General features: G+C 42.9%; 1 long non-coding RNA gene across 1 annotated transcript; it reads right to left on the minus strand.

The window, feature by feature from the left end:
• Window positions 1–4,647: 4,647 nt before the first annotated feature.
• Window positions 4,648–60,665, minus strand: LOC119931717. Its single transcript, XR_005452149.1, has 4 exons — window positions 60,441–60,665; window positions 36,977–37,083; window positions 22,648–22,810; window positions 4,648–5,042 (listed from the first exon to the last, which is right to left on the minus strand). It is a non-coding gene; the product is annotated as an uncharacterized LOC119931717 (long non-coding RNA).
• Window positions 60,666–60,948: the final 283 nt, after the last annotated feature.

The raw sequence follows: 60,948 nt of genomic DNA on the forward strand, positions 1-60,948 counted from the left end.
CTGTTCCATAGGCAGATGGAGATGTAGCTTTGGAAAATGTACTTTAGGACAGAGAGATGATTTGGAAGAATAATATGACATGTAATAGACTGGATATGACAAAAGTGGGGGATTTATTATTAATGACAGTGACAATGAAGGGAGAGAGGATTGAGAGGCATGCTTTCTCTGAAAAACTATACTGTCCAAAAGCCCATGAGGGCAGACATTCCACTTATTTAATGATTCTGCTCATTCCAATAAATGTTAGAACCACTTGTTGGGTGTCAAGGATGAGTGATATGTGGCTGGAAGTCTCTACACCCGTGGTGAAATATGAACAAAATTGATTCTCACTATCTTCCCTCCTCTGATATGGCCCCAAGCAGCATGCTAGTGCAAATTGGAAAATCAGCCTCTTCTAAGACAGTTTCTGATCCCCAGTCCTGTGCTGAGGTTTTCCCTTTATCTCCTCAGGGAATATTTGTTATCCCCTGCTTCCATTTCACCTCTCCGGGGCTTTCTCTGGACTCCAGTGGAGTTAATCAATCAATCAATCCCTTCAATCGAATTTATTGAGTGCCTATTGTGTGCAGAGCACCATACTAAGCTCTTGGGAGAGTATAATACAACAGAGGTGGTAGACACATTCACTGCCCACAGGGAGCTCACAGTCTCCCTTTGTTAACTGCTTTTTATTCACTTATGTCTGTTCATATCTATTCTCTTACTCTGGAACTATCAACTATTCATAAATTGATATCTATTAGAATCATTTTCTTTACTTCTTTTGTATTGTATTTATTATATTTTTGTATATTTTGTATTTATTGAGCACATTCTGTATGCAAAGCTAAATTCCATCCAAGCACCTAACTTCTGTAGAATTTAGTTTTGCATACAGAATGTGCTCAATAAATTCTATTGATGATGATGCTAATACTTTCATGCACCATTCAGAGAAGCGGAAAACTATCTTGGTTTACCCAACCCAATCCTGGGAGCCTTTGAATTCCTGCGACTGACATCCAGGTTGACCTCATTTATTTTAAGTTCATCCTTACTTGCTTTAACTCTGCCCTCTCCTCTTTCCAGCAATATTATTTCTCCATCCTTACTGACTCTCATGCCCATTGCCCTCAGCCACTGTTTCAGATTTAGATCCATTCCAACCTGACTTGCTTCTTGGTTTATTAATCAATCAATCATATTTATTGAGCACTTACTGTGTTCAGAACGTATTTATTAGCACTTACTAAGCACTTGGGAGAGTACAACTCAACAGAGTTGGTAAACACATTCCCTGCCCACAGCAAACTTGCAGCCTAGAGGGACTTCTTTGTAATAGTCACTGTCATCATCAAAAGGGGCAGCATGGAAGTGGAAAACTCAGGGGATTGGGAGTTAGGAACAGAACCCTCTACTCTCAGCTCCGCCACTGGCCTGCTGTGTGACCTAGGGCAAGTTGTTTACCCTCTCTGAGCTTGAAGCAGCATGGCCCAGTGGAAATAGCACACAGAATTAGAAGACCTGGGTTCTAATTCCAGTTTTTCCACTTGCCTGGTGTGTGATCTTGGGCAAGTTTCTTAAATTCTCTGTAAATTAGGTTCCTCATCATTAAAATGGGATTTCAATAACTGTTCTCCCTCCTGTTTAGACTGTGAACATCCGTGGGACAGGAACTGTATTCAGCCTAATGATCGTATATCTACCCCAGTACTGCACTCTTTACAAAGTAAAGCATTTAACAAATACCACAATTATTATTATTTAGTTTTCTTATCTGGGAAATGGAGATAATGAAAAATATATTTTATTACCTCACAAGGATAAGTGAGATAATAGGTGCAGAAGTGCTTTGGGAAAATGTGCTATAGGCTTTTAAGTTTTATTATCATCTTCATTATAATCAGAAATCCTTTATTTAGGCATAGTCCTGAACTAGTTGCTGGGAAAATTACAATGGAATTACAAAACACCGTCCCTGCCCTCAAGGACTGCAATTTAAAAGGAGGGGGGAGTTGAATATAAAAGTACATGCATAAAAAATGCAATTATTAAGTGTACATAAATATTATCAAAAAGATAAAACATCGAACAGTCCAAAGATAAACATACAGACCACTCACAGTCAATCCCACACTTCTCTCCACTCAACTAAAATCAATGTGAAGGTAATTTCTGCCCGCACCCTCTTCCTTCAGAATGTGGAGTCTGCATCCTGTGGTTTCCAATTAAGAGCTGGGTTTCTGGTTTTTGGCTAGCCCTCCTGGGCCCTGGAAACCCCAGGGGTTGGGGGAATTCTGAGGAGTAAGGTGTTGAGCTTTGAGCTGTTTAATGGTTCACCTGAGCACTTTTTCTGAACAAAACATGGACCAGAATTACGGATTTCTAGCTCTGAATCTCTCTGTGAGATGGGCAAGATTCTTTAATAATATTGATCCTGGAGGCCAGACTTGGAGACTCTGAACATCTGTTGGATGTGGGAGTATGAGTGGCTCTTTGAAAACTTTCCCATCCTAGGCGTTGGCTCTCCTGCCCCACCTTGATTTTTTGGGGGGTGGGTGTAGTAGCAGCCACTGTGTGGTTATTACTTCCCCATTAAAGGTCCCAGAATGAAGTTCTGGCATCCAGTGCTCCCACCTCTGGACAGTGACTGGGTTTGTTGCCCACTCTTCAGACCCATACCTCCATCCTTCATGTGAATTTATTAACTGCACCAGTTCAATTAGTAGTACGTTCTGGGATTCCCCTGCCCTCCTCCTCCACCCCTCGCTCTGCCTCAAATCAACCAAGTCCCTTGATCCTCATTTTAGGGGTTCTCATTAAGTCCTTGAACTCTCCCAACAAGACATTACAAGACATAATATCCAAAGTGAACAGATCTGAGGCTTCCACTTCCTGAAGGTTTCACATCTTGGGGCAGAAAAAGAGTAACAGCAAGTAGAGACCAAGAATATCATGAAAAACAAAGCTACTGAGAACTGAGTCTAGGGGATTTGGAAATAGTTTCTGAATGTGATGATGATGATGGTGTTGTTTGTTAAGTGTTTACTATATGTCCAGCACTGTTCTAAGCACTCGGGTAGATACAAGGTAGTCAGTTTGGACATAATCCCTGTCCCACATTGGGCACAGTCTAAACACCCATTTTGCAGATGGGGTAACTAAGGCACAAAGAAGATAAATGACTTGGCCAAGGTCACACTGCAGACAAGTGGCAGAGCTGGGCTTATTATTATTATTAGTAGTAGTATTATGGTATTTGGTAAGCACTTATTATATGCCAAGCACAGTTCTAAGCACCGGGGTAGATACAAAGTAATGAGGTTATCCCACTTGGGGCTCACAGTCTTAATCCCTGTTTTATAGATGAGGTAACTGAGGCACAGAAAAGTTAAGTGATTTGACCAAGATCACACAGCAGACAAGTGGCAGAGCCAGGATTAGAACCAAGGTCCTTCTGACTCCCTGATTCGTGTTCTATCCACTACATCACATTGCTTCTTGTGCTTGTGACATTTTCAAGGGAATTATTTCTCCAGGTTTCCTGTAAATTAAATAGGTCCCAACATACTGTACATCCAAGACCTGGCCAGATCCTTGACAAATCACCAACATCGCCCAACATTCCCATGGAAAAGAATTACAAAGAGAAGCAGTGTAACTTAGTGGAGAGAGCATGGGCTTGGGAGTCAGAGGACATGGATTCTAAACCCACCTCCGCCGCTTGTCTGCTGTGTGACCTTGGGCAAGTCACTTAACTTCTCTATGCCTCAGTTACCTCATCTGTAAAATGGGGATTAAGACTGTAAGTACCATGTGGGACAACCTGATTACCTTGTATCTACCCCAGTGCTTAGAACAGTGCTTGGCACATAGTAAGCACTTAACAAATACCATTATTATTATTATTGTTATTATTATTATTGTTATCATTATCATTAGTATTACTGCTTCCTAAGGAAGTAGTCTCTTGATTGAAAGACCAAGTGCTTCAACTGTAAAAAAGTAGGTACTTTGTCGAGCTGTGATTTTTATATTCCAAGCACTTATTATAGTGCTCTGCCCACAGTAAGCACTCAATAAATATAATAATAATAATAATAATGTTTGCATTTGTTAAGCGCTTACTATGTACAAAGCACTGTTCTAAGCGCTTGGGGGGGATACAAAGTGATCAGGTTGCCCCATGTGGGGCTCACAGTCTTCACCCCCATTTTACAGATGAGGTAACTGAGGCTCAGAGAAGTTAAGTGACTTGCCCAAGGTCACACAGCAGACATGTGGCGGAGCTGGGATTCGAACCCATGACCTCTGACTCCAAAGCCCGGGCTCTTTCCACTGACCCACGAAATATGATTGAATGAATGAATCAGTATCCAAGTTACTCCAGGTAGAATAGAACTGGTGCATTATTTCTGCTGGGTGTGAGGTATAGGGCCTACCAGCTGATGCCCAGGGGCTCTCCCAAGGCACTAACAAAAGTTGATTCCAGGTTCTGCCATTTGCAGATCAGTTCTTCAAGTTCTGACGCCATAGAGCCAGGGTCAGGTATGCTATCACTCAGAAACATCATTCATTTATTCATTCATATTTATTGAGTGCTTACTGTGTGCAGAGCACTGTACTAAGCGCTTGGAAAGTACAATTAAGTAGCATGGAAGAAATTAGGTAAAAGTAAAGCAATAATTGAAGAGCTTCATCATTGTAAGAGCGGACTCTTCTCACTTAGGTCCTTATCTCAGCTCAACCCAGACCACACGATTAGAGCAATATTCCTCATGCCCCACCTCATCCTGAGAATGAAGGGCTACACGTGTTTGAATTTCATGGCTGGGTAATGGGTTAATGTGTCGGAAAGGGCTGGTGGACTCAGAGCGGGAAGCAGCCTGACTGATTTCCTCATGGTGGCAGGCAGCCAGCTGCTGATTTGGACCTGCTGTTCCTCATCTGTTCTTCTTCAGTTGGCCTGGGCAGTCATCAAGAAGAAAAGAGCCACAAAGAAGCATGGAGGCTGGTATGTAGGTTTGGCCAGTGGAGCAAAAAGAAGAATCTGCAGTCTTGAGAGGTGGAGGCAAGGGGGTTGACTGTTAGTGGTTTGCAACCAGTTCTCTGTCAGTGGCTGCTACTTCTGGAATGATTTCTGAAATGGGAGCTGGGCTGGGTTCCAGGCTAGTAGCCTGTGGCAATGAGCTGAGGAGATAAGTCAATGAAATATAGAGCATAGCCAAATGTGTAGGAATAAAATGAAATGACAGTTTTCTCAAAGTGGAATTTTAGTCCAGGGAAATGTCTCCGAATGTGTTGGGTTTCCAAATAAATTGCCTTCTTTTTCTCTTCTATTGCTATGTTTGCTAATTATCAAATACATTTTTGTTTGAAATCAAGGCCTTGAGAAGCAGCATAACTCAGTGGATAGAGCATGGGCCTGAGAGTCAGAAGGACTTGTGTTCTAATCCTGCCCACCACTTACCTATTGTGTGACACTGGGCAAGTCACTTAACTTCTCTGTGCCTCAGTTAACTCATCTGTAAAATGGGGATTAAGACTGTGTGCCCCATGTGGGACATGGACTGTGTCCAACCTGATTAGCTCGTATCTACCCCAGCACTTAGTACAGTGTCCGGCACAGAGTGAGCGCTTAACAAATACCATTAAAAAAGGATCTTTTCTTCCTGGCCTTCCTTTGCTTTTGCAGAGAATTTCCTTGCAGAGTTGAATTCAGACATCAAAATCAATTTTCCAGCATCACCTATTAATGGCCTATATTTAGACATATGGATTCCAAGAAGACTAAAAGTGCTGGAGTACTGTTCTACATGAGATAGCTTATTAAGAATCATGGGTTGTCTTTCTGAAGGAAAGAAATTAACTGGTCAGATGAAGTGTGGACTGCTTAGTGATGTCATAACCCTAGGGTTAAAATCCATCATTTATCCCCCTCAACATTGTTGTCATTATTGTAATTGTCACAGGCCTGAAAGTCAGAGGACTTGCCTGCTGTGTGATGTGGGCAAGTCACTTAACTTCTCTGTGCCTCAGTTTCCTCAACAGTGAAAAGATTGAAGGGAGCCATCTTTGTTTCAGGATTGCAAAACTAAACTAGAGAAAGCCCATTTTTCATTTTGGATGACTTTGTTGTATTGAGTCTGAATGTGAAAGACTTTGCCATCTACTCATGGTGGTCCAGCTATTATATTAAGAATATAAAATTTTAGTTCAGTGAGCGGAACTTTCAAGGATGGCATAAATATATATTTCTTTCCCTTTTCTCTTTTACATTTTAAGAATACTCAATCAATCAATCAAAAGTATTTATTAAGCACGTTGTATGTGGGGAACACTATCCAGTACTAATCGCCTGGGAGAATTCAAAAAAAGTAAGACTCTTCCCTATTCTCAGTCTAGTCTAATGGAGTTTTCAATTTAATGGCGTAGACCGGCAGACACAAATTATTTACCGATAGTGGAAGCAGGAAGAAGAACAAAGATACAACTGGTAATAGCATGAGTATAGTAAGATGAATTGATGAATAAATAAGTACAGTACGTAAATCGATATATGCATAAGTGCTAAGGATGGTTGGAGATACATAATGACTTTGTGAACCGGCGCGGCAAAGGATGAATAAGGTGGTGTAAGACAAGAAAAGCCTCCAGACCTGCTGTGAGGTGAAAACCAGGATGAGGCAAGTATGTATGTCTCGGATCTGATTTGGCTCATCGGTTTGGGAGATTGTCACGGAGCCTCAGTCCCCAACCAAAATACATTTCAAGATTTAATATTTTTCCCCCTTTAGTGTTTTTGCCCATTTCCTGCCACCAATTAAGCAAGGAAGCTGGAGTGTGCATAAGATGTTGAATTTCCAGACTCAGGCACTTCAATATATATGCTAATATAAAATAATATACATATAAGCATATATATTATATTTATGCTTACATGTATATTTCGATACATAGATACATATTTTGGAGCTACATTAGCAGGAAAGCATATGCAAAGCTTCCCAATGACTCACCAGCAAGTGATATGAAGTGAACACATATCCATCACTAAATCCTGTCAGTCCCACCTTCACATCATTGCTAAAATCCTCCCTTTCCTCTCCATCCAAACTGCTACCATGTTAATACAGTCACTCATCCTATCCCACCTGGATTACTGCATCAGCCTTCTGGCTGACCGCCCTGCCTCCTGTCCCTCCCCACTCCAATCCATACTTCACTCTGCTGCCCAGATTATTTTTCTTCAGGAACATTCAGGACATGTCACCTCCCCCTCCTCACAAAACTTCAGTGGTTGCCCATCCACCTCTGCATAAAATAAAAACTCCTCACCGTTGGCTTTAAGGCACTCAATCACCTTGCCCCCTCCTACCTTACCTCTCTACTCTCCTACTACAACCCAGGCCACTCACTTCACTTCCCTAATGGTAATCTTCTCACTGTGCCTCTACCTCGCCACTGATCCCTTGCCCACATCTTGCCTCTGTCCTGAAACTTCCTCCCTTCTCAAATCTGACAGACACTTACTCTCCCCACTTCCAAAGCCTTATTGAAGGCATATCTCCTCCAAGAGGCCTTTCATGCCTAAGAACCCCTTTCCTCTTCTCCCACTTCCTTCTGCATCACCCTGATTTGCTCCCTTTTTTCTTCCCCTCTCCCAGCCCTATAGATAGATAGATAGATAGATAGATAGATGCATATATGGAAGAATATATATATATATATATATATATCTGTGATTTATTTATTTATATTAATGTCTGTCTCCCCATCTTTAGACTGTAAGCTCATTGTGCGCAGGGAATGAGTCTGTTTATTGTTGCATTGTACTGTGCTTAGTACAGTGCTCTGCATATAGTAAGGGCTCAATGAACATGATTGAATGAATGAAACAATGTCTCTTGTTGGCTGATCTCATCCTAAGGAATCGACATTGCTCTTGAATACTTTCATGGAGCTTCTTATATATCACATCATAGGAGGCGAAGTAAGAAAAAGCTCCTGGCAAACTCAGAAAATCACTCAGCTGAGAGATTGCTTCTGTGCTCCTGGGAAGCTTTAAAGACTCCTCCTTCTGTGATTGGTTTGGATGAATGATCCCCAGAAGCCTCGGAGGCAGAAACAATCAAGACATCCCCTAGCCAGAGGTAGATATGACTTGTGCTGTGTTTGAAGATCTTCTAGCATTTTAGAATCGTTAGATTTTCAAGAGACCTACTATAGAGTCATTTATTTTTAATGGTAACTAGGGGTTGAATCCGATGCCATGAGGGTTAGTCATTTGTCTAGGAGGATATAATTCCCTCTGCCCATTTTACTGGTGTTGATGGAGAGTGGGCGTGGTTGGTGTGTTTGCTAGATCATGCTGATTTGATAGAACACTATCAGCCTGATAGTTTTTTTATGACAACTCGATAGCTGGAATAGATTCAGTAAATTATCTGAGCCCTGTAGCTCAGAACACATTATATACTCATCTACTGTTGGACTCCCATGGTTGTAACTATTGACGATTGTGTAAAGCAAGCTACCCTCTGCTGCTCTGTAATGTCATCCTGTACCACTGTGATTTACATATACCAGGTGTAAGCGGTAATATCTGTTAGAAATATACAATGTGATTTTTGCTTTTATATCATAAAAAAAGATAAATCTTCCACCCATAAAAGTGTCTTTATTACAGAAGACTGGATATATATGCCTTGTCACTCAGCACTGGACACCATGTAATTTAAATATTTGGTAATAAGGAAATTAGGTAGCCAGGTTTGGGAGGAGCAAAGCATGCTTTCTATTGTGGGGGAGACATGGGTTTTTGAAAGAATAGTGACATTTATGACTAAGTAGATAAGTAATACATTTGAGTTCTAACTCCCTGTTACCTTTCCCTTCTCACTGACATTCCCTGAAACGTTGAAGGCAACAGGAAGCTTCGCTAGGTATCTCAGGCATATCAAAATTAAATTACTTTTAAATTTAAGGGCCTCCAAATACCGTATCCTGAAGCAGATTTCATTAAGAATGCAGAATACTCAGATCTTGACAAATTCAGTTGATTTCTACCCTGTTGGATTATATATATAGATATACTTTCAGATGTCAGGCAAGGCAACAACTAAAGCAGAAGATGTAAGTACACACTCCTTTTGTGTTTTCATGCCTCTAAGATGTTTGGTAGATTCAAGTCATGGTAAAATTAGGCATTTGCATATAATAATGTCAGTCTACTTAGTGGCTAAAGTCTTAAATCCAGTCATTACTCACATTTAACTAGATTTTGAGTGAATTATACCATCTGTTCCCAAACATATTTTACAAATTGACAAGTCATTAGGCAAAGGGCTTATGGGTATTTCAGTCAAGAAATTTGGGAAAACTAGGGTGGAAAACGTATCTTTGTTCTCCATTTGATGGAAAGACTCAAAAAGTTACAAGTATTGGGATTGGGACTGGATTCTAATCCTGGATCTGCTACATGTTTACTGTGTGACCTTGTCAAGTCACTTCACTTCTCTGTTCCCTCATCTGGAAAATGGGGATTAAGACTGTGAGCCCCAATTGGAATATGGGTTCTGTCCAACTTGATTAGTTTGTAGGTATCCCAGTAGTTCAGTGCCTGGCATGTAGTAAGTGCTTAACCAATACCATCAAATGATGATGATGATGGCATTTATTAAGTGCTTACTATGTGCAAAGCACTGTTTTAAGCGCCGGGGAGGTTACAAGGTGATCAGGTTGTCCCTTGTGGGGCTCACCGTCTTAACCCCCATTTTACAGATGAGGTAACTGAGGCACAGAGAAGTTAAGTGACTTGCCCAAAGTCACACAGCTGACAATTGGCAGAGTCGGAATTTGAACCCATGACTTCTGACTTCAAAGGCTGTGCTCTTTCCTACTGAGCCACGCTGCTTCTCTATGTATATGTTTGTATGTATACTTGTGTATACACACACACACACACACACACACACACATATAGTATAAATATACAAGTACATATAGTACTTCTAGACTGAGCTCGCTGTTGGGTGGGGACTGTCTCTATGTATATGTTTGTATATATACTTGTGTATACACACACACACACACACACACACACATATAGTATAAATATACAAGTACATATAGTACTTCTAGACTGTGAGCTCGCTGTTGGGTAGGGACTGTCTCTATGTGTTGCCAACTTGTACTTCCCAAGCGCTTAGTACAGTGCTCTGCACACAGTATATGCTCAATAAATACGATTGATTGATTGATATAGTACAAACTCTGTATGCATTATGTCCAAGAAAGGTAAATGAAGTTGTTTCATGAAGCCACTCTGGCAATTCAACAGTCATGATTTTTTTAGAACTTGTAATGCTTTTTGCCATTTAAATTAGAGTTTCCTTGGAATGAAGTTTGAAAATGAAAAAAAAATCACTATTTATAATGCCGCTTCTTTTTTGAAAATCTCCTTATGCAAGAAATCAGAAAATTATTATATTTGCAGCATGGCTCAGTGGAAGGATACCAGGCTTGGGAGTCAGAGGTCATGGGTTCTAATCCTGGCTTCACCACTTGTCAGTTGTGTGACTTTGGGAAAGTCACTTCACTTCTCTGGGCCTCAGTTACCTCATCTGGAAAATGTGGATTAAGACTATGAACCCCACATGGGACAAGCTGATCACCTTGTATCCTCCCCAGTGCTTAAAACAGTGCTTTGCACATAGTAAGTGCTTAACAAATGTCATCATCATCACCATCATCAAAATTCTTTCTCCATTTATTTACAATCATTACTCATTTTATACATTTTCCAATCCTTCCCTTGTATAGTCACATAGACAATATAATCCTGCCTATTTGTCTCTACAATATTTCTCTAACTTAAGAAACATAAACATCACATAATGTCACTTTTAGGGTCATGTGTACTGAATATATGTTAAAGTATGATACCATTATAAAGAACCATACAAAAATTTGAGTGTATACTACATACAAGTATATTGATCACATTTGAGTTATGCACACAATTCAAATGTTGTGTGTTTTCCCAAGTTCAGAAGGAACTTATTTGAATAGTAATTTTGAAGAATCATTAATGGGAATTTTTATATTGTGTCTGTAGTGTTCTGCCACTTTTTACAATTTTTTTGTAATTAATTCTAATTTGGTTGGAAATAAGACTTTGTGAAATCAGTCAATCCATGGTATTTATTGAGTACTTATAATGTGCAGAGCACTGGAGCACTTGGGAAAGTACAATACAACAGAATTGGTAAACAGATTCCCTGCCCACAATGAATTTACACTCCAGGGGACTATAAAGCGGTCTTCCATCAGGCTTCCTTTGGCAACAGAATAGTCCTACTGCTTAACTGAGGGATTTGCATTAGGTAGATTTTAATTTTTTAATGTCTCACCCAGACTATACAAAGATTTTTCCAAGAATATTCCCGGTACTGTCTAATCTCATCCCACCCATTACCCCCATCCCTCAACGTGGTCATAGGAAAGAGAGCTGGGGAAAGAGGTTTCCATAGTAATGCACAGAAGAGTCAAAACTATTATCTCCTGCAAATAACACTAACTCAGGCCCTGGAACATGCAGTGTGAATAAGTATGATCTTGATTCATCTTGCTTCCCCACTGAGCCGTTTAAAAAGCTTATTCAAATGCTTAGATGAGAAGAGCTCACCAAGTTACTAAGAGGCTGCAAATAACGAAGACTAAAATACATTGGACAAAAACACAGATTATCATTCCAGAGTTCTTGCAATCTCTATGTTGCTGTTTTAGACAACTAGACCTTCTGTCTGTCTAACTGAAGAGAATTTCTCTAAAGGAGATAATTAAGAGCTCATTTCCATGAGGAGAAATTAGGGAGGCACAGGGAAAAGCAGAATTGTTAAACAGTTCATCTCTAATTATGAGGCTCTAGATTGTAAACTCAAACTTTGGCAGGCAAGGTGCCTACCAAATCTGTTGAATTGCACTCTCTCAGGTGGTAGTACAGTGCTTTGCACACAGCAAGTGCTCAGTAAATAGCACTGATTGACTGATTGATGAGGTGGGATGAGGTTTGAAGTGTCCATTAGGTTGAAAGTTTCATGAAGTCCAGGAACAAGGTTTTTAGTTCCACAGTGTATTTCCAAGGACCTGATGCAGTACTCTGCTCCCAGTAGGTGCTCAATAAATATTGTTGATGATGGTCCAGATGCCACTGTTGAAGACAGAACCTTGGGATGGTGGAGCCATTGATTGGACCCAGGAATGATGTTTCTTTTGTTTTTTATGATAATAACAGTAACTATGGTACTTATTCATTCATTCATTCATTCAATCATTTATTTAGCACTTACTGTGTGCAGAGCACTGTACTAAGTGCTTGGGAAGTACAAGTTGACAACATATAGAGACGGTCCCTACCCAACAACAGCGGGCTCACAGTCTAGAAGGGGGAGACAGACAACAAAACAAAACATATTAAGAAAAGAAATAGAATAAATATGTACAAGTAAAATAGAGTAATAAATATGTACAAACATATATATATCGATTGAAGACACATTTCTGCATGGCTTTGGGAAACTTGGGTTGCGGCCTTAGTTCAGGAACCAATCCCTCGTTTCCTGAAAGATCGTACGAGACCCTTCAGTTCGGTGTAAACATCTCCTAATGTAATTTGAAGAGGACCCAAAATTCCTGGCAATACTTTTCTCAACTTTTCAAGTACGATGCATTTCCAGATCTGGTTTTGAGCTTGAGAATCAATGAGCAGAAAAGTGGGATCGACCTCTTCTTTGACTTGTTTTTTTGAGGATTTTTGGGTCAGACCATAGTCTCCTTTATAAAGCTCCCTGATTCGAAGGTTTAAGGCTTCTGTTTCTTCTTTTAGGCTCTCATAGCTCAGCATGGGTTTAACAGCATGTTAAGAGTGTCAGAGCCCGTGTAAGGCAGAGACTGGTTCAAGCTATCCTGGCCCTCCTTTTTGGCCACGGAACATCTGAGGCCAACTGGTTCTGAATCCAGGTCATGGTCACCCAGTCTTCCTTGCCCATCCTCAGTAGCTGACGGGCGAGACTGAGAACAGGTAACTTCCCGTTTGGGTCCAGACAAAAATTTGCTAAGCACTTACTATGTGCCAAGCACTGTTCTCTGCACTGGGGTAGATGCAAGATGATCAGGTGCCACGTGGGGATCACAGTCTAAGTAGGAGGGAGAACAGGTATTGAATCCCCATTTTGCGTAGGAGTGAACTGAGACACAGAGAAGTGAAATGACTTGCCCAAGGTCACCCAGCAGACAAGTGACAGAGCTGAGATTAGAACCTAGGTCCTCTGCCTCGCAGGACCAGGCTCTTTCTACTAGTCCACACTGCTTCTCTACTATGTCCACTGTCTTGGAGAATTATCACTGAATTTTCCAAGATAGAATCCCTTCATAGGTCTGGGTGTCCTGAAAATAAATGTTAATAAAGAGGCTCCAAGTAAATCAAGCATAGCAACTTCCCTAGTTCTGTGCCCCCTACAGAGAGTAACAGCAGAGGATGATTCCCCGATAAGGATCACTGACCTTCTACAGTAATTGTCTTCAATAGGAAGATAGGAAATGAACAGGCTATACTTTTTCTTCTTTTTCCAAATTATGTGGATAGAATATCAAGATATTATCATCAATCGTATTTATTGAGCACTTACTGTGTGCAGAGCACTGTAGTAAGCTCTTGGGAAGTACAAGTTGGCAACGTATAGAGACAGTCCCTACCCAACAGTGGGCTCACAGTCTAAAAGGGGGAGACAGAGAACAAAACCAAACATACTAACAAAATAAAATAAATAGAATAGATATGTACAAGTAAAATAAATAAATAAATAGAGTAATAAATATGTACAAAGATATATACATATATACAGGTGCTGTGGGGAAGGGAAGGAGGTAAGATGGGGGTATGGAGAGGGGGACGACGGGGAGAGGAAGGAAGGGGCTCAGTCTGGGAAGGCCTCCTGGAGGAGGTGAGCTCTCAGTAGGGCCTTGAAGGGAGGAAGAGAGCTAGCTTGGCAGATGGGCAGAGGGAGGGCATTCCAGGCCCGGGGGATGCCGTGGGCCGGGGGTCGATGGCGGGATAGTAAAGAACGAGGTACGGTGAGGAGATTAGCAGCAGAGGAGCGGAGGGTGCGGGGTGGGCTGTAGAAGGAGAGAAGGGAGGTGAGGTAGGAGGGGGCGAGGTGATGGACAGCCTTGAAGCCCAGGGTGAGGAGTTTATTAGATATTAAGATATTAGAACACAACAGTTTCCTGCTTTGATCACTCAATCAATCACTGGTATTTATTATGAGTTTACTGTGGACAGAGCACTGTACTAAGCACTTGGGAGAGTAAGCAGACATGATCCCTACCTACAGAGAGATTACAGTTGAGAGAAGAAGACCTTACAGACTAGTGGGGCTTAGATGTGTTCTTTATTTTTTTTAGTGGTGTTTACTCTGGGACAGATAGAAGCTAATCAGATTGGACGCCGTCAGATATGATGACGGAGATTCGATTATGAAAAGAAGAGAAAGAGTGAGTGAAAATGAGAGCGAACGAATGAGAATATTGTATGTGAGATTGAAATAATTTGGTTGCAGAGTAACCATTAAGGCTTCTGGGGACCAGGTTTTGATCTGCCATGTTCAGGTGGTGAGAAAAGAGCCACTCTAGGAAATATTTTATTTGCAAGCCAAAATGAGAGAAACTGTTTTATTGTGTGGCTCTTTCACAAAACAATCCAGGAAGGTGTCATACCCAAAAGGGTGGCACCAGTGTTCTTCTTCTAGGCAAACAAAATGGATACATGCTTTTTGTCAGGCAATCCCATGATCCAATAGGGCAAGGGAAATGTCCTTTGTTTAAAGGCTCCTACTACTCAGCAAATGTATTTATTGACTGAATATTTTTTACTGTTAAAGCGGTAGTCCATTTACCTTGAGTAGGGAAAAGCTCAGTCAAGTAGCAGAAACATCTAGCCATCTGCTCATAAGCCTCTGGGCCTCTGATGAGCTGCCCCTGACTTTGCCTCTCCTCTTCCAGGACTCCACCATTCTCTAAGCATGCCACTCTCTTACCAACCACACTGTTGCACTAGGCTGTCCTCTGACGTTCCAGAGAGGGGCTTGCTTAGACATGTCCTGGTCCAGCCCCCATATTCTAGTCTGTAAACTCACTGGGGCCAGGGAATGTGTCTGTTATATTGTACTCTCCTAAGGGCTTAATTCAGTGCTTTACACACAGTAAGCGTTCAGTTAATGCAATTGAATGAACGAGTCAGACTGGAGTGCGAGATGCATTCAAGGGGGAAGGAGTAGAAATAAAAGGAAAAGTGGTGATAGAAACAGACACAGAATGTGTCGGGTTGCTGCATTTGAAGAAATACCAAAGGCTAACTCAGGACATTCAAGGGGAGGAGGGAGGGGAATTGTTTTTTCTAAATAGTATTTGTTACACAATTACTATGTGTCAAGCACTGAACTAAGCTCTGGGATAGATATGAGATCATTGTGTCTGACAGTCTCCATCCCACATGGGGCTCACTATCTAAGTAGGAGGGAGTTGGAAAATAAGGGGACATCCTGCGGACGGTATGACCATTGGAATACCAGCTGTTGCATTCTGCACCAGGCAGATTTCCTAGAGATTGTCCAAAGTCAGCGCTTAGCCAACCCAAAGCATAGGTCTCAGAGAAGACCACAGTGAGACAAGGGGAGCAACAAAATGATGAGGAGAAACAGAAGCTTCTGAACATTCTAGTTCAGGCTGGAAAAACAAAAGTTGAGCAGGGTAAGATTGAAATCTACATAATTATGACCAGGGCAGACCTAGAATTGTTGTTCGCCAAATCCCACTGTGGTAGAGTGAGGAGGCATCCATTGAAATCTGAAGGTTGTAGGTGCAAAAACAACCAAGGCAAATATCTTTTTTCTTCACAGTTGGTGGTAAGTATACGACATTTGTTTCCCCAGGAAGGTGTGCAGGCCAAAAGTATCTGCAGGTTCTAGAGGGGTTTGAGAAGCAGCATGACAGTGGATAGAACATGGGTCTAGGATCTAGAAAGACCTGGGCTCTAATCCCAACTCCGCCACTTGTCTAAGGTCACTGCGTGACCGTAGGCAAGTCACTGTGTGACCTTAGGCAAGTCACTGCACTTCTCTGTGCCTCAGTCACCTCACCTTTAAAATGGGGATTAAGACTATTAACCCCATGTGGACATGAATGTATTCAACCTGATTATCTTGTATCTACCCCAGTGTTTAGTGTACTGCCTGGCACATAGTAAGCCCTGAACAAATACCATAAAAACAAATAGAGAGATACAAAGTGGGTTACTAGAGGAAAAGTAAAGGGCTTAGAGGGTAAAATTATGAATGTTAGGTAGTGCATTACTAAACCTTGAAGTGATGTCAATCAACCAGTGGTATTTCTTGAGTGCTTACTGTGTGCAAAGAACTGCGCTAACAACTTCTTCAAATGCCATCTACTCATTTCTGACCCATATTGACTCCATGGACACACCCTCTTTAGAACGTCTCATCTTCTGTCATTAAGTCTTTCTGGTATACATATGCATTGAGTTTCCTTGGTATAGATAAGGAAGTGGTTTACTATTACCTTCTTAGGTGCAGTAAAAACATGAGTCTCTGCCCTTGTCTTTAATCAACATTTTGATCACTTGACCCTTTCACCCTTTCCCATGTCGATTAAGAGAGCACAACACAAAAGAGTTGGTAGACATGTTCCCTGCTCACAAGAAACCTACAGTCTTCAGCAGGAAACAGACATTAAAATAGATTTCTGGAGAGAGGAAATATTTGCATGGTATTTATTGAGCACATACTGTGTGCAGAGCTCTGTGTTGGAGTACAGAACAAAAGAGTTGGTAGACATAATCCTTGCCCTCAAGGAACTTATGTTTAGAACAACATCATCATATAGGACTTCTGAAGGTCATGTTGTCTTTGGTGGAGAGTGAATCCTGTGATGGATGAGCCACTATTCCTGCTTAGAAATGACATTCATTGTGTTATGTTCCATTCCTGTGTCTGCGACAAGGTAAAGGCAAAGATTACCAGAAAGGAAGGATTTTTTTTGTGTGTGCAGAGCATAAGTCTCCATTTAATTAGAAATCTCCCTTTGAATCCAACCGAATCACCAATCCCTAAATTTCTTTTGGAGGAAGGAAGCAGGAGGGATTTACACTGAAGGGAGAAGAGTGTTGTAAAACTCCAACTCTTCTAAATCTTCAAATTTGGAAGGACATTTATAGATTTCAATGCAAGCTGCTCCGTGACACAGTTAAGCATTTAACCAAGGCACACACCTGCTTGTTGTTGTTTTAGGAGTAATTATAAGCTTCTGTTTCGGTCCTTTCGCTAGATGATTAATTGAAATCCCAGTTACTTTATCAATTATCACTCATTTTTGAAAATGCTGAAAACGAATTTAGTTTTGTGAGCAGGACCCCTAGAGCTGGCACCTGTACTACAGCCCCAGAACCAGCTGCCAATATTGCTATTTGCTTTATTAGGTTTACACAAGAAAGTGGCAGGGGCCCAACTAAAGAACAAATGGAAATGTTTATTTCAGATAATGGTGCGTAGCTGTCTTCAATCAGTGGGAGGGAGGTCAGAATGCTTGGTAGCAACTCTTCCTTTTGCACCCCCAAAAGCATACTAGGGTCTGAAAATCATCTGGTCAGAGGTCTATTTCCAAAAGGTAGTGAGGTGGAATCAATTAATCAGTCAGTGGTATTGATCTAGCACCTACTATGTGCAGAGCACTCAACTAAGCACTTGGGAGAGTGCAATATAACAGAATTAGCAGACACATTCCCTGCCCATAATGATCTGGTCTCTGAGAACCGAATTGGACCTCATTCATTCATTCATTCATTCAGTTGTTTTTATTGAGCACTTACTGTGTGCAGAGCACTTTACTAAGCACTTGGGAAAGTACAATACAGTAATAAAGAGAGACAATCCCTGTCCACAATGAGCTCACAGTCTAGATTTCCAACTATATTCAGAGGTAATTGGAGAACTAAATTTGTTCTCTAGACTGTAAGCTTATTTAGACTGTGAGCCCACTGTTGGGTAGGGACTGTCTCTATATATTGCCAGCTTGTACATCCCAAGCACTTAGTACAGTGCTCTGCACACAGTAAGCGCTCAATAAATACAATTGATTGATTGATTGATTGTGGGCAGGGACTGGATCTGTTCACTGTTATCTGATCTGTTCAAGTGTTTAGTACAGTGCTATGCAAACAGTAAGCATTCAAATACGATTGGATGGATGAATGAACCTCATCCTTTCCCTCTCTGCTTTTTTGGGGAATAAAGAGCTCCTTCCTCAGCAGTCCTTACCCCTCTCATCCCAACAACCATCTTCTTGAACTGTTGGACTGACAACAAATCAGAAATGGCCTTTTCCACTGGTCTTCCCATTGCATGACTTCCTTTCTCATTTCTTTCTTTGCCTTTTCATGATGGTTTTTGCCTTGGTCTAATCTATCCACTATTTCCTATCTGTTGACATGTATTTTAATCTCTTTTGCTCTTTCTGTCCTCTCTTTTCTCTCCAGCCTTCAGTGGCTATCTTGACCCATCTGCATTCCTCTTGCCCTCTTGATTGGCTTCGTATTTCTTTAGACTTGTATTCTATTGACACTGACAATACCACTCTGGTTGATTTCATCTATGTCTTGTACTCATGGACTTGTTTGACTTCATCTCTTGTTGTTTCATTCTTTTCCTTATCTTATTCATTTTTCCTAATGACTTCCTGGAGTTCCTCCTATCAGTGGTCGTTATCCCCCTTATATGTCATGACATTGACCTGCTATACTTCAGAATTCCCCAGAATGACTTTTCACTTCTTCAGATATCCATGGCTTGTGAGAAGCCAAGCACTGAGAACTCTGAAGGAAACTGGTGCAAGTAGTTGGTAGCAATGAGACTTTAAAGTCAAATATATACTGCAAATGAGTGAGAATAAATAATAACAATAATAATAATAATGTGGTACTAGCTAGGCTACTGTAAATCAGTGGTATTTATTGAGTGCTTACTGTGTGCATCACACCAAACTAAGCACTTGGGAGAATACAATAATATAGAGAGAAGTAGCATGGTGAAGTGGATAGAGTTCAGACCTCCGAGTCAGAAGGGCATGGGTTCTAATCCCAGCTTTGCCACTTGTCTGCTGCATGACCTTGGGCAAGTCACTTCACTTCTCTGGGCCTCACATACTTCATCTGTAAAATGGGGATTGAGACTGTGAGCCCCATCTGGGAATAGGACTGGGTCCAACCCGCTTTGCTTATAACCACCCTGGAGCTTAATACAGTGCCTGGCACATAGTAAGCACTTAATAGATACCACAGTTATTATTATTAGACATGATCTGTGCCACAAGCCACTGTGCCACTTACAATCTAGAGGGGGAGACAGGCATTAAAAAAATTGCAGATGGGGGAAATGGGAGAGTGTAGGGATATGTACGTAAGTGCTATGGGGCTGAGGTTGAGGTGAATATCAAGTGCTTAAGGGGTACAGATCCCACATTCCCAAAGACTCAGAATGAACAAATCCTAGGAGCCCCACATCACAAATCACATTTGCTACCAATGCTACCAAATCACATTTGCTTGGAGAAGCAGCGTGGCTCCATGGAAAGAGCCCGGGCTTTGGAGTCAGAGGTCATGGCTTCAAATTCCAGCTCTGCCAATTGTCAGCTATGTGACTTTGGGCAAGTCACTTCACTTCTTTGGGCCTCAGTTACCTCATCTGGAAAATGGGGATTAAGATTGTGAGCCCCACGTGGGACAACCTGATCACCTTGTATTCCCCCAGCACTTAGAATAGCGCTTGGCACATAGTAAGCGCTTAACAAATACCATTATTATTATTATCACTCTCTTTTTGACCTTGCAGAGTCCAATGTGAAACAACAGCCTTATCTGTGGCCCACAATTCCCACGAGCCACCACCAAAGAAGAGAAGGGAAAGAACCATCAAGAGGAATCAACTTTGTTTAGTCCCTAAGCCTTTTCTGGATAGAATCTCACTCCATGAATTATTCAACATGGGTGCTTCAGACCTACAAGCCCCATCAAGCTCTCTGGGACTCAAATGGACCCCTGCACAGTTTTCTTTTTTGGACTAGGATTTCCTACCAAATTTAGGTGAAGCTTTCACTAACACTTGAATAGAGCTTTTACCCAACAGCATCTTGGTTAGTTCTCCCAGCCCCCAAAACCTGGGTAGTGTGTCCCAAGGTCCTTTTTAAATAATCCTATTTTGAAATTTTTATATACAAAAGCAACCAAAGAATAGGATATTATGCACATAACTGAATATGCTCATAAATAATGCTGCTGTGATTTATATTCCATTCCCAATGCCGCTTTATGGGCCGAACTTACTCCGTTTGGGCACAGATCTGAGTGATTTGATAGGTTTTATTGGGGTTTTTGTTGGGGATTGTCAATCATACATGTCAATGAAAAGAAAATATGTTTTAGTGAATGCTCTATAGTGCTGAGTTAAATGATATTGTTTGTAGAACAGCCAGGTCTTTATTGCTGGGGCTGTTGCTTCCAATGCTCCAGCAGTAAATAAAAGTTCCACTTTTGGGATTTTTTCCCCCTGAAATGAATTTCTTTTTGGGGGGGGGGGTGCTAAAAATGTGATTTTTCAATAGTAGTAACTCCAATCACAGAACAAGATATAAACCAGTGTGCACCCGTAAGTGTGAATGTGTGTATGTGTGTGTGTTTGTGTGGATATTCCTGGTGAGTTGAATGTTTTTAAAGTTGAAGTGAAATAGTTTATACTTTCACTCTTCAGAGCCCACAGGCTTTGACCTGCCCATTTTTCCTCTTTAGGTCCATGTCTCATGTGTTTCATTTCCAGTGGGGACTCTGAGGTTCCCATCACAGGAGGCAGGTACATCCATTATCCCAACAGAAACTCCTTGGAACTGTGAAGGAAAGGACAGAAGGATGGAGTCCCCACTAAAATCCTAATTTCAATGGACATTAAAAAAAAGCAATGCAGTTAGTCTCTAGTGAAGGCTACTGCACTGTGTTGGGATTGAATCCAGCAGAATGTTTTTGCCTCTCCAGTTGCTGAAATAATAATAATAATAATAATGGCATTTATTAAGTGCTTACTATGTGCAAAACACAGTTCTAAGCACTGGGGCGGTTACAAGGTGATCAGGTTGTCCCATGGGGGGCTCACAGTCTTAATCCCCATTTTACAGATGAGGTAACTGAGGCACAGAGAAGTTAAGTGACTTGCCCAGTCACACAACTGACAATTGGCAGAGCCGGGATTTGAACCCATGAACTCTGACTCCAAAGTCCGGGCTCTTTCCACTGAGCCACGCTGCTTCTCTATAACAACTAGTTGCTACTTCAGAACAGGTGGGAAGGGCATGACTTCATTGTTCATTCAGAATTTCACTGTTGCGGATGGACAGGTAATGCTTGGGTTTGCTGTGCGGGGAGAAGGGTTCCTTCGAACAACTTACCTTGGTGTTATTGCTGTAAAGTTAATCATTGAACTAAGCCTTGGAGAAGGAACAAAGCCTGATGGCTGAGTGGAAAGAGTATGGACTTGGGAGTCAGAGGAGCTAGGTTCTACTCCTTAGCTCTGCCACTTACCTGCTGTGTGACCTTCAACCTCACAGTTCCCTCATTTGCACATTGGAGATTCAATTCCGGTTCTCCCTCCTACTAGTCTCCGAATCAGAGGTGGGAACTAATTATCCTGTATCTACTCCCAGCACTTGGTACAATGCTTGGCACATTGTAAGTGCTTAGCAAAATGGGCTAAGCATTAGCCCATAAATTGTGGTATTATTATTTTTGGATGTGAAACTAAGTAGCCCATTTTTGCATGCACATATTGGACTGGCTACACTGCTGGCTCCATTGTCTCCACATAACAAATTTGCTGGCTAACCTGTGGTTGCCTTGTCAATTCAGATTGTACCTCATGCAATAGGAAGCACACTCCAGGAAACAGAGCACACCCCAAATAAATTGATAGTGGATTTCTCTCCTCAATTACCAGCTACGCATATCTTTAGAGAGCTTATGCGATCTGATGTGATCAGAAACCTAAGTGGGAGAACAGTGACAATACTGCTCTGAAAATCTATTACTGTTCCTGTTTCTGTATCTTAAATATTTTGCAATTCCCTAACAGGCAAAGAGCTTGGCTCTGAAAGGGAGTAATTCTAGCACCATGCATTCTTTTTTTCTGCTGTCTCTACTCTGAAAGGGCAGATTTCACACGGGGTTCTGGCTGAGAAGAGAGTAACATTCAGAGGCTGATAACAACTAGGGTCTTCCTATGTATCCAGAAACAGCAGGACGACTAACGGGAAAGGGAGGTTCCCGCTGTGATAGTCCAACTTGAAGCTTTCCCCAGCTTGAAGTGGCTCTTACACCCATTAGAGAAAGTTTAAATGTTCCCAACTGGGAAATCCCCCATTAGGTCATTTTAGAAGCACTGCCTTTTACAACAGCCTCCTCACCCTCCTAATGCTGTTACCGTTGAAACTTAACAACAGGTATATTTTAGGTTTTAACCAAAGCAATTACAGCATATTCCAAAATATTACCTGTTGGATGTATTAAGTGGTTGGCGGCTTTAAATATCCGCGGCCGGAACCGGTGATTTCATATGTAATGGTGTGAAGAAACAGACACAGATCCTTTGCATCGATGAAGTGCAGAAATAGATACAAATATATCCCCAGGCACACAGGAATGAAGCAGCGGGGCCTGTGGGAAGAACACGGGCCTAAGAGTTAGAGGACCTGGATTCTAATCCTGGCTCTGCCACTTGCCTGCCATGTGACAGTGGGCAACTCACTTAACTTCTCCAGGCCCTGGTTTTCTCATCTGTAAAAGTTCTCCCTCCTATTTAGACTATGAGCCCCAAGTGAGGCACGGACTGCATTTGATTTGCATACACTGAATCGTCCCCAGCATTGACTACAGTGCTTGGCATATAGTAAGTGCTTAACAAATACTAGAGTTATAATTAGGAGTGGTTTACCACCTTTAAAATAATTCCTGCTGTTTTTTTGGTAACCTAAGATGTTCAAACCCCAAGAAACATCATCTTTCATTTTAGCTTCCATCTCTCTTCACCTATCATTTGGCTTTTGGTAGGCAAGACTTTGAGGGGCTATGGGGAGATGCCACAGGTGATTTGAGCAGGAGCACCTGTTGGCATAGTAGTCAGGCAAATTCACCTGCTCCCAGCCCACCCACCCCAAAGTAGTGCTAAGCACTTCACCCTGCTTAAAGGGGTTATAGTTAATCTTTGTATTGTGTGTAGGGTTTGGGATACATTCCATATAAGATTACACCCCCACTCTGCTTAACACCAAATCTCCTTCTCCCTATTTTTGTCCAAACTCTTCAAATAGGTTGTACATAAATAATAAGGGAAGCAGTGAGTTCTAGTGGAAAGATCAGGGGCCTGGAAGTCAGAGGACCTGAGTTCTAGTCCCGTCTCCACCAATGGTCAGTTGTGTGACATTGGGCAAGACATTTAAATTCTCTGTGCCTCAGTTTTGTCATCAGTAAAATGGGGATTAAATCCTACTCCCTCCTACTTAGACTGTAAGCCCCATGTTGGGCAGGGACTGTGTATCTATCCCAGAGCTTAGTGCAAGGGTTGGCACATGATAGCACATAATAGGTACTATTACTATTATATTAGAGCACAGCTGTTAATTTTGAAAACAGCTGGAAGATCTGTTCTGGAAATATGGATGAGAGACGGGGTAGGAGGGAACTGGGGAGATAGTGGATATATTTTAGGGAGCTCACACCTAATGGCTTCATTTTGACAGCAAAGTCCTTGGCAAGATCGTCATGAGTGAGTTGTGGGGGTGGGGGAAATAAGGGTTTCAGGAGAGAGATAAATTTATGGAATGTTGGTGGGGTCAGTAGGTCTGGGAGCCAATGCAGGAGGGGAAGAGGGCAGAGTTATAACAGCTGAGGATGAATTTGAAATGGCAAAGATGTCTGGGTATCTGGATTTCCTCCCACAGCACTCCCCTTCAAGAGTGCAGGAGTGCTGGAATCATACTCTAGGGGTGATCCACGGCTGGGTGTTGGTGGTTTGGGAATGTCAGAGCGGTGGAGGGGTGAGGGAATTCAGTTTTATGGGGAGGGAAGAATTGAGTTTATGCATCAAAACAGGGAGCAGTTGGGCAGGGAATCCAAATCGGGCATGATCTTTCAATTAATCAATCAATCAATCAATGGCATTTATTGAGTACTTACCATGAAAAGGGCACTGTACTAAGCTCTTGAAGGAGTGCAATACGACAGAATTGGCAGACACATACCCTACCCCAACCAGTTTACTGTCTAGAGGCCTGTGATGAGTGAAAGGGGTCTAAAGATCGGAGCTGTCCATGTGGGGTGAGAACAGTTTTGCAGGAAGAAGGTGTTGGTGGAGGGAAGACAGGTTAGGAGGTTTTGGTTCTAGAGAGGGATTTCAGAATTAGTGAGAATAGAGGTGGTTAAAGTAATTAGTGATGATGAGATCCAGCATGTGTCTAAGTTGGTGAGTAGATGGAGTGGTTTGGAGCAGCTCAGCAGAATTCAGGAGTGAAAGGAAGAAAGAGGGATGAGGAACCATCAGGAATAGCCAAATGGATGTCAAAATCTCCAAGGATTAGAATTGGAAGGGAGGAGAGAAGGAATTGAGAAAGGTGTCAAAATTGCTCAGGCAATTGGAGTTGGGGTCAGTAATTTTAGTGGGTGATAGCGATAGATGATGTTGGCTCCAATGGAGGCAAGGTTAAAGGACAGAGGGGACCAATGGTTGAAAAAGGCACTGGGGCAGGCTGATTCCTCTTCCCTTCCTGGAGATTTGAGAGGAGCAGAAGAAGGTGAAAACCCTTTGAGAGAAGGATTGGCTTCAAGGAGGAGAAGGGACTAAGCAATAGGTCTAGCTTGAAGGTCACTTTGCCTATAATGGAGCAGGCATCCCAACACCTGCATTTAGATGGGGTGTAGCAGGGAACAGGAGAGGACTTGGTTTGAGGACAAGGGAAGGTTTGGATGGGACTGAGACTGGTTGTGATGCCCAGCATAAGGGCATTGTGGCTACAGCTGAAGACAACAACATGGGTGGAGTAAGTAGAGATGAAGTCCTGGAACTTCAAGGACACCCTTTCCCGCCCCTGGTGAGCAGCGACCGCAGCCTTCCATTGTTCTAAATGTTGAGAGGTTCATTACTGGTGCTGGCTGGTTTGGGAGGTGGAGAGTGGAGGGAGGTGGGGAGAGGATGGATTCCTGACTACAATTTTTCAGGATCAGAGGCTGCATTCCTACCTATTCACTCTCTTCTTCCATTACACTCCAGCCCACACTCTTCATAGCATCGTGTAGTGGATAGAGCATGGGCCTGGCAGTTAGAAGGTCATGGGTTCTAATCACAGCTTTGCCCCTTGCCTGCTGTGTGACATTGGACAAGTCACTTCACTTCACTGGGCCTCAGTTACCTCATCTCTAAAACGGGGATTAAGACTGTGAGCCCCATGTGGGACACTGACTGTGTCCAACTCATTCATTCATTCATTTATTCAATCGTATTTATTGAGTGCTTACTGTGTGCAGAGCACTGTACTAAGTGCTTGGGAAGTACAAGTCAGCACTTACTGTGTGCAGAGCACTGTACTAAGTGCTTGGAACAATTTGGCAACAGATAGAGACAATCCCTACCCAACAGCAGGCTCACAGTCTAGAAGGGGGAGACAGGCAACAAAACAAAACAAGTAGACAGGCATCAATAGCATAAAAATAAACATAATTATAAATATATTCACATCATTAATAAAATAAATAGAATAATAAATATGTACAAATATACACAAGTGTTGTGGGGTGGGGAAAGGGAAAGAGCAGACGGAGGGAGTCGGGGCTATGGAGAGGGGAGAAGGAGCGGAGAAAAAGGGGGGCTCAATCTGGGAAGGCCTCCTGGAGGAGGTGAGCTCTCAGTAGGGCTTTGAAGGGGGGAAGAGACTCAATTTGCTTGTACCCACTCCAGTGTTTAGTTAAGTGCCTGGCACATAGGTAGCATTTAACAAATACCACTGTTATTATTATTATTATTATTATGACATTTATTAAGCACTTACTATGTGCAAAGCACTGTTCTAAGCACTGGGGAGGTTACAAGTGATTAGGTTGTCCCAAGGAGGGGCTCACAGTCTTAATCCCCATTTTACAGATGAGGGAACTGAGGCCCAGAGAAGTTAAGTGACTTGTGCAGAGTCACACAGCTGACAGTTGGTGGAGCAGGATTTGAACACATGACCTCTGATTCCAAAGCCCAGGCTCTTTCCACTGAGCCACCTCTGCCCAGTTTTGTTTCTCTGGCTGCTCACACACTCCCTGTAACATCTCCCACTACACATCTGGCTGACTGCTGCTTTCCCCAACATCAAAGCCCTCCTGAAATCACACTTCCTCCTTGAGGCCTTCCCTGATTAATCTATAATCTTTACACCCTATTACCACCCCTACCCCCAAATGCCACTTCAGTCCTTCGGTGTCACATTCACAACCCCCATGTACTTATGTATACATTTTCTCTACCGTCTGACTTCCTCCTAGTTGACATACTGTGTCTGTCTCTCTTCTAGATTTTATGTTCTGGCAGGGGTTGCAAATATTTATTCTTTTGAATGCTCCTAATCATATTGCACACTACTCTGCACAAAGTAGGTGCTTCATCAATGCTATCGATTGTTTGATAATGTGGGCGTTTACAGATGTAAGTCAGTTCCTTCACAAGGGACAGAATCATGATGATGATGATTGTAATTGCTATCTCTAAGATTCTTCAGGAAATTGTTGGTGTCAGGTCTCAGCCCCTCTCTCCTACCCTGTGGGGATACTGTGGTAACGACTGTAAAGCAGATTTATGTCTTATATACAGCTCTGTTTGAAAATGCAATTACCAGTCCTCTGGGAAACTATTCCACCCTAACAGACTCGAAGCATCATCAAAAGTCCTTGAGTCAGTCTTATAGAAGCTGCTGTGCCCTGGTGACTTCTCTGGAAGCACATACACAAGAAGATCTGCAAATGATAACGACTTCCTTTGCAGAATCAGCAAAGTGCTGTGGACTAAAAATAAACTGGAAGGAAACTTAATTTATGCACCAGTCTGCACCAGAGAATCCTAACCCAAATCCAGAGATTTTTACTGAGGATCAGGAGCTGAAAGTTGTCACTGAACATTACTACCTGGGCAGCACATCATCCAATGATGCGTGAATAAACAGAGTAGTAGACAGTCTTAATGTATGTCATAAATTTGACAAAGTGTGGGGAATATTGAAGTGACTAAGCTTCAAGCTGTGCCAATCCAATCTTCCCAAAGGTCATGAGAATTACTGCTTTAGCCTTGAACATTTTCATCAGCATCACCTATGCCCTGCTTGTAACCTCAATGGCCAAAAAGGATCAAAGGCAACAAAGTCATGAACTGCAGACTACCAGCCTCCCAGCGATGCTCAGTACAACCTCAGCTCCACTGAGTTGGGCAAATGAAGAGGAGGAATGGCAACAGGATATCTAGACCACTGATGCGTGATCACCTGAAGTGGAAGTGGCCTGTTAGCGGTGAGGGTAGAGGATACATCTTAAAAATGCAGCACAACCTCAGATAATTTGGCAGAACTAGACAGACCAGCCTGGCATGAGAAAATTAAAAATGAGATGCCTCACTTTTTTTTTAATAGAATTTTTAAGCATTTACTATTGTGACACTATATTAAACACTGGAGTAGATGCTACATAATCAGATTGGATAGAGTCCCAATCCTACATGGGGCTCACAGTTTAAATTGGAGGGAGGAGGATTTAATCCCCAAGTTTCAGATGAGGTACCCGAGGTACAGATAAGTGACTTGTCCGAGATCACACAGCAGAGAAGTGGTGGGGGCAGGATTAGAACCCAGGCCCTCTGACTCCCACACCAGTGCTTTATCCACTTTTGGAACTGAGGGCTTGTGAAAACTAAAGTGACAAGAGGTGGATTGAAGACACTCAGGCACCATGGGCAGGGTTCAAATCTACCAGCTCTCCCAAGAGCTCAGTAAGGTTCTCTGCAACACTGTATGTGTTCAATAAATGCCACTGATTGATTGAAATAGGGAGTGCAACAAAAGAGAAAACAATCTGTAAGTGTGATTAGTGAGGAAGGGACTGTGAGCCATGCATCTGTCCTTTCAGACACTCACTTTACACACTGCCAAAATTTTCAGTTTAAGCTTTATCATTGAACATTAAAAAAAAAAAAAAACTGTCTACTTACCAGGATACCCCTCTGGGACTTACTAGAGCAGGCAAAGATGAATTACATGGTTAATAGCTCACCTCAGGTTTGAGCTTAAAATAATGCCTCCACCAGAGACTGCAGAACTACAGAGCTCTCACCACAATGTGTACGTGGACAAGAAGAACTCAAAGCACGCACTCATCATGAAAAGAGATTTGGAAGTAGCCTCCAAATTTACTGCCTTGAAATTATTTTCCCTTAAAGGGGCCTCTAGGCTCCCATGACTGCCCTTTATTGAAGAAACTGGTAATGAAGGCCACAAGGGAAAAGAGTGTAGGTGATAGTTGATGAGAAGCAACGTGGCTCAGTGCAAAGAGCACGGGTTTGGGAGACAGAGGTCATGAGTTCTAATCCCGACTCCGCCACTTGTCAGCTGTGTGACTTTGGGCAAGTCACTTAACTTCTCTGTGCCTCAGTTACCTCATCTGTAAAATGGGGATTAAGACTGTGAGCCCCATGTGGGACAACCTGATTACTTTGTATTCCCCCAGCACTTAGAACAGTGCTTTGCCCATAGTAAGTGCTTAACAAATACCATCATCATTATTATTAGGAAATTATATTGCTTCCTTCCATGTATTTCTCAGGTGCTGGAACAGACTGATCCAGTTTGTGGGAAGACCAGTTACTAGAAATGACAAACCCACAAATCATTCCAAGCATCAAAAATTATTTTTATCAAGATTACTTGAGTTCTTTGACTTGGCCACTATTGGCTTGGGAAACCCAACTTGAAATGTTCCTGCCTCTCCAATTAATTAATGATATGCAATGAGTTTGCTGCTTCTGGCCAGAGATGCTGAGAGTTCTCTTCAAGGTGAAATGTGCTCTTCTCATTGCTGAAAATGCAATGGGGGAGGTCAAAAGCACCGTGGCTTAATGGAAAGAGCACGGGCTTGGGAGTCAGAGGTCTTGGGTTCTAATCTCGGCTCTGCCACATGTCTGCTGTGTGACCTTGGGTAAGCCACTTAACTTCCCTAGGCCTCAGTTGCCTCATCTGCAAAATGGGGATTAAGACGGTGAGACGACCGTGGGGCAACCTGCTTACCTTGTATCTACCCCAGTGCTTAGAATAGTGCTTGGCACGTAGCACTGAATAGCATAATTTTTTTTAAGAATTCAGGCTGGAGCCCAGGAGGTGAGTTTATGTGTAGTTGGATTGCTAATCTCTGCTAGGCTCATTTATATTGAATCAAAAACTTCCACACCCACAAGAAGTTGAGGACACCTGCTGTGTCAAGATGAAATGTGTGGGGGGAAGTGCCAGCAGGCATGTGAACAGTGATTCTCTGAGTGGGAATTACGGATAATCACAGCAAGAAAATTGGTTAGTCTTAACCAAGATACTCCTTGATTGCCAAATAACAATAGTCATTGTGTTATTTGCTAAGCACTTACCCTCCACTCATCTCTCCCATTCAACACACATATGCCAGTTCCACCTTCACAATATCTCTAGAATCACCCCATCCCTCTCCAAACTCTACGCTGATCCAAGTACTTAGATCTCACTTTGATTACTGAATTAGCTGCCTCACTGAATTCCTTGCCTCTAGTCTCTCCCTTCACCAGTCAGTTCAATCCATCAATTGTATTTATTGAGCGCTTACCGTGTACAGAGCACTGTACTATGCACTTGGGGTAGTACAATATAACAGAATTGGTAGACACATTCCCTGCCCACAATGAGTTTACAGTCTACAGGTGAACACAGACATTGATATAAATAAATGAATTATGGATAGCTACACAATCATTCACATTTATTGAGCACTTACTGTGTGCAGTGCACTGTGCTAAACATTTGGGAGAGAAGCAGCATGGCCTAGGGGAAGGAGCATGGGCCTAGGAATCAGAACACCTGGGTTTTAATCCCTGCTCTGCCACTTGCCTGAATGTGACCTTGGACAAATGACTTCACTTCCCTGCCCTCTGTTACCTCACATGTAAATTGGGGATTAAGACTGTGAGCCCCATGTGGAATACGGATTATATCCAACAGATCATCTTGTATCTACCCAAGAGTTTAGCACAGTGCCAGGCACATAGTAAGCTCTTAAGAAATACCATAACTATTATTATTATTACTGTAATGAAACATATTTTATAGGCACATTCTCTGCCCACAGTGAGCTTACAGTTTAGAGTGGAAGACAGACATTAATATAAATGAATAAATTATGGATATGAACATAAATTCTGTGGGATTGAGGGAGGGGTGAAGAAAGGGAGCAAAACCAAGTGCAAGTGTGAGACAGAAGGGAGTGGGTAAAGAGTAAATGAAGGCTTAGTTGGGGAAGGGAAGGCCTCTCAGAGAAGTTATGCTTTTAATAGGCTTTCAAAGTGGCAAGAGTGATTATCAGATATGAAGAGGGAGGGTGTCCCAGACCAGAGGCAGGATGAGGGCAGCAGTTCAAAGTAGGTTGAGTAGATTGGTATTAGCTGAGCGAAGTACAGAGGGAGGAAGTTTGCAGATATTTAGATTGTGATCCCAAATGGGACAGAGACTTTATCCAGCCCTATTATCTTGTATTTACCCACGTTGCTGGGCATATAGCTTACCAAATACCACAATTATTTTTATCATTATTATTATTATAATTGTTTGTTGCAGTTGGTTGATAATGAAACAACAGAATATGCTAAAGGATGATGATCCTCATATCTTGTCAGTCCAAGACAGGAGAATCATTTTCAAGAGTAAGGAATGGTGTTTTGTTTAATGGTAGAATGCCTTTACTATGCCAATAAAACTAGGTAAGCATAGGAGAGACCAGTGTATCTCTTATAGTTGGACACTAGAAATTCAAATAGATGGAGGAGTCAGGAAAGGTTGTTTATATAGATCTTTATGTGCAAAAATGGAGCTCTTGAGATTGTGGGCTGCCTGTCCAGTTACCCAGCAGGCAGTCCTCTGAGTAGATACAGGGTGGGGGATGAGCACACAACACAAAGAAGCAGGCACACCCAGACTATTTCTGCTCTCCACATTGTTACAGATACTGTTTTCAAATGTGGAGGATCTGGAATTCCCCTACCCTAAGAGGAGATTGTTTTTTTCCAGTGGTTTTCAGTATGAATTTCTCTTTACTGAGTATGTGTGATTTTTCTATCGGGGAGTTGTTCAGTACATCAGTATTTATTGAGCACTTACTGCATGCAAAGCACTGTGCTAAGGGCCTGGGAGAGTATAATAGAAGTAGATATAATTCCAGTCCCCAACATGGTCCTTGTTGTGGCTTTGTAGGGGTGGTTCTTCATTTTTTGTTTACTCTCTCATTGTTCTTGGCAGTCTCTTAATGTGACATCACAGATCTGCTTTTTTTTTAAGGGTATTTGTTAAGTGCTTACTATGTGTCAAGACTGTTCTAAGCACTGGTGTAGATACAAGTTTGTCAGGTTGGGCCCAGTCCCTGTTCGCCATGGGGTTCACAGTTTAAAGTTGACAGGAGGGGGATTTAAACCCCATTTTATACTTGAGGTAACTGAGGCACAGAGAAATTAAGTGATTTGCTCAAGGTCACACAGCAAACAATTGGCAGAGCTGGGATTAGAACGCTCATCCTCTGACACCCAGGCCTGAGCTCCTTCCACTAGGCCATGCTGCTTTTGAAATTTCCCCCTTCCACCAGACCTCATCCTCCTCACCACTGAACCCACCCCACTTTCTAATATAGAACCATTTGTCCCCACTCTTCTTCCCTCCCTAATGGCTGTTCATTCATTCATTCATTCAATCAATCATATTTATTAAGCTCTTTCTGTGTGCAAAGCTCTGTACTTAGGGCTTGGGAGAGTACAATATAACAGTAAACAGACACATTCCCTTCCCACAATGAGCTTACAGTGTAGAGATGAGCTTACAGCCTATAGCGTACTGTCTTCAACAGTTTCTAATGGCTCCCTCTCCTCTGCCCTCAAACATGCCCATTCCTCAATCAATCAATCCATCAATCAATCAATCCCCTATAGTAAAAAAAACAACAAAGTAAAAAAAACAAATCCACTCTGGACTACTCTAACCATCCATCCATTTGTCCTTTCTACCATTCCTTTCCAATCCACTCAAGCAAATTGTATATCCCTGCTGACTTCCCTTTCTCTCCTCCAACTCTTTTCTCAGTCCTCAACTCCACTCTCTTCTGCCTGCCTCACTCCACTGAAGTTGGTCTTGCCAAGGACTGCAGTTAACTACTTCTTGTCAAAACTAATGCTAAATCAAATCTTCTTGCCTTTCCTCCTGGATCTCTCAGCAGCCTTTGGCAGAGTGAGCCATCCGCTTCTCCTGGAAACATTATCTAACCTTGATTTTACTGGCAATTATCTCCTAGATTTCCTCTTGCCTCTCTGACTAATCCTTTTCAGCCTCTTTCCTATTCTTCTCCTGCCTCCCACTCCTTAACCATGGGTAACCCTCAAGGTTCTGTCCTGGGTCCCTTTCTACTCTCAATTTACACTCATTCCTTTTGGTAGGTCATGAACTTCCACAACTCCAACTACCACCTCATCAATGTGGACAACTCCTGAATCTATCTCACTAACCCTGACCTCTCTCTTCTCTTCAATTCACATTTCCTCCTGCTTCCAGGACTTCTGTATGTGGATATCCAGCTCCAGATGTCCCAAAACTGTTCTCATCTTCCCTCCCAAATCCTCTCTCTACCTAACTCTGCCATCGCAATCAACAATATCACCAATCTCTCTAGCTCTCAAATCTTAATGTTATCCTCAACTACCCCCTCTCAACCTCCATCTTTAGCCTGTTGCCACATTCTGCAAATGTTTCCTTCACAACATTTCCTGGATTTACCCTTTCCTCTCCATCCAACCAACCACTATCCTGGTACAGGAACTCATAAATTCCTGGCTTGACTACTGCATCAGCCTCGTCAATGATCCTTGCCTCTAGTTTCTCCCATCTCAAGTCCGTACTTCACATTGCTATCTGGATCATTTTTCTGAAAGGTTATTCTGCACACATCTCTCCATTCCTCAGAAAACCCCACTGATTGCCTCTTCCTCCAACTCCTGACTTTAAAGCACTAAATCAGCACTCTCCCTCCTACTTACCTATCCTTCTGGATAATCTTCTCAGACTCTTCATTCCTCTCAAGCTTACTTACCTAATGTACCTCTGACCTCACTCCTGCCTGATATTCTCTCCCCCTTTGTAAGTAACTGATGACTGTTCTCCCCATTTTCAAAGCTGTTCCAAAATTCCAACTGTCCAGGAGGCCTTTCCTAATTAATCTCAAATCTCATTCATTCAGTCATTCAATCATATTTATTGAGCACTTCCTGTGTGCAGAGCACTGTATTAAGCTCTTGGGAAGTACAAGTTGGCAACATATAGAGATGGTCCCTACCCAACAGCGGGCTCCCCACTTTATAGGCCCCCAAGTTACAATTCAACACTTTCACCCCATTTAAGCACTAAAATACACCCACGGTAGCACTTAGGGCCGTACTTTATATAGTCCATTATTTCCTTATTTCTATAGTTTTTGACTGTCTCCCCTACTAAATTATAAACTCTTCTAGGGCAGAGAACATGTATATTAATAGTTACCATACTCTCCCAAGCATTTTGTATAGTGTTCTGCACACAGTAGATGCTCAATACATGCTATTGGTAGATTGACTGGGTTTGGGAAGTAAATCCCAAATTGTTTTTGTGTAGATGAAGCTTTTCATTTTGACCAATCTGATGCTTCCTCCATTCCTGGATAGAAGAGCAACTGATGAAGCAGTGTGGCCTAGTGAAAATCAATCAATCAATCAATCATATTTATTGAGTGCTTACTGTGTGCGGAGCACTGTACTAAGCACTTGGGAAGTACAAGTTGGCAACATATAGAGACAGTCCCTACCCAACAGTGGGCTCACAGTCTAGAAGGGGGAGACAGAGAACAAAACCAAACATATTAACAAAATAAAATAAATAGAATAGATATGTACAAGTAAAATAAATAAATAAATAGAGTAATAAATATGTACAAACATATATACAGGTGCTGTGGGGAAGGGAAGGAGGTAAGACGGTGGGGATGGAGAGGGGGAGGAAGGGGAGAGGAAGGAGGGGGCTCAGTCTGGGAAGGCCTCCTGGAGGAGGTGAGCTCTCAGTAGGGCCTTGAAGGGAGGAAGAGAGCTAGCTTGGCAGATGTGGGGAGGAAGGGCATTCCAGGCCAGAGGGATGACGTGGGCCGGGGGTCAATGGCGGGACAGGCGAGAATGAGGCAAGGTGAGGAGATTAGCGGCAGAGGAGCGGAGGGTCTGCTCCTCTGATTTACTCTGATTTACTCAGTCTGATTTATTGAAGGCTGAAGGAGAAAGTCCAAGTAGGGGCTCAAGGAAAAATTTCTTTCTCCTCTGCCCAAGGCAAAGTGGGCTGGAATTTTTCTCCTAGTTGATCCTGAAACACTTCTGACCTCCTTTTAAGAGAACAACTCAGCCACAGAGGTAGACCAGCCAGCAGAAGTTATTAGAGACTCATGGTAAACTCAACTGCAGGGGAAAAAAAACCCTCAACATTTGTATTTTGAAAACATATCTCTTTTCGCCAGCAGTGGCAACTCATCTCCGATCTGATGTTCATTTCTCAAATTTGAATTCTCCTTATCTCCAATTGCAATGAAAAGCTGACCTGAAAAGTATCAGGACTCTTGGTTGTTCCAAATAACAAAATAAATATAATATTTAACTTTCATATCTTCTTCCTCTCACAGTTTGGGATTATTTCCTTCCATAATGGTCCTGGTTCCTCAAAGAGAGTTTTGAGAAAAGTATTTTTCATTTGGGAGCCCAATAATGAATCACACAGACAAAGTCACTTGCAACAGCCGTCTCCTCTCGTGCAACTACAAGAAAAATTGGGAGTTAAGAGACTTAGTCTTCACAAACCTCATGATATTGAAATTACTCACACAGACAAGAACTAAAATAGAAAAATCAGAGAGGTTTGAAATGAAAGAATGGCTGATGATCAGTGAACAGAATAGGTCCTTGTTTTGTTTTGATTGTGTTATTTGCTGGAATTGCTTGCCTGAACTCAAAGTGGCCTTATAGATGTGAAGTAATTGATAGTCAGGGTTTAAACTCTTGGGTGAAGTATTTGCCACAGAAAAATACAGTGAAATTGAATACAATTTTGAGGTGTCAGTGATGCCACACAGACTCCTGGCGAGCATCACATCTCTGCTTTTTCCTGCACAGATGCATTGACAAAAAGTGTCACCAACTACTTATCGCCCATGGAACTGGTAGGTCCCTCCCTAGGAAGGGAGCAGTTTCTGGACACATCTGACGTAAACTGAGGATTGAATCTCGACTGGTTAGAACAGTTCTCTGTCCCCAAGAGCCAGCTTCCTAGATCACCTCACGACAGCACCTGCATCTAAAAACACAACCAGCTGGCCGCACAAACGGATTACTGGATTGCATGCTGAAAGCGTACTCAAGAGAGAAACGAGGAAAAAAAAAATGGTATTCATTTGCACAGACCAAACAACTGGTACATTTTGCGCCATCCAATTAAATGGTTCTATTTGCTGAGTTTCTGCTGGTTCGTATGATCTTAGGTCTCTAGGGCTTTTCTCTCTCTCATTTTTTTTGTTGAAGGGGAAAGATTATGTTTTATTTATTTGCCCTATTATTTGAGACAAAGAGACTATTATCAGAAGTATTCGAAATTTTTACTGAAGTAAAAATGTAGCCCTTGGAGTAAGGATGTTTTTGAGATCTAACATAGGCAAGTGACAAAACACAAATGCTGATTTGGAAATGACAGTGAGAAGCCCTGTGGCTGGAGTAAAGTTTTCAATCAGGTGAAAGGGTGGGCTACAGCAAACAGTTCTGTCACCCCAGTTTGCTTGGGTTTTTGAGATGCAATGTGCTTATTGGTATCTTTTTTTCCTGTGAAATAAGGTCCTCCAGCATGGCTGCCTGCTTCTTCTTCTGCTCAGTTGCTGATTCTTGTTTGCCTCCTTTTTATTTGTTCTGATCTGCTGAGTACTTTTAAGATTTATATAAGCTGTCCAACACCAAAAGGGAGGACACTTGGCAACACTCTATGATCTCCAAAGCAATAAAACCACAGAGTTAGCCCTCTAGCAGGCTAGATTAGCCCCAGAATAACACTTCCAGACATGCAGAGGTCTTAAACTCAGTGGTTTGGATGGGGATTCTGTGTACAGAGGGCAAAGTACTGCACACAGATCCGAGTTTAGATCGTTAAATGGAGAAAGAAGAGCCTTGTTTCTCCACATACGGCAGGGATGATTTCTCTCTTCTGAGGAGAATTTTTTGGTTCCTGTGAAGGCACTAATGCTAGGAAAAGTCCAGGGAAAACATGAAAAAGACAGACCAGCAGCTAGATTGGTAGAAACCATAACAACCATAACGGAAGAACTATTAGAAAGGTTGTTGATTATGGCAGAGGACAGGACGTTTTGGAGAAAGTATATCCATGGAGCTGCTGTGAATTGGAAACGACTCAAAGACACTTAATAATAATAAAATGCTGTTTCTTTCATTCTCCTAAACCCGCCCCGGGTAGATTGGACATTTCATCTTACCTCCGTGCCCTCCAATTTCATTCTCCCTAGTTTTCTCTTCCCCTTTCCTGTCCCCCAGTTCATTCTTCTTTTCCCTGCTTCTCAAGCTTCAGGCAGCAGTTTGACTCCTGTCATAAAAGAGTTGAGAGAGAGGCAGAGAGAGGTAAAGGAAAAGAAGATGAGAGCCAAGGGAAAATAGTCCCCAGGCTCATTCAAACCAGTGGCAAGGCTGATGTGCTGATATCTGAGACTCTGGATCAAAGTAATTCATGGAGCTAGTAACATCATTAGTTTTTCTGTCTGCAGATACATATTTATGGAAGAGATTGATTTTTCCCAGATGGATTCAAATAAAAGATGGCACTTAACCCGTATTATTATTATTATTATTATTGTCATTATTATCCTCTTCTGAAATACATTGGTCATGTTTTTATAGCTAAAGCTGATTTTTTTAACCTAGTCCAAATGAAATCTCCCTATGTTTCCTTTGATATATTAATTTCTGAAACTTATTTATTGCACACTCCTGGCACTCAAATACTGTTGAGGATAATCTACCTTGTAATGCAGCATTTTTTCTAGAATGAAAACTGCTGGAGGATGTTTGGCATCAGTTGTTTAATAGTACTTGTTAAGTACTTACTATGTGCTGGGCACTGTACTAAGTGCTGTGGTAGATACAAGTGAATCAGTTTGGACACTGGAAGTGACTTGCCCAAGGTCACACAGAAGATAAGTGGTGGAGTCAGGATTAGAACCCAGGTCCTTCTGACTCCCAACCCTGTGCTCCATCTATTAGAACACACTACTTCTCTCTGCTTCTCATTCTCTTTTCATCTTCTTTTCACTTCCATCTTATTTAAGTCCAAGGGCTTTCTTGATTGTTTTTGTCAAAAATGGAATTCTAACTCACCAAATTAGAGATGAACAGCATCATGTCCTGCTGCAATTCTGAAACCTTTGGTTGCCCAGGGAGTCTTGGGAAAGAACGCAGTTGATCTGTGATGGCAAGGTTCACTCCTGCCTTCCCACTCTATTGTGTTTTCCCAAGCAAAGCACTCAGTACAGTGCTCAGCACATGATTAGTGCTCATGATTAAATAACAACGGACTGACTGACTAAGGTCTCTGAAGGAGGATCTGCAGTAAATGAGTCTGGATAACAATTGCAACAAGGCTATTTCCCCTTATCCTTTGATTTCACCTCCACAGGTTCAGCAACAGGGAAAACTGGCAGAGCCTACTCGTGGGGAGTTCAAAAGCAGCAACTTCAATGCTTTGGGGAAAAATATTGACTCTGCATCTGAAATGAGAGATAACTAGCAAGTAAAGAAAAGACCCAACCTCACATCCTTCAACTCCCGGAAAACAAGCCAGGGCCCAAAATAATCAAACTCCTGGTAAGGCGTGGGAGTTATTTTACCTCAGTTTTTACTGCAAAATACCATTTATTTTGGATGTTATGAAATGCTGGTGGGTGAGTTTGTTCTTTCTACCCAGTGCTTCAAGTACCCCATAAAGATAGACCACTAGGGTTTTCTTCAAAAGAATCTTCAGGTCAGTAATATAAAGCACAAGGCTGCAGCTTCACCTCAAAGTTAATGAAACTGCCATTCTTGTCTACTACTTGTTGCCCATCATTCACAAATGGGATTCATTAAAAGGAACATCTCTCCAATGAGATTGTAGAAAGCTTTTGCCCACTAAGTCTCACCTGAGGAGTAGGCTCGTTGGGTGTGACATTATGGCTATATCATAATTTGTATTTTTTAATGAAAAACTCCTCAAGGGAAAACATGAGGCTTAACTTTGATGCGGTAGGACCGAAAAGATATGATTAGCTTCATAGGCCTGAAAAGATGTAGATTTCTTCATAGTCTAAAAGGATCCATAACGTGAGCTGCCTGAGTGGAGAGTTGAGGTAATTATTCAAGTGAGAGGTGAGGAGACAGCATTGAGGCCAAACAAAGGGTATTTTTGGTCCAAATTATCCAGGTATGTTGTTTCCCTTAATTGATTTCACTGGAGAATTGTCAAGGTTCCACTTCATTAGGCCTAGGTACGAGGAGCCACCATGTGCTCAGTATTGAAGCCATTGAAGGCACAGTCAGGAACAGGAACAAGGTGTGAGGAACCATTTCCAGCAGAGCTTCAGCTTTTTAGAAACCTAACCCAGAAGCTCAAATTGTTTCTCTAGCCAGTAGTTCAATGTGTAAAAGAAGGTTCTATGCAAATTTTCTGGAAATATCGCCAGTTACTGTGATTCAAGTCAAGTCCCTGCTGCTAATTACGCAGGCATTTTGCTAAAGGTAGTAAAGAGGAATCATTCACATGTCCTTAGAGGCTTCCGAATCATTCGGTATTCATGGTAAATATATCAGTGAGCTTCAAAAGAGAATCATTTAAAACAAAGCCTGGTCAGCTGTTTAATAATTTACCGATAGCGACAGTGGGGAGAATATCTAATAACCAGGGAAATTGGTTTCAAACAGAAAATAGATTCATGTTAGAGGAGTTGGAGAAAAAAATGAGAAACCATTATTATTATTAGGAAAGAAATATTCGGCTATTGTGTCAGGACCAGATTACTTTATGAGTACTGAACTATAAAATGTGAGAAAACGATTGGATTATCCTGTTCATTTATATCATATAATATTTACCTAACACTAAGATCTCTTTCTGCAGAGGGTAGACAACTCACACTAAACATCCTTGCATACTTTCATTAAATAGGGAAGCACACAGGGTATGACTCTGGGAGAGTTGGGTGTCCTAGGGAGTTTGGGGGGTTTGTCTTGGCAACCCTGGCCTGGGCCGTGGCTAATCCATTTCTTGTGGAACACCAAATCCAACAAGTCCAGACTATGCGGGCCCACAGGCTATGTACTCCTGTTTTGTTTTCTAAAGAAGCTGAGGTAACTGAGAAGAACCAGATGTTCTGCCTCAGATCTCAAGCTTGCAGACCTGTCTTTTGCCAGACTGACTCCCAGGCCTAGTGGAAAAATCACGGGCCTGGGTCTCAAAGCAGCTGCGTTCCAATTCCATTTCCAGTACTTGTCTGCTGTTTGACTTGTACAAGTCACTTAACTTCTCTGTGACTCGGTTATCTCATCAGTAAAATGGGGATTAAATCCCTCTCCCTCTGACATAGATTATGAGCCCCATGTAGGGCAGGGAGTATGTTCAACCTGATTATCTTGTGTCCAGCCCATAGTTTAGAACAGTGCTTGACACATAGTAAGTACTTAAAAAGAATTGTAATTATTAACAAATATAATAATAATAATAATAATAATAATGATAAAACTGACATGCTCCCTTTATTCATCCCCCTTCCAGCCCCACAGCACTTATGTGTGTATCTATTATTAATTTATTTATGCTAATGTGTGTCTCCCCCTCTAGATTGTAAGCTCACTGTGGGAAGGGAATGTGTCCGTTTATTGTTATGTTGTGCTCCCCCAAGTTCTTAGTACAGACAATCCTCTGGACACAATAAGTGCTTAATAAGTATGAATAAATGAATGAATGAATAAATGGTATTTGGTAAATTCTTACTAGGTGCCTAGAACTGTACTGTACAAAATAGTCAGATAATAATAATAATAAGAAGAAGAAGAAGAATGGTATTTGTTAAGCCCTTACTATGTGCCAAGCACTGTTCTAAGTGTTGGGTTAGATACAAAGTAATCAGGTTGTCCCAAGTGGGGCATACAGTCTTAATCCCCATTTTACAGATGAGGTAACTGAGGCACAGAGAAGTTAAGTGACTTTCCCAAAGTCACACAGCTAAGTGGCAGAGCTGGGATTAGAACCCATGACCTCTGACTCGCAAGCCTGTGTTCTTTCCATTAAGCTACGTTGACACTGTACCTGGCCCACACAGGGCTCATGGTCTAAATGGGAGGGAGAACAGGCATTTAGTCTCCAGTTTACAGGTGCAGAAACTGAGGTACCGACGTTAAGTGACTTGACCGAGATCATACAGCAGGCAGGTGCAGAGCAGAATTAGAACCCAGCACCTCTGACTCCCAGGCCGATTGTCTTCCCACTAGACCACCCTGCTTCTCAGTTTAAAGCAGGTTCTGTAGAAGGCTACCACATAGTAACTGCCTTTACACACATTCCAATACTAATAAATAAAGTATGATATTTAAAGGTCTTGGAAACAGTAAAGGCAAACATGAAAATGGAGTCATTTAGCAGCACCCTTGGTCTTGTCCTCTGATTCTTAAACTGCCTTTTCTCACTGCTTCTTTGTGATCATAGAAAAATCAGTCTTCCAGTTCAGGAAAATTTGGGCACTGCATTTACATCCAAAGGGATGATTTTGGGTTGTATTCTCAGTGCTAACCTGCAAGCCTGTTGTCTAATGGAGGAACAATCAATCCATCAGTAATACTTATTGAGCACCTACTGTGTGCAAAGCACTGTCCTAAGTGCTTGGGATAGTACAATAAAGGTAGTAGACATGATCCCTGCTCTCAAGGATCTTACAGGCTAGTCGGGGAGACAGGTATTAAAATAGTGTGCAGATGGGAGAAATTAGGAAAAATGGGTATATATGAGTTCTAAATTAATAGGCCACATAAAGGTTGTACACTATGTGTTGCAGGTAGTCATGTGTTTTGAAACAGTAGCTGCAGGGGACATAACCCAGAAAGATGATAAAGGAATGAGGCAAAGTCTCCTAGAGGAGGTGTAATTTCAGGAAGACTCTGAAGGTGGGGAGAGCTTGGTTTGGCAGGCCTGAATGTGGAGGGAATGCCAGTCAGAACCACGATGGATTAGCACATTTTGCACTACCATATGTTAGTACCAAGCGCTTAGTACAGTGCTCTGCACACAGTAAGTGCTCAATAAATATGATTGAATGAATGAATGAATGGTGAACTCTGTCAAGACAGTACGATAAATGGGCTGCTAATATCAGCTCCTGATTGAAAGTCTTCACAGTTGTGATTATGAAGTGGCCTGATCTTGTGGTCAGGGGAGAGAGAGAGAGAGAGAGAGAGAGAGAGAGAGAGAGAGAGAGAGAGAGAGAGAGAGAGAGAGAGAGAGAGAGTGTGTTCGCGCGCACTCTCGATGGGGGGGGGGGGGGGGGTGCGGCAGGGAAGGGAAGTAAGACTTTCCCTGGGAGGTGACCCTGGCTGCTGGGCAGGGTGAGGGGGTGTTGTCTGTCCTGGGACATGTGTGGATTGTTGGGGAAGGGAACAGAACCACAGGGCACACCCTGCTACAAGATCTCTTTCCTAGAGCTGCCTCATGTGACAGGAGTGGGGACGAGGGGGCAAGGGATTGAGGGGCTCATGTGGATTGAGGGGACAGGGAACAGACCAGGGAGTGTTTGGCCAGCTCTGAGCTGTCTTGCCCTGATGTACAGGCCAGGGGGGCAGTGTCTGCCTGGGGACAGGGTGAAATATGGACTGAACAGGAGAGAGAAAGGAGTCAGGGAGACAATGAGGAGGAGGCTGATGCAGTAGTCAAGCAGGCATATGACATGTAGCGATGGTGGCCAGCACTGCAAAATGACCTGCAGTAAAGATGGATGCAATCTGTGGTCACAGAACAGAATATCTCTTAGATCTCAACAGTGGAAAGAATAACTGTGTTCTCACTACCTTGTTAAGGCATTGATGCATATGATACTCAGAGTACCTTATTATGGGTTGGGGAGATTCTTTTCCTCTTTTCTGAGGAATCCAGAGGAAAAATGAAAAGCAACAAATGAAAAACAAAGAACAATATGGGTGGCCAAAAACACAGACCACTGCCCCCTGCACAGCTAGACAGGCCAAAGCAGAAAACTGTAGCAGCATCAGAGCAGGGTGTATGCAGGCATGGATGGATGTTTCAGGGAGCAGGCCCGTGACGCCTGATTTCTTCCTCAGGGCAATAGTCTCATAGCAAACATTCCCCCCAACCCTAACTGCTACCATTCTGATGAGAAAAGACCCCTCAAAACAAGGTGTATCCAGCTCCCACTTCTACCTTCCTCCATCTCACCTTCAGCAGTCAGTCCCATCTCACCCAGAGCTGGGATGTCAATTCCTTCTCCAACCAGTCCAGGACTGACGTCCTCACACTGTACACTGTTCAGAGGCGGAACGGTATGGAGTCGTGTGTGTGAACGTTGAAGGGATAGGATGAAAAAACTTGAAAACTCACTCTTTTGTTTGCCAAATCAGCCAGAAAACAGGAGTAGGGGGAGCATGATTCTCCAAGAGGCTCCCTTTTCTGAGTCGGGCCAGTGGAAGGACACATTCAAAAGAGAAATGGCTAGCCTTCCTGTTGTCTGGATTCAGTCTGTACATACCTCAGTGAGATTCTCACTTTCAGTGAAGAAAATATTGGCATTTAAAAGCGGTTTGGTAATGGAGCTGCCAATTCACACAGCAAAAGAGCAGGAAAGCCAAAATTACATTTAAGATCATAATTCTCAACACAGAGCAGCAGCATGGCCTAGTGGTTAGATCATGAGCCTAGGAGTCAGAAGAATCTGGGTTCTAATTCTTGCTTTACCACTTATCTGCTGTGGGACTTTGGGCAAGTGATTTCACTTCTCTGTGCCTCAGTGACCTCATCTGTAAAATGGGGATTAAGACTGTAAATTCCATGTAGGATATGGACCATGTTCAACCTGACTAGCTTGTGTTTTCCCCAGAGCTTAGAACAGTGCCAGCAACATAACAAGTGCTTAACAAATATCATAAAAACAAACAACGAAACTGAACTTCAGATCCCAATCCATGCTAGCTGAGAGGTATAATAATAATAATAATAATAATAATAATAGTAATAGCATTTATTAAGCGCTTACTATGTGCAAAGCACTGTTCTAAGCGCTGGGGAGGTTACAAGTTGATCAGGTTGTCCCACGGGGAGCTCAAAGTCTTAATCCCCATTTTACAGATGAGGTAACTGAGGCCCAGAGAAGTTAAGTGACTTGCCCAAAGTCACACAGCTGACAATTGGCAGAGCTGGGATTTGAACCCCTGACCTCTGACTCCAAAGCCCGTGCTCTTTCCACTGAGCCACGCTGCTGCTTCTATGATGGGGAAAGGGAACCTGGCTTCCTCAGAATCCCCGTTTTTCCTTTCCTTGGGTTAAACCAGGATAAGGAAGTCGAAGAAAAATCAAAAAACCAAAAAACATGAAAAGAGAGAGGGCTTACCCTGCTTGCTACCCTCCTGCTGTCTAATCCTGAATCAACAAGATAATTTGCATTTGCTCTCACTGTGGATTGGATGACTTCCGTCTTTTCCTTTGCTCCACGACTTCCTTCTTTCCCTTTGCTCCACGACTTCCTTCTTTCCCTTTGCTCCACAAGCCATCTGCTTGCCAACAACCACGGTCAATTGTCCCATCATGATTAGTGTCTTCTGCCACTAGTCTTACCAATATCTACAGCATGAATCTCTTACAAGGACAGAGGCCAAAAGTTCCCCAGAAGTACCTAATTCTCCTTTCATGACTCAAAAAGGGGAAAAAAGAGAACAAGATGTAAGGAACAAAATGGCACAATTATCTCCTAATCACATAGGTTAACAGATGATTGGTTTAGCTATATCCAGACTTTGGAATTATATCTTTAGTTCCACTTGTTAGAATGGAAATTCTGAGGGCTATCAATCTTTCTGCTTCAGGACATGTATACTGATTACTCACTTGAATGAGGATAAAACATACCCCATTCCACCTACATCAACCATCAGACTACAGAATTGCAGAAATTTTCAACCTTCTTTTAGAAGAATGGAAACATTCACTAGGACGGGAAGCAGGCTATCAGGTAAGACAAACCTTTGGTCTGTTCTTGTTTTTTTCCTTTTAATATCTGTTAAGTATTTACAATGTGTCAAGCGCTGCACTGGTGAGATACAAGTTAATCAGGCCAGATATAAGCCCTGTCCCACATGGGGCTCACAGTTGAAGTAGGAGAGAGTGCAGGTATTGAATTCCCATTTTTCAATTGAGGAAGCTGAGGCCCAGAGACGTTAAGTGGCTTGCCCAAGGTCACACAACAGGAAAGTGGCGGATCCAAGATTAGAAGCCAGGGCCTCTGATTCCCAGGCCCGTGCTTTATCCACTAAGCCATGCTGCTTCCTGGTAATTTTACATTCTTAATGTAGATTGGGTGCAGTATGTGTACAGCTTGCCTTTTGGTATTGAAGGTGACACTACTGGTGGAGAGATTTTTTTTTAAATTAGATTGTTAGCTCCTCAAGGATAGTGGTTATGTTTCCAAATGGTCAATGGTCAATAAATACCGTAACTATAGTGTCTGCTTACAGTAAGCTCTTAGTAAATACTGATGATGATGATGATCGTTGAGTGTGAGCCATAGCAAATAATGGCCCAGAATTCCTTCAAAATGATGTGTACATAAGAATTGATTTTTGCTGTACATTCATTACTCACAGCTCTTGGAACTATTTTTATTTCTCCTGCTTGATGATTTTCCCAAAGCCTTTTGCACAGGACACAAGCCAGTCTTGATAATATGGTTGAGAACTCAGTAGATTAGTCCAGGAGAGTGGTTTCAGAAGCAGGAGGAAGATGTATTTCTTGCTTTCCTGGAAAACAACCCAGAAATCTTTCCAGCTTTGGTACTCCTTAAGCCCTTTGATATTCACCCCCAGCCCCACAGCCCTTATGTACCAATATGCCTATAACTTATTTGAATGTCTGTCTCCCCTTTTAGTCTGCTAGGTCCTTTTGGGCAGGGATTGTGTCTACCTACTCTTTTATAACCTTGTTTCTCATTCCTGACAAAGCGTTCACTCGAAAAGAGCCATTCCCTTATTGATAGCAGCATGTCATGCCAGTCAATCCTTACCACTGGATTCCCAGCTTTCAGCTCAGATGCATCATCGTCTGAGGCTTTGTTTTACCGTGTCCTTAAAATGCTCCCTCTGCCCACCTTGCTTTTAGTTTCCCAGATTCAGCTCCCCGTACAGTAGTTGTTTGTGTCTGCTGCCATTGCTTATTCTCTTCGTGCATCCCACCTAGTGTAGCTGTTTTAAAGGTGAGCAGAAATTTGATGCTGCTATGGTATTTAACAAACTACATTCTCCCTTTGGAGGCAGGAGGGAAATTTGACCACCCTGTTTTCCCTGCACCCTAGAATCCTCTTCTCCATCCAGACCAGCATCATATCACAATTAGAATACTATATCAGTCCTCCCACTGATCCACTGATATCCCAACCTCCACGTAGTCAATAAGGTGCCCCTACTTTGATCTGAAATATATCCAAGATACCAGCCTCTTTTTCAGTAAGTAAAAAACTGTGATGGTGATTACAGGCTGATGTTTAATTCATTAATCCCATGTTGTCAAGTGTGGTTTAGTGGAAAGGGCACAGGCTTGGGAGTCAGAGGTCATGGGTTTGAATCCCAACTCCACCACTTGTCAACTGTGTGACCTTGGGCAAACCACTTAACTTCTTTGTGCCTCAGTTACCTCATCTGTAAAATGGGGATTAAGACTATGAGCCCCATGTGAGACAACCTGATCACCTTGTATCCCTCCCAGTTCTTAGAACAGTGCTTTGCATATAATGCATAACAAATACCATTATTATTATTATTATTATTATATTAATGTCTGTCTACCCCTCTAGACTCTTCCTGGGCAGGGAACATATCTGCTGATTTGTTGTATAGTGCTTCCCCAAGTACTTAGTACAGTGCTCTGCACATAGCAAGGACTCAATAAAATAGGATTGATTGATTTATTGTCCAATGAGTATTCTCCACATTTCAACATCACTGTTCATGGTTACATTGGAATTGCCCGTGAGAACTGGCTTCTCAGATATGAGTGCCACTGTGATGAATCTACCTAGGTAGAACCTCTCCTTCTCTTCATTGGTACCTGTGAAGTACCTTTTTAGACTGTGAGCCCACTGTTGGGTAGGGACTGTCTCTATATGTTGCCAATTTGTACTTCCCAAGCGCTTAGTACAGTGCTCTGCACATAGTAAGCGCTCAATAAATACGATTGATGATGATGATGATACCTGTCTTGGTGGGAGCATCAGCACTGATGATTGTGATCTAATACCTCTTTTTAGCCCCTCTCTGAATCTCACCTGGAGAGTTTCCAGTACTCTACTGGTCTCAGCTACAGGAGGGAGAGTCAAGCAGAGGTATAACCATTCCATTCCTAACTTGGGCAGTTGTTAGAGAGTGGAAGGCAGTCTGGTACATGTAAAAACTCATCTGTACTGGGCAGCAGTGACATGGGAGGGAGTTGAGGGTGGAGACTCGGGTTTATTGCATGGAAGAAGGCAATGGTAAACCACTTCCTCATTTTAACCTAGACAATACTAAGTATACATTACTAGAACAATTGCAGATGGAGGTGGGGCATTCTGGGAGAGATGTGTCTTACTGTCGCTATGGGTCAGAGACAACATGACAGCATAAGACAAGACCTCTTTTAGAGGTAGGCATAATAGATGCTCACTAATACTTCTGGGCAGGTTTGAAAGGCTTGAGGCAACCAATTGTGTGGTTGCTAAGCTTATACCTTTGAGCCTTCACTTAGAAGGGGGAAGATCTCTCCAGAAAAAAAAGAAAAGAGTGTCTGAAATGTATTTCCATGAGCTCTCTTTATTCTCAGTCATTTCTATCCGGAGATTCATTTAGACAAAAATGAATTCACATTCTGATAATCCATGTTATTAGCATATACAATATTCCTTAGCTTGTAGAAGGAATGATTTATCCATTTTTTTTCATTTGACATGAATGTGGTTTAGATAAAAATGCATAATCTGGACTGTCACAGGAATGAACATTTAGAGCAGTGGTTTAAGGCCAGAAAAACCTGAAGCCTCCTGATTAAATGTACCCTGAGACTCTACTGCAACTTGTGCTGAGTTCAATGGCAATGGTGAATGAATGTCTGAAGGCCCAAGTCAATCTTTCTCATCGGAAAAGCTCGTGTCTGTTTTTAAGGCAGTAAAATAGTTCTCAAACATTTTCAGCATTCTCTAATTTTAAATTAGACATCATTTTTATTTATTTCCCTTAGTAGAAGAGTGTTGTCTCTAAAACCTGTTATATGTTTAGATGAATAACCTCTGGAAGAAACTTGGAATAATGAGGCAGGAAGGGGCTGGTATGAAGAAAGGAAACTGCTGTTTAATTTTGTGATTTTGTCTTGGAAGCAGCTAAATGAGCCAATGGGAAAACAGCAGTTCATGTCACCCGGGTGATCCATGATATGAGGCTCCCCCATTACTGATTCTACGTTCTGCCATGAAGCCTCTGGTAGAGCGAAACCTGGGTCCAGAGCTCTGCTTGGTTGCCAAACCTCCAAACCTCAAGCATGGAGTCATTTTCCAATGGAACCTCTGTTCGTCTTCAGGGAATGGGGCATTTCTTTTCCCACAGGTGTTGGTGGTCTTCTTTCCAAGGCCTAGCAGTGTGGCCTAGTGGAAGGCCTAGAGCTTGGGCCTGGGAGTCAGCAGACCTGGATTCTAATTCAAATTCTGGCTATGCCATATGTCTGCTGAGTGACCTTGAGCAATTCACTTCACCTCTCTTTGCCTCAATTACCACATCTGTAAAATGGGAGTTAAGACTGTAAGCTCCACATGGGGCATGGACTCTGTCCAACCTTATTATTTTGTCTACCCCAGCACTTAGTATAGTGCCTGACACAAATACCATTAAAAAAAAAAAGAGGTCTCGAAGATCTTTTGGTTTCCCCTGCTTTATCCACAATCTTTCCCTTCTCCCACTCCTATCAATCAATGGAATTTATTGAGTGTTTACTTTGTGTGGAACATTGTACTAAGTGCTTGGGAGAGAACAATGCAGGTGAGAGACACAAACTCTGCTCTCTGGGAGCTCACAGCCTAGTGGGAGCCTATAGTCTACAAGTGTTACAGATTGCTGCCTCCTTTGCTAAAGCTTTTAAAAGGCATATGCTCTTCAAAAAGGGAATTTGATTTTCTAGAGTTGTTTTTATCAATCAGTGGTATTTATTGATTACCATATGCAGAGCACTGGACAAATGCTTGAAAGAGATTACAGTCTAGTGGGGAGTTTACAGTCAGCAAGTGTTCCAGAAGACTCTCAGGGCTGCTACCGTTTATTAATACAATATGCTATTCAGAGGGTAAATTTGATTTCCAAGTGTTGCTTTTAATCAATCGGCTCAATGGGATAGAGCACTGAGTATGTTCAGAGCACTGAATTATGCCCTTGAGAGAGAGACAACAGAGTTGGTAGACATAACCCCTGCCTCAAGGAACTTACACAGTAGTAGGGAAGATGATGAAGCATAAAGTTCCAACTGAGCACTTCTGAGGGCTTCAGAGTAAATGGACCCACTTCCTTTCTCTCTCTTCCACAGGAGGGGATAAAAATAATAACTGTGGTGTTTGTTAAGAGCTTACTATGGGGCAGGCACTGTACTAAGCTCTGGGGTAGAGAAGCAGCATAGCTCAGTGGAAAGACCACAGGCTTTGGAGTCTGAGGTCAGGGATTCAAATCCTGGCTCTGCCAATTGCCAGCTGTGTGACTTTGGGCAAGTCATTTCACTTCCCTGGGCCTCAGTTCCCTCATCAGTAAAATGGGGATGAAGACTGTGAGCCCCCCATGGGACAACCTGATCACCTTGTAACGTCCCCAGCGCTTAGAACAGTGCTTTGCACACAGTAAGTGCTTAATAAATGCTATCATTATTATTATTACAAACTAATCAGTTTGGGAACAGTCCATCTCCCAAATAGAGGTCACGGTCTGAATCTCCATTTAACAGACGAGGTAACTGAGGCCCAGGGAAGTGAAGTGACTTGCCCAAGGTCACACAGCAGCCATGTGGTGGAGCCAGGATTAGAACCCAGGTTCCTTTGATTCCCAGACCCATGCTGTACTCACTAGGCCATGCTACTTCTTTAGTTGATGGAGTCAATCTAAAATGCGATGGCTCCTCTTGAGAGGAACCTACATAAAAGCCGCAGGTCCAGGAGGCTGAGTTAGAAGCAGTAGCAGGAAAGTGCTGGGTGCTGTTGAAAGCCAAAGAACAGAATTTGTGGGGCTTTGTTTTTTCCCAGCCACACTTGAAGGCACAGACAGTGATTCACTAAGAATGGAGTTTTCTTTGAATAGGTGACAGTCTGACCCCAACAGCTTGCAGAGAGAGAAGTTTGCATTTGTTAAGTAAGACAGATGATTATGGTTTGGAGTTAAATGAAAACCCAAAATTCAGGGATAGATTTTGTCCCCCAGGTTAGGTAGTGTGAGTCCGTTTCTTCAGGACCACAGGCTTGAAGACCCAAACATCCAACATGGTGGGATGCTCTGGAAGGTAAAGCCCAGCTTCTGGGAGCTGACGGGGCCAGGCTGGGGAATCGAGACAGGAATGATTTGGGCTGTCTTCCGTTCTGGATCAGATTCATTCATTCATTCATTCAGTCGTATTTATTAAGCGCTTACTGTGTGCAGAGTACTGTACCAAGCACTTGGGAAGTACAAGTTGGCAACATATAGAGACAGTCCTTACCCAGCAACGGGCTCACAGTCTAGAAGGGGGAGACAATCCAGACCTGGGGGCAAGACCTTGTGCAGTTGGGCAAGGTAGCAACCAATGCAGGCACAAGTAGCTATAATTCTATTTATTTTGATGGTTTTGACACCTGTCTACATGTTTTGTTTTGTTGTCTGTCTCCCCCTTCTAGACTGTGAGCCTGTTGTTGGGTAGGGACTGTATCTGTTGCTGACTTGTACTTCCCAAGTGCTTAGTACAATGCTCTGCACACAGTAAGCGCTCAATAAATAAGAACCTCTTGCAGAGTTTGGCTGCAAAACCTACAGACAACAGCAGACTAAGCCCCTTCCCCAATACCACTTGGGCAGCTAGAAACAAGTCTGTGATACTCACCATAACTACAACCAGGACTCCTAAAATAATAATAATTGTGGTATTAAGTGCTTACTGTGTGCCAGACACTGTGCTAAGTGCTCGGGTGGATACAAGCAAATAGGGTTGAACGAGTCCCTGTCTCATACAGGGCACACAGTCTCAGTCCCCATTTTGCAGATAAGGTAACTGAAGCCCAGGGAAGTGAAGTGACTTGCCCAAGATCACACAGCAGGCAGTGGATTCACACCAATGAATCCAAGACCAGAAGTTATTCACACCAATGATGCATCCACCCCAGTATCCCGTCTCTGGTCGAGGTAACCAGAAACTGGGAGGATCTGAAGGGAGGTTGTTTTCCTTGACACCCATCATAAGGGTTAGGGATAGGGTATCTAACATTCCAAAATTTTCCCTCCATTATCATAACATTCCCTCTAAAAGTGTCTTTCCTCGACTAAGCCCCCATTTCCTCTTCTCCTACTCCTTTCTGTGTCACCCTTGCACTTGGATTTGCACCCTTTATTCACCCCACCCTCAGCCCCACAGCACTTATGTGTATATCTGTAATTTATTTATATATATTAATGTCTGTCTCCCTTCTCTAGACTGTAAGCTCCTTGTGGGGCAGGGAATTCATCTACCAACTCTGTTATTTTGTACCCTCCAAAGAACTTATTAGTACAGTGCTCTGCACACAGTAATAATAATAATAAGCACTCAATAAGCACAATTGATGATGATAACCTATTATGGACCATACTTCAGTGAACTGATCCAAAATAGGCTTCTCTGCAGTTAGTTCTCGGTCTAATGCATTATAAATCAAGTATTTTATTAACATTATCTTTACTGTATTCAAAGCTAAAATGTTCCCCAGAAGAAGGGCAGGCTGACCCAAAGGGTTTCCTGCATGGGTTTGTCTTTTTGTCTTTTGCATTTCAAGACTCAATTTTCATACAGGTTTCTCCTACAATGGCAAAGCAAGATAAAAGTAATTGTATAGTAATAGTGTGTGTGTGTGTGTGTGTGTGTGTGTGTGTGTGTGTGTGTGCATGTAAATCTGTATTGGCATATAGATATATACATATAAAGATTATTATTGTTACGATTAGCACATATAACCTTGTAAAGCAAGGTGAGAGTCATAATAGCATATAGATCCTCATTACAGTGGCATTTATCAAGTGCTTATTAGGTGCCAGCACTGGGGTGGTTACAAAGGCATCCAATCAGACACCATCCCTATCCTACATGGGGCAGTTACATGTTTTACAGATAAGGAAACCAAAGCAGAGAGAGAATTAGTGACTTTCCCAAGATCACATAGTAGGCCAAGGATAGAGCTGGGTTTGGAACCCAGGTCTCTTGTAATCCAGACCTCCTCTTTCCACAAGCTTTCCTACCTACAAGATTTATTAATAATAATGATAATGATGATGTTGATAATAACAATGGTATTTGTTTAGCAGTTACTACTTCCCAAGCGCTTAGTACAGTACTCTGCACACAGTAAGCACTCAATAAATACGACTGAATGAATGAATGAAGCACTGTTCTATTTCCATAAACTTCAAAATGAATGATGTTTTATCCACAGGCCCACAAGACTAACACTGGACAATGCATGGGCCTCTTTGTGCATAATCCACTCTGCTATGGGGAAAACATTGGATTCTCAAGACTTTTGTAAGCAATGTCTCACATAGCCAGTTGAGAAATTGCCACTAGCTAGTAGTGGCCTGTGCAGTTAATAATAGCAATACTTAAAAAACCTCTGCTTGATTGGGATTAGATTTATCGGATAGTGCTAGATCCAAACACCCGTTGCTACTTTCCTACCTGAAAGTTTCAGGAGGAAGATAATAATAATATTTGTTAAGTGCTTACTATGTGCCAAGCACTGTTCTAAACACTGGGGTAGATGCAAGGTAATCAGCTCCGACACAGTCCCTGCCTAGTCTCAATCTCCATTTTACAGATGAGATAACCGAGGCTCAGAGAAATAAAGTGACTTGGCCAAGGTCACACAGCAGACAAGTGAAGGAGGTGGTATTAGAACCCGTGACCTTCTGACTCCCAAGCCCGGACTCTACCTACTAAACCATGCTGCTTCTCGAGGTATTTGTTAAGCACTTACTATGTGTCAAGCACTGGTCTAAGCTCTGGGGTAGATACAAAGTAAATAAGGTTTTGCCACCTGGGGCTCACAGTCTTAATCCCCATTTTACAGTAGAGGTAACTGAAGCACAGAGAAGTTTAGTAGCTTGCCCAAGGTCACTTAGCAGACAAGTGGCGAAGGGCTGATACCTAGAGCTGACCACATCCATGGTCTTCCAGTTGCCATAATAATAATAATAATGATGGAATTTATTAAGCACTTACTATGTGCAAAGCACTGTTCTAGGCGCTGGGGAGGTTACAAGGTGATGAGATTGTTCCACAGGGCACTCACAGTCTTAATCCCCATTTTACAGATGAGAGAACTGAGGCACAGAGAAGTTAAGTGACTTGCCCAAAGTCACACCGCTGACAAGTGGCCAAGCCGGGATTTGAATCCATGACCTCTGACTCCAAAGCCTGTGCTCTTTACACTGAGCCATGCTGCTTCTCTAGCCACGCTGGCCATCAGTAGCCTAACTGGGTGGCCTGTATACTTGATGTTGCCTCCATGCTGGGTCAGGGCCATAGGATCACCACATTGCAGTGACCAAAGGAGAGCATCTCAGGCTTTTATACACTCCTCAGCCTTTATTCTCCCGGTAGCAATATTTCACTTCCCTTTTCCCTCTCCCCTCCTCCACCTGACCATCTACGCCACCCTCCCACTCCCCACTGACCTCCCACCCCTAAACATGCACACTCTTGCCACAGCCTGGAAGACCACAGATCCATTCCCATTCCAGTCGGGCTGTCAGTCGGCTGGGAAGGAAAGAACCCTCTGGGATATCAGCTGCCAATCATGCATTCTCGGTCTATCTGGGAAGAGCGCATGAAAAGCACGTGCCACAGATTCACCATCCTATTGCCACAAATCCAACTGAGGATTCTCAAGGTGAATTGTAGTGAAGTGCTATCAGTAATACTTGTCATCAACTACCTTTTTGCTGGTTTAGAAATAAGGCTGGGATTGCAAGGCCATTACAGAGAAGGCTATTTTATTTTTTCCAAACTGCTAGTCAGCTGGCCTGTTGTAGGCTCTCTAGGCTAGTAATATCTCACTCAATCACATTTATTGAGTGTTTACTGTGGAAGTATAGAGAAACAGAGTGGCTCAGTGGAAAGAGCATGGGCTTGGGAGTCAGAGGTCATGGGTTCAAATCCCAGATCCACCAATCGTCAGCTGTGTGACTTTAGGCAAATCACTTAACTTCTCTCTGCCTCAGTGACCTCATCTGTAAAATGGGGATTAAGACTGTGAGCCCTACGTGGGACAACCTGATCACCTTGTATCCTCTCCAGCACTTAGAAAAGCACTTTGTACACAGTAAGTGCTTAACAAGTGCCATCATTATTATTATTATTTTTACAGTGCACTGAACTAAGCGCTTGGGAGAATACAGTTTAACAGGGTTGGTAGACACATTTCCTTCCCATAACGAGCTTATAGTTTACAGTCTAAAGCTAGCCCTAGTTTTTCCCCTTGCTCACGTCTCCCAGTTTGCCCTTAGTACAGTACTGTGCACACAGCCGACATTCAAAGACTCTTGATAATATTAATAAGCAACATGGCTTGGTGGATAGGGCACAAGAGTAGGAGTCAAGAGACCTGGGTTCTAATCCCAGCTCCACCACTTGTCTCCTCTGTGACCTTGGGCAAGTCACTTAACTTCCCCAGACCTAGATTTCCTCAGCTGTAAAATGGGGGATTCAATCACTGTTCTCCCTCCCCTTTAGACTGTGAGCCTCTATGGAACAGGGGTTGTGTTTGATAGGATATTATATTTGTGCAGGGCACAGTGCTTGGCACATGGTAAGTACTTAACAGTACAAGTATTTTCATTATCATAAATATCTTCTTAATCTATACTCTTTGTTCCTTCCCCATACCGTGACTCCTTTACTCAAGGCCATTGTCAAGCCTGAAACTCTAGCAATCACCTAATGTTCTCTATCCACTTTCTTCCCAGATTCCCCTCATAACTGAGGAAGCAGCATGACCTAATGGAAAGAGCACGGACCTAAGAGTCAGAGCACCTGCATCCTAATCCTGGCTCCACCACTTGTCTATTGTGTGACCCTGGTCAAGTCATTTAAGTTCTTTCTGCCTCAGTCTCCTCATTTGTAAAATGGAGATTAAATCCTCCCATATACCTAGACGGTGAACCCTACGTGGGATGGGGACTGCTTATTATTTTATGATACAAGCTGATTATTTTGTATCAACCCTGCACTTAGTACAGTGCTTGGCACAGAGTAAGTGCTTAGCAAATCGTCATCTTCTTCTTCTTCCTCTTCTTCTTCTTCCTCCTCCTCCTCATCTTCTTCTTCTAACTAGATCTTTCAGGTAAGACTCTAAGAACATCAGTAAGCAAAGTCATTACTGGCTCAGACAATGATCAATCCAGTCTAGTGTTTTTGGAACTAACAGCAGAGGAAGCAAAAGATGGCTGTGGCACCTGAAATCCCTTTTAATGCACATAGGTGGACCACCTCCAAACTCTAACCTTTCTTTCAATAACATTTAATGGACCTTCCACACATGGATTTGTCCTCTCTGGGACCCTGACAAGACATTGCTTGGGTAAAGGCAATAGTATTTTCCGAAAGTGAGGGGAATGTGTAGTTCTCCATGGGTGTTTTGAAAAAGCTGCTTAATGAGCACTCTTCCCACAGAAGCACTAGATTCTGGGGAGTGTCTGGAGAGAACATCACCTAGAAAATGGTGGAAGACACATATAACAGTGCCAGACACAGAGTGAGTGCTTAACAAATACCATAAAAAATGGAAAGATGGAAAAGCACCCAAGCACCCTAATTCAGACCTCCACTCCCCAGTCTCTCCCTTTCTTCCCAGTCTCTGTGAAGTGGGATCGTTTGAGGATAATTTTCCTGTATGGCCCTTGTGAATGAATTTAGTGACTTTACTGGATAAGGTCATACAATCTCCAAACTGTTCTAAGACCGTGTCCCTCTTGGACCCAGCTCACATTGGCTCCGCTCCACAAGGCCCAAACAGACAGGGGTAGATCACCTGATGACACAGCTTTTATAAGAAAAAAATAATTGGATCCTGAGGTTAATGTCAGAAAAAAATTGTTATTCTGTATTCATATTTATCTGCCTTGACATATGGTATTAATACATATTAATATTCTTGCTGTAAAACATTGCCCCAACCAGATTACTGACAAGAATATTTAGCTCTATGTAAAGTGTTGCTGTGTTAATATTAAGGTGAACTTGTATTTCTGAATTATTGATGGTTGCTTGTTATTAATTTCTTCTCCCAAAGAAGAAAAGTATTAATAAGGATGATACATAAGAGATCAGTGCCCATGTGTCTGACATCTTTTAATGATTTCATCCTGCAACCAGATTAAAACAGACAGCTGGTCTATGTATTTATGCACATAGCTTAAATGTGCTGACAATTTTGAGGTAATGGAAGACAGGCAAGCAGAGTCTGGAAGGTGTTGGGTGTAGGCAGCTAGTCAGAGGTCTGTTCCCTGTTGATGTGCTCTTTCTTGGCTTTCTGTCAACTGTTTAGCATGTAAGATGCCAACTGGCTGTGCATCCTCTCTCCCTTCCCCTGCTCCCCCTTCCACCCACTGCCTTTTTTACCCCTCTCCTTTAGGTTGCATTCTTCTCGTACGCTAACATTCTCGTGACATGTTTGCAGATCCTCTGCTTCCAGATACCTGGTTATTAAACAGACCAAGAAATACCCCCACGGTCATCAGAAATCCTCTCACTTCCTTCTACGGAGTCTTGAATAGGAAAATATAAACCAAGCCCTATAATGAACAAACAGCAGTACGTGGAAGGGTTCACATCAGAGGCAAAGTCCCGGATCTGCAGACTGTTCCTGGTTCCCAGAGCAACCATCCTCTAACACATCATTGGGTAAGCAGCGTGGCCTAGTGGAAAGAGCTCGGGCATCAGAGTTAGAGGACCTGGGTTCTAAACTCAGATCTGTAACTTGTCTGCTGGGTGATCTTGGGCAAGTCACTAAACTTCTGTGTATCTCAGTTACCTCATCTGTAAAATAGGGATTAAATCCTACTCCCTCCTGCTTAGACTGTGAGCCCTGTGTGGGTCAGGGACTCTGTGTTTAGCCTGATCATGCTGTATCTCTCCCAGTGCTTAGTACAGTGCCTGCCACATAGTAAGCACTTATCAAGTATCTTTTAAAAAAAATCAAAATGATACAGTTGTGGCATTGTGACTGGAGGCGTAGCTCACAAATACTGAGAGATTAATAGTCATTAAAAAAACAGAGTACGCAGCAACCACATCAAAGAAACTTTTTCCTGACCTTAACTGATGAAAAAAACTCTGAAAATTGGAAAGGAGAGACTCATCCATGCAATCTTCCTCAGGCTTTGAAATCACCCCCAGAAATGGTCTTCTCTCTTGGACCATTGAAATGCAGATTTATCTTGGAGCAGTTTCATCTCCATTCAGTTACTTCACAGAATGTGAAGTTCCTTTGTTGAACATGATTAAACAAACTTATAACTAGGAAACTCAGCAATATATTATGCACTCCATACTGTAAATTCACCCAATCTATTCATGGGTGAGAAGGCTGAGTGTCAGTCTGTTAGTGAGTGTGTACAAACAACTTTGAGGAATGTTTGAGAGCAGGAAGCCACCATGCAAGGACTGCAACTTTTTTCTTTTCTTTTTCTAAATAAAAGGGAATTGTCTCTAACTGGAATGAGACCAGGCGATGCTGGAATGGTTACAAGGGAGGCAGTAAGGATTGGGCACAGCTTACCAAGTTTCCCATATTTTATCCTTCCCATCAATTTCCAAAGCATCTAATGTTCACAAGAAAGAGGCTGGGTAGATTTCTGGAGCCTTGAGAACCCAGTCTGACCCTCCCCTTGTATATAGCTGGAGTCTCTTGGGTTTGCCCCAGTGCAGTCTTTCATCCCAGCCCCAGGCCCAGTGTGCAACTGTTGTAGAGTCCTGGAGAAATGCCAGGTGTCCAAAGAATTTGCCATCGTGGAAGATGATCGGGAAGGATGGAATTTAGGAGCCTTGTCCATGTTAAGTTTCAATTCCACCTCTTCTCTCCTGTGTTAAAAGCAGGAGGGATACAGGGGGATCAAAGCAGCTTCCACAAAGTAACGTGGCTTAGTGGAAAGAGCACGGGCTTGGGAGACAGAGGTCATGGGTTCTAATCCCAACTCCACTGCATGTCAGTTATGTGACCTTGGGAAAATCACTTTAACTTCTCTGTGCCTCAGTTACTTCATCTGTAAAATGGGGATGAAGACTGTGAGCCCCACATGGGACAACCTGATTACCTTGTATCTATCCCAGTGCTTAGTTCAGTGTTTGGCATATAGTAAGCACTTAAATACCAATATTATTTTATTATTATCAAAGAGCATATAATCTGTAGTGATGAAATGGACTGGGGAAAACTATACACAGGGAAGAAAAACAAATGTGTAGATGTCCTAGCTAGAAAGAATGGTGTGTTTTGCTAGTGTGGGCTAGACAAGCTGCCCCACAGCTGGCACTGTAGGGGAGACCTGACCTGCTCTCTGAAGGGTGAGAAGAGATTTTCCTGATATGAGAAAATGATGGGCCAGTCCCCTACCAGCCAGAGGCATGGAGAATAAGCTAATTTGTTTGGGAGGGTAGGAAGTGTACCGATAAGATTGGGTATGGAGAGAGGTGAGAGCAAACAAGGCCTACCGGCAAGGTTGGGGATGTGGAGAGGCATTAGCAAACAATAATAATAATTCTGGTATTTATTAAGCACTTACTATGTGCCTGGCACTGTAGCAAAGCCACTGGAGTCACTTTGCTTGGGATCCAGTGTGAGATACCGAGAGAAGCAGTGTGAGAAGCAGCCTGGTTTAAGAGAAGCAACATGGCTTGGAAAGAGCACAGGCTTGGGAGTCAGAGGTCTTGGATTCTAAACCCGGCTCCACCACTTGTCAGCTGTGTGACTTTGGGCAAGTCACTTAACTTCCCTGTGCCTCAGTGACCTCATCTGTAAAATGGGAATTAAGACTGTGAGCCCCATGTGGGACAACTTGATCATCTTGTAGCCCCCCAGCGCTTAGAACAGTGCTTTGCACATAGTAAGCACTTAACAAATACCATTATTATTATTATTAAGACTGTGGGACAACCTGATTATGTTGTATCTACCCTAGCATTTAGAACGGTGCTTGGCAAATAGTAAGCGCTCAACAAATACCATCATCATCATTATTATTATCTGAAGGGCTATGGGGAGCCGCGTAGCCTTGAGAGCCTGGGGAGTTTACTCCGAAAGTCGATGCTGCCTCCGGGATAGGAACCCGAAGCCTTTACCAGCTGGAAAACTGCCAACTGGAAAACTAGTGACTGGGAACGGGATATGTCTGGGCGCTCGAGGCTAATACAGTAATAATATTGGCATTTGTTAAGCGCTTACTATGTGCCAAGCACTGTTCTAAGTGCTGGGGTAGATACAAGGTAATCAGATTGCCCCATGTGGGGCTCACAGTCGTCATCCCTATTTTACAGATGAGGGAACTGAGGCACAGAGAAGTTAAGTCATGCAGCTGTCAAGTGGTAGAGCCGGGATTAGAACCCAGACCTCTGACTCCCAAGCCTGGGCCCTTTCCACTACGCCACACTGCTTCTCATACAAGGCAGAGCAAACCCGGCTCCAGATCTTGCCCAGCCCTGCCCCTGCCCTCCTGGAGGTCCGAAAAGAGCTGTCCAAGGGTGCCACCCAAACCTCGCCCCATCACCGTGCGCCCTGGGCACGGAGAGGTGATGTTGTGTGTGTTGTGTGTACGGGGTGTGTGCGGCCTGGGTTTGCAGCCGTGTACATGTCTGGTGTGTGCACTTGTCCGGGATACCAAGGGCCAACAGGCAGCCCCACTTAGCGAGTGACCGGGAAAATTTCCCGCTGCAAATTCCCCAAACAGGGTCGAAGTGATGATGATGATGGCATTTGTTAAGCGCTTACTATGTGCCGAGCACTGTTCTAAGCGCTGGGGTAGATGCAAGGTAATCAGGTTGTCCCACGGGGGGCTCACAGTCTTAATCCCCATTTTGCAGTTGAGGGAACTGAGGCACAGAGAGGCTAAGTGACTTGCCCAACGTCACACAGCTGTCCAGTGGCGGAGCCGGGATTAGAACCCACGACCTCTGACTCCCAAGCCGCGCTGCTTCTCTGACATTCCCAAAGGAGCAGCCAGCCCCGAAATGTCTCCAACGTGGCCCCAATGAGTAGGGATCGTCTCTATGCGTTGCCGATCTGTCCTCTCCCAAGCGCTTAGTCCAGTGCTCTGCACACAGTAAGCGCTCAATCAATACGATGGAGTGAATGCACGGAGCGTCGGGCTTTTCCAGGCTGCCTCCCCTCCACTCCCCGGCTCGCTCCCCCGAGCGCTTGGTATCCCCCCAACACTTCCTACCTGCGTGCCCGCCCCGGGGTCCACGGGGGTCTCGGAAGGATAGGGAAAGGGGAGAGGCTCATACAGGCTCGGATGGAGGGAAGGGAGAAGAAATAGCTTCGACCGGGGCGTCCATCTCCACGGCTCCCGCGAGCCCGGTTGTCCCAGCTGAGATGCCCGGAGGAATCCCGCAGGGACGGGAGACAAGGAGGGAAAGGAGGATGTGCAGTTGGGGGACAGAGACAGAGAGAGGAGGGAGACAGACAGACAGACACACACACACACAGAGGGAGAGAGAATGTGCCTGTGCGCGCGCGCAGTGTGTGTGCCTGCGTATGCGTGACAGTGGGATGTGTTTGTGGGTCTCTGCGGGTGTGTGTGGGTGTGTGGGTGAGAGTGCAGGGGAAATGAGGCGGCTGGCGTTAGGACTCGGGGGAAATCTGCCGTCCCTCCCCCTCCGGCCGCCCCCCTCCGTCCCCCACCCCTCTCCCTCCTTCCATCACTTTGCGCGACGCCTCCGATCGGGATA

This window comes from Tachyglossus aculeatus, chromosome 8 (assembly GCF_015852505.1).
Source record: "Tachyglossus aculeatus isolate mTacAcu1 chromosome 8, mTacAcu1.pri, whole genome shotgun sequence".
NCBI lineage: Eukaryota > Metazoa > Chordata > Mammalia > Monotremata > Tachyglossidae > Tachyglossus > Tachyglossus aculeatus.